General features: G+C 37.3%; 2 protein-coding genes across 4 annotated transcripts; one reads left to right on the top strand and one right to left on the bottom strand.

The window, feature by feature from the left end:
* Positions 1 to 861: 861 nt before the first annotated feature.
* Positions 862 to 29,369, bottom strand: TMEM41B (transmembrane protein 41B). 3 transcript variants are annotated; one of them, XM_079104293.1, is made up of 8 exons: positions 29,213 to 29,369; positions 28,967 to 29,092; positions 16,942 to 17,059; positions 13,199 to 13,327; positions 8,488 to 8,581; positions 7,917 to 8,021; positions 5,345 to 5,483; positions 862 to 3,323 (listed from the first exon to the last, which is right to left on the bottom strand). In XM_079104293.1, exons 2-8 carry the CDS (start codon positions 29,085 to 29,087, stop codon positions 3,154 to 3,156), a joined length of 876 nt encoding a protein of 291 aa, XP_078960419.1. In that variant the 5' UTR covers positions 29,088 to 29,092; positions 29,213 to 29,369; the 3' UTR covers positions 862 to 3,153. The 3 variants fall into 3 exon arrangements, with proteins under 3 accessions (XP_078960419.1, XP_078960421.1, XP_078960420.1); XM_079104295.1 differs by having other exon boundaries at positions 28,967 to 29,089; positions 29,213 to 29,353; XM_079104294.1 differs by lacking the exon at positions 29,213 to 29,369 and having other exon boundaries at positions 28,967 to 29,206.
* On the top strand, positions 23,025 to 24,146 carry LOC306640209 (RAD9, HUS1, RAD1-interacting nuclear orphan protein 1-like). Its single transcript, XM_079104299.1, has one exon. It carries the CDS (start codon positions 23,132 to 23,134, stop codon positions 23,849 to 23,851), a length of 720 nt encoding a protein of 239 aa, XP_078960425.1. The 5' UTR covers positions 23,025 to 23,131; the 3' UTR covers positions 23,852 to 24,146.
* Positions 29,370 to 60,948: the final 31,579 nt, after the last annotated feature.

Below are 60,948 nucleotides of genomic sequence, written 5' to 3'. Positions count from 1 at the left end.
AACCACTGAGCCACATCCCCAGCCCTATTTTCTATTTCATTTTGAGACGGGGTCTCACTGAGTTGCTAGATGCCCCTTGATCTTGGACCTCAGGAACAGAGAGCTAAAATAAATCTCTTTTTTTAAGGTCTGGACATTATATTACTCATTTCTTAGAGGTAAACCTCTTTTCTTTCAAAGTTAACTGAATTTCAAATATTTTATTAAAAATGAAAAAAATATGTGTTGGGGATTTAGCTCAGTTGGTAGAGTAGCTTGCCTTGCAATCACGAGGCCCTGAGTTCAATCCACAGCACCACAAAAAAAAAAAAGAAAAAAAAGAAAAAATACAAGTTCCATCACCACAAGGATCTCTTCTGATGCCCCCTTTTTTTGGTACCAGAGATCAAACCCAGGAATGTTTAACCTCTGAGCCACATCCCCAGCCCTTTTTATTTTTTATTTTTGCTAAGGCTGGTCTCAAACTTGCAATCCTCTTGTGTCAGCCTGGGATTACAGGCATGTGTGACTGCACCCAGCTTAGTTGTTTCCTTAAAAAATAAAAGGTTGGACTTGGGGTCTAAGTTGGTAGGAGAGTGCTCTCCTAGCATGTGTGAGGTCCTGGAATTTGATCCTCAGCACTGAAATAAAAAAAGTAAAGATTTTACAGTTTTTTTATTCTTAATGGTAAAAATGTACATCAGAATTTCATGACTTAGGAGGTTGAAGCAGGGCAATTGCAAATTCGAGGCCAGTCTCAGCAGCTTAGTGAGACCCTATCTGAAAATAAAAAATAAAAAGGACTGGGAATGGGATGTAGCTCAGTGAAACAGCACCCCTGGGTTCAATCCCCAGTACCAAAAAATAACAATAACAATGACGTCAAGAGAATATACCTTTATTCAACAAAGTTGTTTTAAATATAACTATTTCCATAAAATAAATCCCAAGGATGACATTTAAGTTTGTCCAGTATATTTTATTATTATTATTACATTTTAGTTTGCATTTATTAAGTATCATAGATATTTTACACTCAAAGTAACAGAGGTCCAGAGAGAGAGAATTAAGTAAAAAGGGAAGGGCCTCACTTTCTTAGTGTGTCAACTTTCTATTTATTTATCCTGCTTGCCTACCCACTGCAGATGCTTGCTCTTTTGTGGCTATTACTACATAACTGTCTTTCAGATGTGGCCAAAGAGGCTGGGGGTATAGCTCAATGGTAGAATGCATGCTTGGCATGCTCAAGGTCCTGAGTTCAAGCCCCAGCACCAAAAGAAAAAAAAAAAAAAAAAAAAGTAATGCAGGTAGATGACTGAAGATTGACTTTACATTTGGCCTAGGCCAATTCTGTGACTCCATGTATACAGGCCACCAAGTACATTTGGGGTATAGCCCAATGAAGTCTCTGATGAGGAATCTGGAAACACTGGCTATTCTCTTAGGAGAAGAAAATATACCATTATTTAAAGTAACAACTATAGTTTTCTAACAGAAAAAATAACTAGTAAAGGGTCTATAATAAAGATGAAGAAAATACTCTGATAATAGAGTAAGTACAATGTGCACACACCAGAGTAAATAGGCTTCTCCTGAGTCCAAGCTCTTTTATTTTTAAAAGTCTGATAAAATTTTGCTCAATTACAGTTTATATGGTAATATTTAGTGAACTTTGTCCCAAAAGGCTTTGTTTTAAATTCATTTGTAAAAATAACAAAAGCTTTATTGTTCAGATTCTGGTCAATAAGAAAAAAAAAAACATTGCTAAAAGTAACAATAAATAATTCTGCACAATAGGTCAAGTGACATAAGACTACTATATTAATATATTTTCTTTGTATTTACAATAAATCCATTTGTTAATACTGTGATATAAAAAATGAATCAGTCCACGTCATGTTGTAGAAACAGGTTTTAAGAATGATCTTCTCACAATGAAAACATATAAGGATTTTTCACACAGCTAAAGCACTTTTAAACATAACGACAGGCTTGGGATGAAGCTAAAACTGACAGAGTACTTTAGAATGGCTGTGTCCTGGATACAAGGAACCAAGGGCATTACCATTAATCAAGCAGTAGAGAGTGGTTTAGTTTTTCCAGAACTATTTAAATATAATAGTTACCACATGAGAAGTTACTTTTGTGAGTTAGAAAAGTAAAAGCTCTAAATTGGGAAACTGTACTAATCAAAAGCAGTCCCAAACAAAAAAGCCATCCATAAGAAAACAAGGCATTCTTCTAGGTATATCATGCATAAAAAGGATAATTACATAATACATTCCTTAATGACCAGACTAATAAATAAATGAGGTAAATTTTACAGTCATTGGAACAAATAAACTACATTTAACCACTAGTGCCGTGCTGCCATTGTTTCAAAATATAAAATAATTATTCTAATGTCTAAAAACTATGAGCTTCGAGTGTTTGCTTTTTAGAGCCCCTTTTGAGATAGTAAAGAGACACTGTAACAAAATATTATCTGAATATAAATTATCAACACCAATATGATAGTTCTCATGAAATTCTCATTTTTTTATGAGGGTGCAGACATTGTAAAAGGTAGAAAAAAGGATGAAAATAGACTGGCCAGAATTTAAATTGCCAGACTAATCCATGATAAAAGTCTATAAGAGAAATAAAAATAAAATTAACAAAATAGATAACTTGATATCCATTCCATGCTCAGTGGTCTATGAGGATGTAACCTCTAAACAAATTCATTACATCAAAAGCAAAAAGAGAAAAAGCAAATATCTTTGAAATTTTAGCTATCCGGTTTAAGCTCTGAAAGAAGGCAAATATTACCAAGAACTGCACCACTATTTTAGTAATTAGACATGAGAGAAAAATATTAACTTGAATGAATCAGTTGTACCAAGAATTCCTACCATGCTCTTATTACAGTATTTATCTATAGCTACTCTTGGTACAATAATTTATGTCTATAACAACTATCGATGACAGTATTTTCATAGTATACCAACTTCTATTTTTACTTTCCTCTTCCACCTTGATACTCATGCATTATTCTGTCTGATGGGAAATATTATCTTAGAAATTTGTTTCAATTACTGAAGAGGTGATTTAAAAACAAATAGGTGCACCTGCTAATCCTGAGATGATGATGATGATGATGATGATGATAGCAAAACAAACCCAGATGGTTTTTCACTCAAATTTTTGCTTTAGTTTTTTTTGAAAGATGGCTGGCAGAATAGAAAGAACAGCCAAAATCATCAAAATAAATACTGAGTTCCAGGAAACAGCTTCCCCTGCTGTTGTAAGCTGGTACAGTGTTGTTCCTGCTTTAATTGCTACAAAAGAGGGAGGTGCAACACCTAAAAAAATAAAAAAAAAAAAGTTTATAGCAAAAACCATGAATTTTTTTAAGTTAAAAATTTCTGTGCACAAAATTTCTTATAAGAACACAGCTATTTCCATTTTGGAAAGACAGTCATTAAAAATCCAGAGTTCCTCAAGTTTATGCCTACATAAAGAATTAATCTTTCGAAATAACCTCTTAAGGATAATGAACAACAAAAATCAAGAACAGTTTCACAGCAATTATCAATAGTTTAAGCGGGAGGGGGGAAATGTAATCAGGCCCGGTGGTACATGCTTATAATACAGCGGCTTGGAAGGCTGAGATAGGAACATCATAAATTCATGGCCAACTGGGCCACTTAGTGAGACTGTCTCAAAATAAAATAAAAAGGGTTAGGGAAGTAGTTCAGTAGTAGACCACTTGCATAGCATGCATGAAGCCCTGGGTTCAAGTCCCAGTACCACATATGTTAAAAAAAAAAAAAAAAAAAAAAAAAGGGCTCTGATCTAGCAATTTCAAATGTAGGAAATAATAAGACACATGAGCAAAAATCAAGTTTTAAAGAGTTTATCAATACCTTTTAATAAACATCTACAAATAATCTAAACCTTCAACGATAAGGTTGAGGACTGGGGATGTAGTTCATGGGTAGAGCACTTGCCTAGCATATGCAAGGCCCTGGGTTTATCCCCAGTACTAGAAGAAAACAAAACAAAAATTGAATAAATTAAATATACCTCAAATAAAATGAAATGGTAGGAAACACATTGACATGCAAACATATTCAAAACATGGTAGAAAACATGGGTAGAAAGAGCATGTAATACAAGAGTACACAAGGAATGAACATATTAAAAATCAAAACAAGCTGGAAAAAAATAAACTAAATTTCTATCTATTTCACCTGTAAAACAAGGCGATAAGATACCCATACTAATAAAATTGCTCATGAATTTTTTATAAAAGTAGCAAAAGTAGCAAAAGGTTGCAGCTCAGTGGCAGTATTGCCTAGTAAGAGCAAGGACCTGGATTCAATCCTCAGGATCACAAAATAAATAAATAGTAGCAATAAAAAACTGATTTTGAAAATCCCCACTACACACACTAAAAAGATTTTTATTATTTCTTCAAAAAGGTCTAATTTCAATAGAATTAAGCTTTAAGATCTATTTAATATGAAACATCTGCTTATTATAGCTAAACAATTTAAATTGGAAAGAAAAGCAGAGCACTCTTATTAATGAACCACAAAAATTCACAAAATATAAATGAATCTTCATGTCTACTGATTTAATTCCAAAGTCAAGTGTCAGGTCCTTAAAAGCAAAAAAGTCTGTTGACCTTGCCTCCAGAAATCACTTTGGTAATACTTCAATACAATGAAAAATAAGATCAATCCACTACTGAAATTAAAAGTTCAACATTTTAATACTTGATTTAGAAGAAAAAGAGAATAAAAACTCCCAAGTTTTACTTAGATTAGGGGTATGGTTCAGTGATAGTTCAGCATGAGCAAGGCCCTGGGGTCAATCCCCAGCACTGGTGGTTAAAAAAAAAAAAAAAAGTTCTGCTTAATCCTGTATCATTAAAGCAATATACAGTAGAAAGTGGTCTTTGAAGAGGTAACAGTCTGGCACCTGAGGCAGGAGGATCACAAGTTCAAAGCCAGTCTCAGCAACTTGGTGAGACCCTGTCTCAAAATAAAAAAATTTAAAAAAAAGAAAAGAAATAAAAACACTGGGAATGTAGCTCAGTGGTAAAGTGCTCCTGGGTTCAATCCTCCCTATCAAAAATTAATAAAATAATTTAATAAAATTTATTTAAAATTTAATAAAAACATAAAATAAAACAAAGAGGTGACCCAAAACACTTAAAATCAACACAAACATTTCTGAGTATCAATTTATATAGGCCAGGCTTTGTGCCCAAGAGTTTATATGACATTGGCAAGTATGCACAAAGCATATAATCTAGTAGACACTGTAGATATACATACACAATGAGCTCTAACATAGCATGCACTAGAGGCCTTACCTAGAAAAGTGCCAATAAAAAAAACTTTCAATGGCACATTTATCACAGGAGATGTAATATTAATAAACCAATTAGGCAGAAATGGTGTTATTCTCAAAAATATAATATAGTTAATGAGATGTTCTCTATGACGTTCAACCTGTCATAAGAAAGAAGATAATTAGCATCAGATAATGACACTTTTGAAAATAAGATGCTTTGTGTCACACCTTATTTCAAATTCTTGTCCCTGATATTTCAGAATTTATCCAATAGAAGTGATTAAAATAGAATTTGAAAATGACAAAACTATATACCAAATGCTCGTTACCATAGCTAAATAACATGACTTTTGTTTTTAAATTAGGCTCTCTGATCAATGTTATGCCACTAAAGTTCTACATCAGCTTTATGATGGCTCAATGATATTTGACACCCAAAATGCCAAAATTAAACATATGAAAACTAGATAAAGCATACCTATCAAGTGGTCAATTTTTAATGCCTTTACCTTTCTACAATGTAATGAACTACGATATCACAACAAATTTAGTTGTGTGTATACTGTATGTGTATGTGTGTGGGGGGAGGTGTTGACTGAACCCAGGGCCTCACACTAGCTAAGAAAGCACTCAACTAAGGAGCTAAATTTTCAGACTCCAGCTCTCCATGTCTAAAAATTCCAGATAATCATGAGTGAATTCATTCATTGCTGATAAATGAGTTTAAATAAGTATATGGAAACATTTAGCTGATTAAATATACACTGATTAGTCTATATTACCTTTGTTTCATTTTGTTTTTCTAGTGAATTTATTTCTATAACTATTTTTATTTCTATAACTATTTTTTCCCATATTTATTCTTTTTAGATATACATGACAGTAGAGTATATTTTGATATATTTTATATACATGCAGTGTATCTAATTCTAATTAGGATCCCATCTTGTGGTGGTACATGATATGGAGTGACCAGCTATTTTTGGCACCAGGGATTGAACGAAGGGGTACTGATCTAAATAACCAGGGTCTCACTGAGTTGTTGAGGCTGGCTTTGAATTTGCAATCTTCTTGCTTCAGTTTCCTGAGCTGCTGGGATTATAGGTGTGTGCCATCATGCCCAGCTCAAGTGACTAACTTTTAATCTCACTCAAAAGAGCTATTCCAAAGAAAACTTAAATGGTAAAACTACTTTAATTTTCATTACTGATATAATGAAAAGAACACTAGAGTAGAAGTCTAGATATAAGATTCTAGACTATTGCTCTTAAGTTCCTAATCTTTAAAAGGGGACAATGAGCTGACAAATTCCTGTGAGATATAATAGTCTGTTCCTTGTGACCTTTTTAAAAAAATAGGATTTGCTTACAATACTGTTAGCCTTCTCTGTGTAGCAAGGTTTGTACATACCATTGCTAGTCTTTGCAGAGATCCTGACTGAAGATAATAATTCTTTCTACTGATAACATGCATTAGGAGATGTGGCTGATACAAGTTTTTCAGCAACTGCATGTTGCATCAACACAAAACAGATGAAGTGTCTAATTATGTGGATACCTTCATACTGACACCTGAACTTCTCTGTTGATTGAATTTATGAAGACAAAGAATTAGGATCATTTCAGAGGGTCTTATGGTATATAGCTCAGAGGCAGAATTTATGCTTTTCATGAGGAGGTCCTGGGTTTGATCCTGAACACCACAAAAAATAAATCAATAAATAAAATAATCACTACAAGTACAAAAACTTGCTTATAAAATTATTGTCAGGAGCAGTGGTACATGCCTGCACCAGCAGTGATTCAGGAGGCAGAAACATCTCAAGTTCAAGGCTAGGCCTGGCAACTTAGCAAGACCCTATCTCTCTCTTTTTGGTACTGGGGATTAAACCCAGGGGAACTTCACCAGTGAGCTACATCTTCAGCCCATTTTACTTATTTTGAGATAGGGTCTCACTAAGTTACTTAAGGGCTTGCTAAGTTGCTGAGGCTGGCCTTGAACTTGGAATCCTCTTGCCTTAGCCTTCTAAGTCACTTAGATTACAAGCATGTGCCATCGTGCCCAGTTAAAACCCTATCTCAAAGCTTCAATTTCCAGTACTGAAAAATAAATAAAAATTCATATTAGCATAGCACTTGATGTTTTAGTCAAAAGATAATACTTATTATCTAAATTACTTTTAAGCATAAAGTTTCACTATCTGATTTAATACATAAAATATGTACTTTCTATGTAAATTAATGTTAAACTTATGTAGAAACTACACATTGAACTCCCAATTAACCAAAGTTGTATTATATAATTTTAAAGTAACCTGGACACAATGACACACACCTGAAATTCCAGCCACTTGGCAGGCTAAGGCAGGAGGATCACTTGAGCCCAGTCTAGGTAACATAGCATGATTGTGTCTCAAAAACAAAACAAGGTCTGGGGTTACAGCTCAGCGGTAGATAGAGCACTTGCCTAGTACATGCGAGGCACTGGGTTTGAGCCCCAGCACCACGTAAAAAAACTAAATAAACAAAATAAACGTATTGTGGCCATCTACAACTAAAAATATTTAAAAACAAAACAAAAAAAGTGTTTACCTGCTGTGACCATTTTACTGCTTTCTCTGTTAGATATTTATATACAACTGGTCTTCCAACTAAATAGGAGAGCATATAGCAGAATGAGGCACCAAGTCCAGAACACTGGAAAATAATAATAAGCCATAAGCATTTTCTATTTTTCCATCTTATTCACATGGATACATTCACCTGAAGAAAAGCTCAACTCATTGACTTCTTTTGGGGATGAGGAAGATACTCTGCAAAGTACTGTAATTCAAATGAGACCACCCAAAACAAATTACCAGTTGTGTTTAAACTTTTAGCCTAAGAATACAATTTCAGGCACCATTTTTTGTCAACTGCTGTGCTTAAAAACGCTTCCTGCATCCCTGAGACTTAACTCACTGTGCTCACCAATATTCTTAAACTACCTGACTTATAAAACAATGGGGGGGGGAGCCTAAAACAGCTTATAAGATAATAAGTCTACAATAACCTTGCTTTAGAAAACAATCCATAACACCACTTTACTGAGGGACTTCACACATACCACTTACGACTCTTAAATTAATGAATTTATGCTTAAATAGTCCAGTGGGATACTTACCAAACAAACAAGAAATAAGGCTAGTGGAAAGGGATAAAGAAACCCTGAGAGTATACTGAGAAATATAGAGCCTGGAATAGCAAATGTTTGCAAGCTGTTAACTTTTAAGTTAAGGATTAAAACATAATTAAGTGAAATTTTAAAAAGACAAATCCAGCATTTCAGGAAAAAAGTATAAATATAGAAATTATAATGTTAATGCGATTATATCCATATTTCAGTAAAAGTTGAGAATCCCTTATCCAAAGTGGTTGGGACCAGAAGTCTTCTGGATTTTTCCAGAATTTTAAAAATTTGTACCATACACACACTATCTCAGGGATAGGAACTAAGTCTAAAGACAAAGTTCACTTGTTTCACATCTATGTTATACACATAACCTGGAGGTAATTTTGCACAGTAATTTTAGTGTGCCTATGTTCTGACTGAACCCTGTCACCTGAGATCAGAAGGGGAATTTTCCACTTTTGGTATCATGTCAGCACTCAAAAAGTTTCAGATTCTGGAACATTTTGGATTCTGGATATTTTGGATTAGGGATGTTCAACCTGTATTAAAAGATAAAATATGACTCCTCAGCTATAATTGCTTCTAAGTTGATAATTTACTGAACAATAAACACCAAAATACAATTAATAAACACAGTGCTAATAAAATTATGCTATTTAAGAAAAAAAAGAAAAAAAAAAAACAAGATAAATATCCAACATGTACCAGATGAGGAACTGAACACATTTGGCAAAAAAAGAAAAGAAAAAAACAATGTCTTCAGTAATCTTAAATAACATGCTTCTCTAATGCATTTGTTTCAGGAAACAAGATTTCTGGAAATCTAGGTATACATAAGATTAATAAGGATTTATTTATAAGAATTTATGAAAGTTACCTCAATTAACTACTCATTAAAAAAAGGATAGGGCTGGGTGTGGTGGCACTTGCCTAAATCCCAGCAGCTGGGAAGGCTGAGGCAGGAGGATCACAAGTTCAAAGTAGGTTTCAGCAACTTAGTAAGGTCCTAAGCAACTCAGCAAGACCCTGTCTCTAAATATAAAACCTGTCTATAAAATATAGGAAAGGATAGGGGATGTGGCTCAGTGGTTAAGCACCCTTGGGTTCAATCCCCAGTACCAAGAAGAAGAAGAAGAAAAAAAAAAGGATAATAATATACAGCAAAAATCACATCTTATTTTAAAAACAGATACACTTTTTCTACTGTCTTCTGATTCCCAGTTTTGGTCTGGACCCTTTTCCACTCCTAAGATGATTTATTATAAGGTAAAGTAAAATGATAGTCAAAAGTGTTTATTAAAAAAAAAAAAAAAAAAAAAAGCTCCTCAGCCATAAGGCTTCTAACTCTTAAACTGACCATTTGTTAAACTATATATACCAAAAAGCAATCATCTTTTAGAGATCCCAGCAGAGAAACTTCCTCACAGATCACTTGTTCTTTAGAGTTTTCTCCTTGTCCCCAAATCTGGGAATTCTCTAACATTGTGTTAGCAGAACTTTCCTTTTCCTTGGAAAAAACGCAGCCATTTCCATGGCTTCAAATATCAGCCACATACTCTAATACCTCTGAATTCTCACTGATTCAACCTTTCTAATCAAATGTCAGTCTCAAATTTTCCATAGTCTAACAGATAATTAAAAAAACAAACAAACAAACAAACAAAAAAAACACTCCAGCAGCTTGGGAGGCTGAAGCAGGAGGATTACAAGTTGAAGCCAGCCTCAGCAACTTAAGAGAACCTGTCTCTAATAAAATATTAAAAAGGACAGGGGATGTGGCTCAGTGGTTAAGACATTATTATGGAAATTTTCAAATATATGAAAGTACAGAAACTAGTATAAATGTTCTATATCAACATCATTAAAAGGGGTCCATTTCATTTTAACATCTCATTGTCACACTTGAAGAAATTAACTATAACTTTTTACTGTTATAAATATCTTTTTCCAATAAATATCTTTTTCAAAATTTCCAATTTTGGGGGGGGTTTGTTTTGCTTTGTTTTGTTACCAGGTATTAAACCTAGGGATGCTTAACCCCTAGACACGTTCCTAGTCCTTTTGAAAATTTTTTAATTTTGAGACAGGATCTCGCTAGGTTGCTTACTGTCTCCCTAAATTGCTGAGGCTGGTTTTGGACCTGTGATCCTCCTCTGAGCTCCTAAGATCACAGGCATGTGCCACCACACCCAGCTTAAACTCTTGGTTCTTAATGACCTAAACATAATTACCTGTTTGCTTCAGATACTACTAAAAATATATGATATGGGTTGGGGTTGTGGTTTAGTTGCAGGGCGCTTGCCTGGAATATATGAAGCACTGGGTTCGATTCTCAGCACCATATATAAATAAATTTTTAAAAAGGTCCATTGACAAAAACAAAAAAATTTAAAAATTACATAATGTTAGTAATATCATACTGAAATTTTTCCACATTGTAAAATACACAAGTAACAATATTATTACTAACTATATTAGTACTAAAAAAATCTAAGATTTCTTTGAAGTCTTTCTATCTCTATGAATTTCTCCATTCTAGGTATTTCATATACATGGAATCATATATTTGTCCTTTTGCAGTACTGGGGTTGATCTAAGGGGCACTCCAGCACTGAGCTAAATGCCCACATCTTTTTACATTTTGGGGGCGGGGGCAGGGCTGGAGAATGAACTCAGGAGCACTCAACCACTGAGTCACATCCCTAGCCTCATTTTGTATTTTATTTAGAGACAGGGTCTCACTGAGTTGCTTAGCATCTTGCTTTTTTGGTGAGGCTAGCTTTGAACTCACGATCCTCCTGCTTTAGCCTCCCATGTTGCTGGGATTACAGGTGTGTGCGACCATGCTGGCTATCTTTTTACATTTCGAGGCAGTGTCTCACTAAGTTGCTAAGGCTGGCCTTGAACTCGAGATCCTCCTATGAAGTGGCTGGTATTACAGGTATGCACCAAGGTCCTGGGCTCCAAGTGAATATTCTAAATTATTTAGCCTGGTATTCAAAGTCCCCTGTAATTAATCTTACTTAAAATTTTATATCAAATGTATTGGCATTTTACCACTGCATTTTACCACATCTCCAGCCCTTTTTATTTATTTTGAGACAGGGGTTAACTAAGTTGCTTAGGGCCTCACCAAATTGCTGAGGCTGGCCTTGAACTTGCAATCCTCCTGCCTCAGCCTCCTGGGTTGCTGGGATTACATGCATGTGCCACCATGCCCAGCAGGTAATAGATTTCTTAAGACAGTTTATACACAATTAAATAACTTCATAAATAGCCTCCCAAAACAGCCTGTCAAGAAGAAAGGTGCACAGAATTTATTCCTCAAATTTGCTCCAGATTTTAATTCTTCTAATAACAAATAGGGAGAATAGCAAAAAAAAAAAAAAAAGTACCCATCTACAGCACACTATCTAAATACAAATCCATCTTCACCAGGTGGGTAAACAATGTTTATAACAGCAGTGAAACATTTTGTAAACCTATGTGTTAAATTGCTTATGCTAGGAGTAACTTCTCCAATATATTTACATATATACTCAAAAAATGCATAAGTTAATCAGCTGTAGAAACATGTAACATCTGACACATTGTAAGTCCAAGAAAAGAAAATGCTATAACTCCACAACATGTACAACCACAGAATGGGAAGTTATACTCCACTTACATATGTCAAAATTCATTCTTCCACTTACATATGTCAAAATTCATTCCCCTATCATGTACAACTAAGAAGAACAGATTAAAAAAAAAGAAAATGATATTAAATTTCACAGGAGAAAAGGTTGAAAAATCCAACAAACCAAAATTAATTCAGGAAATAAAAATGGAAGTAAAAATATAAATACTTAAACAGAATTAACAACATAGTTAATTTGCCTTTAAAAAAAAAAAAACCTAGCTTAAAATTTTCACAAACATTTGCCACTATGACTGGCAGTTATGGATTTATTGACAGGGTGTGTACAATTAAATAACTTTATAAATAGTTTCCCAAAACAGACTGTTCGTGTTGTGAAGTAACATTTACAAAATCAGGAAGTAATATCTTCTGTTAACCAAGAAGATTTGGAAAACAAACTATTTAAGAATGAAAGATAGGGCTGGGGTTGTAGTTCAGAGCACTTGCCTTGCACATGTGAGGCACTGGGTTTAATTCTTAGCACCCCCAAAAAAACAATAATAATAAATGAAAAAAAAAATACAACATTCATTTCTATAAAACAAAGAAATTCCTTTGAATATTTATTATCTTCAGAACTTTTGCAAAAGAAATTTCTAAAGGGAAAGAAAAAAATGAACAAAGGAGATTTATAAGACAACATCTATAAAAGCAAATAAATGAAAGCCAATAGTACCTCCAAAACTAACAGAATACATTTAAAAATGATATGTAACAACTCAAAATAATTTGATTTTTAAAATTAAAATAATTATAAATAAAAATAGATAAAATAAATATTCATAATAAAGGAAAATATTTAATAAGTAACAAGCAGAAAACCAAAAAATTGGTAACTAATAAAAATGAGTTAAGATTAAAGTATATTTTTCCATTTTCATATATTTTATTTAGTATTGTAACACTGCATTAACAATTTTCAAGAGGAAAAATAATTTATGATTACATATAAGTAAATGGCAGATCTTTTAAACCTTTTCTTGAATAAAACTAAAAAGCATTTTTCAGTTTAAAGGATACAAAATATATGTAGCAAAATAAGCTACAAGAACTTGTACATAAAAGGTGTCCTTATATTTGGATAAAACTTTTCCTAGAGCCTTGGCATCATCCATATCTCTGGGAACCTTCATATTCACTCTTTCTTCTCTAAAGAAATAAAGTTAAAGTGAAAAATTTTAAATAGAATTTTGCCATCATAAAATCGAAGTTAAGCTCAAAACAGAGTTTTAGCCAAAATGATCTGATGTCCTAATCTCTGTTAAAGTCAAATTAACAATTTTTTCATGTTCAGAAGTCTGTAAATTAATTGTTTTTAAATTTCTCTCAAGATATAATCTACATATGATAGTCTAGGATGACCCAAACTTAAGGTTAAAAACATTACCTCCAATAATTAGTTTAAAATTTAAGTTTACCATTAAAAAATGAACCACTGATGTTAGCATATTAAAAACATATTTGACATCATTTTGGTTAATCCTCTTGATAATCTGAAATTAGTAATCATTCAAAATGGAAATTAAGTAAAGCTTTCAACAAATTTACCATTCACAACTTTTCTGAAATATTCTAGTTCATAGTTCAGGGAAAAAGTTAAAACACTTTTCCTTTTCTGTTAATTTTACTTTAAATTTGGTGCCTTGTTTGAATTTCTTACTTGTAAAAGCCTCAAATCATCTTTGTGACTTGGTTGTTTGTTGTTGTTGTTATTGTTGTCATTGTTGTTTTAATGGTACTGGAGATTGAACTCCAGGACACTCTACATTCTCAGCCCTTTTCTTTTGAGACAGGGTCTTGCTAAGTTGTGAGGCTGCCCCAAACTCACAATCTTCTTGCCTCAGCTTCTCAAGTTTTGGTACAAGCTACAAACCCAGGTTCATCCTTATGTTCAATATGGATTTGTGCTTATTTGTACACTCTGTAGAACAATGATAGAGTGCTGCTTTTTATTTTATTTACTAACTGCTGAGCCAGGTTCTCACTTTTGTTGCCAGTTGGGCCCAAAATGTGGAGTCAAGTGATCTTCCCCCTCTCAGCATCCTGAGTAGCAAGAACTACAGGAATACGCCACCATGCCCAGCTGAATGCTGCTTTATTAAATCCTATAAAAATACCTGTTCCCAACATGGTAGCACCCACCTGTAATTCCAGCAGATCAGGAGGCTGAGGCAGGAGGATCAAAGTGCAAAGTCAGCCTTAGCAACTCAGCAAGGCCCCAAGTAATTCAGCCACACCCTGTCTCTAAATAAAATATAAAAAAGGGCCAGGGATTGGGTGCTGGGGATGTGGCTCAATGGTCAAGTATCTCTGGGTTCAATCCCCAATACCAAAATAAATAAATAAAAAGACTCTGAGTATGCATGCATGGGCATGCACATATGCACATATGTAAAAGGCTTGTAATAGTACATTACTTTATACAAGTAATATTTTATCATTCTTAGAGAAGACTGGGAGCAAAGAAAACCTTAATTTGGAGTCTGTTCTTTCCCTCTTTCAATCAATTCTATTTCCTACTCCTTGATAAAAAAGTAGAAAGGATATAAAATTAAATCATAGTAATATTAACGTAGCAACATAACATGCCATCATCCTAAAAGCATTTACACTGAAGTAGGAAAATAAAATACTAGAGCTAGGAATGTAGCTCAGTAGTAGAATCCTTGCCAAGCATGTGCAAGTTCCTTAGTTTGATTCCCATTACCACACAAAATAAATGAATATGTAAGAATGATAAAAATAAAAATAATTAAGTTAACTATAAAATTTCAAGTGGATGATGATATAACAGGGGTAGGGGCTGAGAGAAGAATGGAGGAACTTTAGACTACGTAGAGGGAAATGAGGGAGGGGTACGAAAAATGGTGGAATGAGACAGACATCATTACACTATGTACGTGTATAATTACACAAATGGTATGAATCTACATAGTGCACAACCATAGAAACAAAATTATGTATCCCATTTGGATACAATGAATCAAAATGCAGTCTATAAAAATTTTAAATAAAAATTTCAAGCATAAATAACTGTGAATAAGGAACTGGGCATGTAGCTAGGTGGTATAACATCTGTCTGGCATGCACAAGGCCCTGGGTTCATCCCCAGTTGCAGGTGGGATGGGGACAGACTGTGAATAAAAGGAACTTAGAGGTCACATAAACTTTCTGATGCTTTGAAACCCCATTTCAGATATCTACTACCATATCAGGCTGGCCTTGGTTGAAAGCCTAAATATATTTTTATAATTCTTTATATAATCTATGATTATGCCAGGGTGGTCTTAGGGTGGTAAAATAGCCCTGGGATATTTTGACCTCCTAAAATAGGTTTCAGGTCCATAATCTCTTTCCTAGATAAAAAAAAATCTGAAAACTAAAATTTCTTTATAATTTGTCAGCAAAAATTTGTTAGTAAAGTTAGTCATAGTCTTTTATAATGTTTAGTGTTACTATGCAGGCTTTTTTGCATAGATATTAATGTACTGGATTATGAGATGCTATTCTAGATTCTGCTGGAGGTATCACATATTATGTGTTATCCTTCCAAAGTGGAAAATTTCTAAATTCTGAAACACATTTTACCAAGATTTTTGCTAAGGAATTATGGATGTGTACTAGATATAGTCTTTTACAAGATCAACTTCACTGTGAAAAGTTATCTATCCAGACTAGATGATTTCCATAAAACAGAGGGAAAAAGCTAGAAGACAAGAGATATGGTAAAAAGGAAATGGATGAATAAAAGCAGACAAAAACTTAGAGCAAGGAAGAGTACAAAGGGAGAAAACAGGGATAGGAAAAAATAAAAGAATACCTTTTTATGCAAATCACAAGTCAATATCTAGGATGGACTATAAAAATAAATTTATAACACTAAACAAATCAAACAAATAGAAAAGACTAGAAACACCATCAATTTCATGAAACTTCATTGTTGTTATTTGCTGTTTTTTCCATTCTAGGAATTGAACCCAGGGCCTTGCTCATGCTAAACATGCACTCTGTCACTGAGCTATATCCTCATGCTTACTTAATTTTAATTATTTATAATTGTAGCCAGACGCAGTGGCACATGCCTATAATCCCAGAATCTCAAGAGGCAGAAGCAGGAAAATTGCCAGTTTGAGGCCAGCCTCAGTAACTTAAGGCCTTAAGCAACTTAGACCCTGTCTCAAAGTTTAAAATAAATAAACTAATTAATTAATTAAAAGGGATGGGGATGCGGCTCAGTGATTAAATGCCCCAGGGTTTTAATCCTTGGTAAACTCCACCCCCAAAATAAATATGTGAGTGCACACACACACAATTGTGAGGGAGAGAGAGAAGGTTCATAATATTAAAATGTCTTTTCTTTTGTGATTATATTTTTTAAAAATTTTGGAAGCCACTGGAAAGGTGAAGCCTTATTAGAGAGGCAAAGCTAGGAAAACCTTACATAGCCAATCAAGAGGTAAATTTGGAAACAAGTTTTTTTTTTAATTGTAGATGGACACAACACCTTTTATTTTATTTATTTTTATGTGGTGCTGAGGATTGAACCCAGTGTCTCAAACACGCTAGGCAAGTGTTCCTACTGAGCCACAATCCTAGTCCTGGAAACAAGTATTTATATAACAGTGCTGACATGAACTTGCTATAAGCCATGAGAACTGAGACACAATCATCATGACAGTTGTTGCTTAAAGTAAGTTCAGCTTTTAATTCACTTTCATCTCACACATATCTAGACATTTTCAGTTCTCTCTAAGTATACTTACTCACTAAGCTGAGGAAAATTTTTATACACCAAAAACATAACAAATGCTGCAGACAAGAAAATAGACACCAATATAAGAAGTGACATTCGTGCTGACCCAGCTTCTGCCCAGGCTTTTTCTGAAAGAAAGCAAAAAAAAAAAAAAAAAAAAAGTAAGATTAAGATTCACACTTTTGCCCCCAAACACTAAGACATTAAATCTGATTTAAGGGCATATTCACTAATGTAACTTTATTTTTTTATTTTTTATTTTTTTGCAGTGCTGAGGATTGAACCCAGGGTCTTGTACTTACAAGGCAAGCACTCTACCAACTGAGCTATAGCCCCAGCCCACTAATGTAACTTTAGAATGTAATGTTTTGAGTGACTCTATGACTCCAAGAATTGGAAAATGTTTACACCCCCTCAAAAAGTAACCTTTGTTATCTTAAAAATTATATACAGGATAAAAATATACAATGAGATCCAGTAAAGAACAAGTGAAAAATGAGCAGAACTGTTGTACCAGGATGTAATCAATAGTGGTGAGACCAGTACAGCTTAACACACTTAGGCTCACTGGGTAAGAGGTAAAGATGTGGGTGACTCAATTTTTATTGCCTTCTTCCCATTATCCCAGTATAATACTGATAACATGGTATTTAAAAATATGTGGGCTCTAATTAGGATTTGTGATTTTTAGTTCCTTGAGAAGGAATCTACCACACACACACACCAACTACTGGCCATGTAGCTTTTATACATGCTTTTATAAAGCATCTTAAACCAAAGTACTGAACTGCCTGAACTCCTCTAATTTAGCAAATCCTCTTTATAAAAGTTTATTAAAATATATTAGACAGATATTATCATTATCTTCTCTACCCACATTCTTCTTCCCTAGAATAACTTTCCCTGGTCCTCCAAAGGGGCCAATCTCAGTAGCCTTAATCTTACCAAATGATTCAATATTCCCTCCTCATAAACACAGAAGGCTGTCTGACCCAAGGTTGGACATCTGACCCAAGTGGAAACACTTTATTATTGGTTGACTATATTTTCTCCTTGAGATTTTTTTTTTTTTTTTAATTTTTTTTTAGTTGTTGATGGACCTTTATTTTTATTTACTTATATGCAGTGCTGAGACTTACATGGTACTGGGTGGTATTGGTAAATCCAGTGCTAGGTGAATGCTCTACCCACTAAGCCAAAATTCCAGTGCCTCCCCTTGAGATTTTGAACTAAGAAAAAGAGTTATTGTTTATAAAAGGCGAGTGAGTGTTAGGGCTGAAGGGTCAAATAGTGGAGGGCATAGTCAATAACATGGTAAAGAAGACAAGTACCACAAAATGTAAGAGAGGCTATTATAGAAACCCAGAGAAGAAATGAAAGATATACTTAACTTGTTGATTTCTCACTTTCCACTTCCCTTGAAGCCTGGCTATATTTCATTTCTTACTCACGGATGCCACTGAAATGGTCTCTTTTATTCTTATGACAATTTTCCTTTTTATTTGTGTTCGTTTAATGTGTTTCTGTTCCCTTTAACCACAAAGTCTTGACTAAAAGACTACATTTTATTCCTTGTCTCATTATGGCAGTTTTATATATGTCATAACTGAATTAGTAAGATGTTGCTAAATTCTATGCTGAACATAGAGCAATAGAAATCATTTGGCCCTTTGTCACTCAACGTGTGCTCTGTGGACTATATGAATCTGCACCACATTGAGCTTGTTACAAATACAGATTCATAGGCACTATACCTGACCTAAGAATCAAAATCTACATTTTAATAAAATATCCAGTTATCTGCATGAACATTAAAGCTTGAGAAACAAGAATTTGGCCCATCCTATTTTGACGGACCTTTATTTTTTATTTATTTTTTTATGTAGTGCTGAGGATCAAACCCAGCGCCTCACACATGATAGGCAAGTACTATACCACTGAGCCCCAACCCCAGCCCCCAGGGCCACCCTATTTTTACAGGTTAAAGAGAGGCCCACAGAAGGAAGTTGTACTAGCTATTAAAAACTTTCTTTTCTTTTTTTCCTTTCTGGCACTGGGGATTGAACTCAGAAGTGCCTTACCATAGAGCTACATCCCCAGTCCTTTATACATTATTAAATGTACTTAAAAGGTTCTCTACTTGAAAAGGAACAAGGGTAATTCATAAATATTACATTTTAGGGCAGTTTTCTATGGGCTGCCATCAAAACAAAACACATTATGATGCACATAGTCTATGTATTTTTTCAGGATGCCTGTTCCTTCCCCCCCACCCCCCACCCCAGTATCAGGGATTGAACCCAGGGTGCTTAACCACTGAGACATATCCCCAGCTGTCCTCCATTATTATTATTATTGTTACCATTATTATTATTTTGAGATAGGGTTTCACCAAGTTGCTTAGGGCCTTGCTAAGTTGCTGAGAATGGCTTTGAATTCATAATCCTCCTGCCTCCCAAGCCGTGGGGATTACAGCTGTCCACCACTGCACCCAGTACCTATTGCTTCTTAAAGTTTTAAGTCTATCTGGAATTAATTTGTCCGAATTTGTTGCTTTAACTCACTAGAATCAGGTCCAGAACACAAAAAGGACTAACAAAAAATTTAATATTATGGACACCTTTTAAACTCTTCAAAAATAGTAATTTCAGTTTTTTTTTAAATTATTATTATGATATTTGTGGACACAGAATGACTTCTAAAAACTAATGGTTGATCTTCCCCCTTTCTTAGAACTTCTATTTAAGTAATGTACTCAAATGTAGTGTATCTTTTGTCTGCTGAGCATCTAAGATGTTCAACCTCTGTTCCTCAGAAGCTGATGCCACCTTTAGTATACCCCAAACCTGTGAGCAAGGAATAGCAGAGTTAAAGGGGGCTGAGTTTATAGGAAAGCAAGGTAACTGAATTTGAGTGATGAAGGCAAGGCTCACGGAGTAAGCAGGAATTTAACTGAAAATTAAAAGATGGGGGCTAGGGATATAGCTCAGTGGATGAGTTCCTGCCTTGAACAAGGAAGGCCTGGATTCAATTATCAGCATGGGGGGCGGCAACCAATGGTGTTTGAATATACAGTAAATCATCTGTATCCACAGGTTTCCATATGTATATATTCTGCCAATCACAAGTCAAAATAATAAATAAATAAATAAAATAAAAGATGGGAAAACAACCTTCTAACCCATATGTATGTAGCTAAATGTTTTTAAGGATTTAAACAGGTAATGCAGTTCTCTTAAATTAAATAAGGACTTAGAATGTTAGCTCTGAATTATTCTAATATTTTTCCTTCACATTATAAACTCACCAGTCCTACATTAGGAGTCAGATGGAAAGAAGGCTCAGACAATGTTTCACTGGACTACAGAACATTAACTACTCTCAGTTTTCTTTGAGCATACATCTTTCTAATTGTTACTTGTTTTAGAGCTGGATGATGAAATATACAGACATTTGAACAAAACAAACCTCCAGGTTTAACATGATATCTATTTTCCTCACTCTAAAATTAGGTAAACTTTTTCAAGCATTGTGTTCAACAGTAACACAATAACACAATTTAAAGAATGCAAAAAGAATGAGTGACATTCAATTGAGGCTCTTCTTTCTTTCACACAAACTAATAAATAGGGAGTCGTTGGTATTTATGATTCAATAATCCGTCTTCCATATAATTCTAATAAACCCAGGCACTAGAATTTAATTCAATTATAGTTCTATACATAAAAGTTATAAATTTTGTTTTTATAATTTACATATAAATTTGTAGCATACATATTTATAATGTGTCTTCTTATGACTGCATAACATGTCCCATTAGCATTTAGCTACTCTTACTGTTACTTTATAAACTTCCAAATCTTCTATCACACTAATTCCTAATCTGAATTATCCCACTCTCTGCTTTTTCAATCTCCTTGGTCAAAGGTACTATTAGAAAAAGTTCATATGCTTTCCTTGCTTCAATCAGTGTTATCAATGACAAATAGTAATCCTTTTACAGCACTCTCCTATAAAAGATAATTCCAAGTCCCTTCAAACTATTAACTTCCTCTGCCTGCAACCAACGACACTGCCTTCTACTTTAGTAAGCTCCGCAATGTCTATCTGTTCATGAAATTATCTTCCCTTGTCTGTCCTCCTTATCTTTTTTATTAACTGTCAATGCACTTTCCCAAAGATTTTCTTCTTCAACTCCTTCCATTTATCCAACATCTTCAACATTCCCTCTTACATGCACCTTTTCTCTTAACTCCTAATATATGTAAATCCATCCTGAAAAATCATATATTAATCATTACCCTCTAGTAGTTTGTAATTCTCTCCTTTCATATTAAAACATTTTAGAAAGCAAAAATCTTCCAACATCTACAAGATCTTAGGAATGACTCTGATTGGTCATCTAGCCCCTGTTCTCAACATTCAGTGTTTTCTATACCTACCTGACTCTACCATGAAGGACAGAAAAGATCCATTTTTCTTCAGGACATAAGTTCACAGACTAAGAAATCTTTGAAGGTCACAGAATGCACTAACATTGTTTGAAGTAAACCATTTCAAGGGCTTTAAGTTTTTAAAAAATTAAGATTTGAAAATTGTATTATTATAAAATATAAATTTAAATAACTAAAATAACTACAAAATACAAACCATCAATTTTTAAATAACACACAAAGCATGTTTATAGGCAGTAGAAGCAGCAGCACTCCCAATCTTACATAAAAGCTCATTCTTTATAGTCTTAATTCCCTGCTACCATCCAACCTACATACCCTCAACTCAGAATTATCTACCCACTTTCGGGTATATCCTCTCATTTACTAAAAACTAAGACTGGCTTATAATAAACTTCTCCATAACCCCAAAAGATTTCACTATTCATTTAAATGATCTACTCTGCCCCATAGGTTTTCATTTCTATGAAAATTTAGCCACCCACTTACAGAGCTACACATTAAGTTCTCATATCACCAGGTACTGCTCTACCTTGGGACATTTTAACATTCCATCCAGGCTTGGTGGCCCATGCCTCTACCCAGCAACTTGGGAGGCTGAGACAGGAGAATTGCAAGTTCCAGGCTGGCCTGGGCAACTTAGCAAGACCCTATCTCAAAACAAAATAAAAAAGTCTAGGGATCTAGCTCAATGGAGGAGCACCTGTGGGTTCATCCCTAGTACCACAGAAATAAAATGAATGAAAGGATGAATTCCAACATTCCATTCCTTCATCATTGTTTTCATCACTTTTCTTTTCTTTTCAGGGCTGGGGATCAAACCCAGGGTCTTGCACAGGCTAAGCAAGTATTCCCAGCCTTATATCACCATTTCTCCTTTTCTCTTGGTTTTCTCCTGTCAGCTGGGCTACTCATTTATCGTCCCTCCACACCCAACCTGGACACCATGTATCACCTAAAACAGCATCTTTGAAATCTTTATCCTTTCCTTAATACCTTTCTTTTTTTTTTTTTTTTTTTGCGGTGCGGGGATCGAACCCAGGGCCTTGTGCATGCAAGCAAGCACTCTACCAGCTGAGCTATCTCCCCAGCCCCCTTAATACCTTTCTGATATGGTATAGTACAGTTTGTGTCCCCCAAGGGTCCACTGTGATTGAAGGCTTTGTCCACGGGGTGGTGCTATTGGGAAGCACTGGAACCTTTGGGAAGCGGCAGCTAGTGGGAGGTCCTTAGGTCATTGGTGGGAGCATTCCCAAAGGTAGTCCTTGCCAGAGATGTTATAAAAATGTGATCTTGGCCCCACTCAGATCTCTGTGCTTCCTGTCTCAAGATGTGATCACTTATTTCTATGCAAGTTTTACCACTGACATCCTCCATGAGGTCCTCACCAAAATTGAGTTGATACAATTGCCATGTGTTTGAACCTGCAAAACTGTGAGCTAAATAAACCTTTGAACAATATTGTCTTCTAAAGGCAATAAAACAATCCAGGCAAGGTGGTGCATGCCTGTAATCCCAGCAAGGCTGAAACATAAGGATCTCAAACTCAAGGCCAGCTTTAGTGATTCAGCAAGACCTTCAGCACCTTAGCAAGATTCTGCCTCAAAATAAACACTAAAAAGAACTGGGGGGAGGAGCGGCGGCCGTGGCCCCGCCGGGCGGGCATGGGTTGTAATTGGAGCCTGTTCCACAACCCAAGGGCAACCAGCACCATGAGGTTACTAACTGCCCTTCATTTACCTATTTATGCCTCCCAAAAAAAGACACTGCCAACGTTCCCACAAAACTCCGCTGCTATTCCACCAGCAACCACTGGAGGGCCCCAAACATCACTACGGAGCTCCACAGAGGTCCAGCACGCACACTCGACAGGTGCCCAGCAAGCCTATTGACCGTAGCACCATCGCTTCTTGGGTAACACCTCAGTTTGATACAACTGTAGAAAGTTGGTTCCCAGCCCACCGGAAACATCACCAAGACCAGGCAAGACATTCAAGCCGAAAATCTACCTGCAAGTTTCCGTGTCTAACATTTGAGAGTCCACAGTTATCTTCCAGTTCAGAGACACTGGGGATCCCCGAAGTAACAGGGTGCCCCAATCAATCAGAAAAGGACATTTCTAGAAAGCCCTTAATTCCAGTGCTCAGTCCCCAAAGCTGTGGGGAACTATCAGTACATGCACTTCACAGCTTTCCTTACGTGTTTATTCCACCTGATATTCAGACCCCAGAGTCATCTTCTTTGAAGGAGGACTCCATTTCCCCAGATCAGAGGGAAAACAGCCTTGAAAGCTGTGTCCTTCACACTAGTACTCCTACTAGCCCAGAACCTGGACCTATTCTGGTTAAAGACACCCCTGAGGAGAAGTATGGAATAAAGGTCACATGGAGGAGACGAAGACACCTGTTGGCTTACCTCAGGGAAAGAGGGAAGCTGAGCAGAAGCCAGTTCCTTGTGAAAAGCTGACTGGATTTGTTGGACATCATTCTCTCTCATCAGCAGTCTCAAAAATTGCTAATTTTTGTAACATTGATGAAGTCATTTTTCTGACTCTAAGAGACTTTATTGAAAGAATAAAATAAAAATAGTACCAACAGGAAAAACATTTTAACTAGAGCCCTAGAGTTGCAAGGGAATTCAGTTTCCAGATTGGCTTTTAATATTTCATAAATAGGGGGCTAGAGTTGTAGCTCAGTGGTACTGTGCTTGCCTGGCATGTGTGAGCCACTAGGTTCGATTCTCAGCACCTCATAAATAAATAGATAAAATAAAGGTCCATCAACAACTAAAATATGTACATATTGAAAAAATATTTCATAAACAGTTAAATTTAATGACATGAACTGTTCATATTTTTCTTGTTTAATTTTTTAAAATATCTTGCAGTAACTTTAACATGTATGTAAACAAAGGGCTACAGAAAGTTCTTAGAAAACTTTGTTTCTGTTAGTATTGTGGCAATATTGCCCATCCACAAAAAGTCATTTCCTTTAACTATTATCATTAATCCTTTAATTGTCTCATTTAAACTAATTAATTCCACTATTACTCAATGTGGGGATTTTTTTTTTTTTTTCATGCTAGGTTAGCACTACCACCTAGCTACTACAACCCCAGCCCTTCCCACAATTTTGAGTACTAACTCTGAGGCTCTGCGGCAGCTTCCTCTATGACCTAATGGATGCAAAAAATCAAGGCAAACTCATCAGACTTTTTATGATTGACTGCCACCTTTCCAACTTTGGTTTATCCGAAAAGGCAAGATGAAATGGAGCAAGCCCTATTTTAAGTGAATACAGTGGGATGAGGGATCACAGACTAGTCACTTATGTTTGCTTTGTTTTGAATTTTTGTTTCCAACTGAAGAAATTTGTAAATATTAAATAGGGTGGGAAAATGGTTTCTTATACTAAGGATTTAAACTGTAAATAAATATGGAATATTTTTCAAAGAAAAAAAAAGAACTGAGGATGTAGCAGTTCACTGGTTAAATCCCTAGTACAAAAAAAAAAAAAAAAAGATATTATTTCTCAAACTTTTTATTTTATTTATTTTTGTTAGTACTGGGGATTGAACCCAGGGTCTTATGCATTGTAGGCTGAGCTACATTGGCAGCCCTTTTTATTTTGAGACAGGGTCTCACTATGTTGACAAGGCTGGTCTGGAATTTGCAATATTCCTGCCTCAGGCTCCCAAGAAACCACATTCAGTTTCTAAAACTTTATACTCTTTTTTGGTACCAGAAATTGAACCCAGGGACATTTAACCACTGAGCCACATTTCTAGCTCTCCCGCCACCTTTTTTGAGATAGAGTCTCACTAAGTTGCTTAGGGCCTTGCTAAGTTGCCAAGGCTGGCTTTGAACTTGTGATCCTCCTGCCTCAGTCTCAAGTTGCTGGGGCAGCCCTTTCTATTCTGATATAGGGTCTTGGCTAAATTGCTTAGGGCCTTGATAGGCTGCTGGCCTAGCTTGAACTTACAGTCCTCCTGCCTCAGTCTCCTGAGTCACTGGAATTATGGCCTGTGCCACCACACCCAGCTCAAACTTTTCTGCCTGCATTCTACAATAAGCAATTATTTTTATATCATGATCTGATGCACACAAAATCTATGTAACGGAAAAAAAGATTTTAAGAAATAACTTGCCCCCTACTATATGGAGAGCACTCACATTTTCTCTTTTATTCCATTTTTTAAATGCTCATTATCATCTGTACAATTGATTACATACCCTTCATAAGGGTTATGACCTATTTATTAAAAAAAAATTCTAGGAGTTCTCTTAAATTAAAATAGAGAATTTGCTGGTTAAACAAATTAGTGAGGGCAAACAATGCAAAAGAGAGTAACACTCTAGTCCAGGCACCCTCAAAAAGATTAAGAGCCTAACTGGTTCTACATCTTGTCTACAAAGGTAGAATCAGACTTTCTGTGTTATGTCCTTGCTCAAGTCTTCAAAGTTGTCCACAGTCTCTTAGGTTCAGAACTTAGAGACCAGAGTCACAGCAAGGAATCCACTAAATGCACCCAATGCTGCAGGTAAAAGGTATTTCAAAATTACACATGATGACAACTGTCAAAGTTATGTAGCTCTGTCACTTAGTAAAATAAAAATTCATTTAAGGTGTCATGGAATTAATAGGAACCTTTTATTACTGTCTTTAAAAAAATTTATTTTTGTAGTTGTAGATGGACAGCATGACTTTATATCACTTGTTTATTTTTATGCAGTGCTAAGGATCAAACTCAGTGCCTCACAAGTGTTAGGCAAGTCCTCTGCCACTAAGCTACAGCCCCAGCCCTACTATGTCTTTCTTAAGCAAGAGTTACTAAAATTTTTCTCTCTTCTTCAAAATCTTTCCTTCTTTTGAAGGTCACGTTAGCACCTACAATTAATAAAAACCATTTGTTAAAGCCTGGAAAATCAGTTGGTAAGTAATTACTAATGCCATCACATCAACAACTGATTACCAAGTAAACCAAACCCTATCATACATGATGTCCCCAAAGTCTTTTACCTAGTAAGAGAACTCCTCATGGTAACTAGAGAAAGAAAAGGAAAAATAGGAAAAGAAAAAACTGGGAATCATTAATAAAACAGGTTGGATCAAAAAACTCCCTTGCCTAGTGTAATCTCACACCATTCAGAATAGGACCTTTATCTCCTACTACCACCCAACAGAAACCATTACTTGGTAACAATTTTATCTCTTTACTGACACATAGAAAGAGTTCACACAAACTTTTAAGTCTACTGTTTCCCAGCCCAACATTCCCTTTCCTTCTCCCTACTTCTCCATGGTGGCAGTCCTTCACATCTTTTCCCTTTGTCTTCTTAGAGATTACATTCTGCAGAAGTCATTCCACCATCATCATAAAGAGTTAGTGTGCCACACTCATACTTTGCTGGGGGAGTTGTAAATTAGTGTAGCCACTCTGGAAAGCAGTATGGAGATTCCTCCGAAAACTTGGAATGGACCCACCATTTGACCCTGCTATCCCACTCCTTGGTTTATACCCAAAGGAATTATCAGCATACTACAGTGATGCAGTCACATCAATATTCATAGCAGCATAATTCACAATAGCTAGATTGTGAAACCAATTGAGATGCCCTTCAACTGACCAATGGATAAAGAAACTGGGGCATATATACATAATGGAATATTACTCAGCCATAAAGAATAATTATGGCATTTGCTGGTAAATGGATAAAGTTGGAAAATATGCTAAGTGAAATAGGCCAAGCCCAAAAAACCAAAGGCCGAATGTTTTCTCTGATAAGTGGATGATGATATATAACAAGGGAGGGGGGTGGCAGGCAGGGGCAAGAGAAGAATGGAGGGACTTTGGATGGTGTAGAGGAAAATGGGGGGTGGGGACGGGAAGGGTAGTAGACTGAGACAGTATTACCCTATGTATATGTATGATTACATGAATGTATGAATCTACATTGTATACAATCATAGAAATGAAAAGTTGTATCCCATTTGTGTACAATGAATCAAAATGCAGTCTGTAAAAATTTTTAAAAAATTTCTTTGATTAAAAAAAAAAGTGGGCCAAATGTGTTGATCTAATGATAAATCATTTTAAAAGCACTTTGGGGGTTTCAAGGTTTTATTTTCTTTATATATTTAGGTTAAAAAAAAAAACTGATCACCATCTCAAGTCAAATGAAAATCTCAGAACTGCTCTAATTGGAAAACTTCTGTTACTCTCAGCACTACTCTTCAAAACACTGTTCCTTTACGTTAGAGCAAATTATGCTTTAATAACATTTCTAAGTTTTTTAATTTAGCCATTCTAGTAGTGGAACATAAAAATGTGAGCGAGCTACTGACAATTTTAAATGTTCATATGTTAGAATCGCTTCAAGTTTATGAGCTTTAAAATCCCTTAAAAGAGCTTAATCATTTCAACTGCTGAAAAGCAATGCACAATTTCATACCAAGATGGAATCAACTTAGTTTCAAGGTACACTTTTTCCTTACAATAATATCTAAAGCCTGAGAAATTATAGGATGGTGTAATGGGGAAAAAGCTTTGGAATGCCAGACGCGCGGGCACACGCCTGTAATTCCAGAGGCTCAGGAAGCTGAAACAGGAGGATGGCGAGTTCAAAGCCAGCCTCAGCAACATCGAGGCTCTAAGCAACTCAGTGAGATCCTGTCTCCAAATAAAATACAAAATAGGGCTAGGGATGTGACTCAGTGGTCAAGTAACACTGAGTTCAATAACTGGTACCAAAGGGGGAAAAAAAAAAATACTTTGGGGGGCTGGGTTGTGGCTCAGTGGTAGAGCGCTTGCCTCGCATGTGTGGGGCACAGGGTTCAATCCTTAGCACCACATAAATAAACCAAATAAAGGTACTGTGTCCAACTACACATATAATTTTTTTTAAAGTTAAAATAAAAAAGCTTTGGAATGAGTGACCTTAACTATAACTGAACTTAACATTTACTTAGACCCCACTTTATATAAGCCAAGCATTATATGAATTTCGTTCAACTCATATATCAACCAATGAAACAGATACGATTATTCCCATTTTACAATTTAGACTGAGTCCAAGGTCCCAAGTAAATAACAGAGCAGGGACTCAAATCCAGGTGTTCCTGCACTAGGAAGTGGCACCTGGAAGATCAAGACCTTGCTCGTAACTATTCTACCACTCTGGCTTTGTGACTGTACGTACAAAGTCAAATACCCACCCTGGGCCTCAGTATTTTCATCTGTAAAAACAACGCAACCATTGCTAAAGTTCCTTCCAGAACTGGCTAGCTTCGTTATCAATCTTGCAATTGCTCTAAGCGTCAATAAGCAGGTGTTATTCCTTCTTTTAACTGAACTCAATTAAGAGCATTTACTAGACTCATCTACTAGGCGTCTGGCCTTGAGCTGCGCAGGGGCCTAAGCCCAAGTACCCCATTCTCTTGTTCCCGCCCCCAAACGTCAGCAGGCTCCTTCTTAACCCATTAAACCCCCCGAAACCCGCTGGTGTCCTTTCCCCTCCGGAACCCCTCCCTACCTACTGGCCTCTGGGCCAGTTCCTCAGCTCCAGATGCTGGGTCCACTCACCCTTCACGTGGTCTCTGCCACCCGGTGCCGCAGGGCCCCGCGTCCCCGCGTTCCCGTCCCCCATTGGGGTTGTCTGGAGTGCTCCAGTCTGCGATCGTTCGGCAACTCTGCCTTTCGCCATGGCTGCTGCAATGGAAGTGGAGAGTAGAGGGTGGTGCCGCGCCCCCTTAACAACAAATCCCCGCGCAGTCTCCTTACAACACCAAGGCGCCACGGCCAGACCCACTTCCGGCGCGACCTCCTCACCTGAGACAACCCCAGCCCAGCGAACACAGCGACGCTCGGCAGAGACCTGCCGCGACTTCACGGGCTAGGAGGCCCCGCCCCCGAGCCTCGCGCGCTCGCGCTGGCCCAGTAACTGCGAGACAAGTCAGGGGCCCGGCCCGCCCCATCCAGCGCCCCGCCCTGCCTCGCGCCTGCGGGAAGCATGCGCAGTCGCGCTTCCGAGTCACCCGGCTGCGGCTCGCGTACTGACATCGAAAACGCAGCTTTAATTATCCGGAAGTGCGCTCCCAAGGACTTCAAACTCTGTACTGGCCTTCCGGGGATGCCTGCGAGTGATTAGTTGGCGTTCCGCGGGTGAAGTTTCAGTCAGTTCTCTTGTAAACCAGTTTCACAAGCTCCTGTTGAATCTGGGAATCTGAGGGGGAGGGGGGGGTTTGCAGATTGGTTGGCCTGAAGACAGTGGAAACCATAAAAGCTGAGTTAAAGTAAAACCCACCTAAATTTTAAAAAACTAAGACTCAGGGAGAAGTACAACCTGTGAAGGTCACAGGGTGGCTGAAATGCCTTTAGAATTCAGATTTTCTTGTTCACAAGCAAATGCCTTGTCATCTTCCTGTCACTCCTCACTGGTAAATCCTGGTCATATCATTTCAATTAGCTTTTCCTTTTGCTGAGCCCAGACAGGGCTTTTTGACAGATATGTTTACTGGTCCCACTTTTCAGAGCAACTATGCAGGTTACTCTCATTGAAATTCCCTATTTTTAAAATTTTGGTTTTGATTTGTTTTGGATGCTCGGAGAACTGAATTCAGGGCCTTGTGCATGTAAAGAACATGCTCTACCATTGACCAATATCTTGGCCCCTTAAAAAAGTTTGGTATATAAAAACATAAAAATTGTACATAAAAATGGAGAATTCCCTCTTGAAAGCAACTGAACATAGACGAGTTTTTCTTAATTACATTTATTAGTATAACGGTGAAAAAGTAGAAACACTGACAGTTCAACCCTTAAGAAAAAGATGGTTAAGTAAATTGTGGAATTTCTGTTTTCGGTGTTGATGATTTAAATATAGGGCCTTGTGCCTGCTAAGCACATGCTCTACCACTGAGCTATAACCCAGCCCAAAATGGAACTGTTCTATGTGCATATCTTTTGCATACTTCTGTTAAGTCCCTCAGTGACCACTATAAGAGTTGTCTCCCCACCTTTTTTGTTTTGTTTTGGTAATAATCTTTATTATTGTCTGCTGCCACATCTATAATGTAAACTTTATTCGGGCAGGGGCCTTATCTTTTTGATTACCATTGTAACCCCCAAAAGACTGCCAACACCTAAGTGGTCATTCAATAAATTTGTTGATTTTTTTTTTCCCCAGTGATGAGATTTGAACCTAGAACCTCCTACATGGTATACATGCTCTCTACCACTGAGGTACATCCCCATCCCTTCAATAAATTTTCAACCATAGAAAATCATGTCTGAAAATCTGATAATGTAGATGATGCCAATGCAAAAGCCTTCCAAGAGAGAACTATAAAAAAACAAAACAGTGCTGGGCATGATGGTGCACACCTGTAATCCTAGTGACATGGGAGGCTGAGGCAGGAAGATCACACGTTTTAGGTCAGCCTCAGCAACTTAGCTAGGTCCTAAGCAACTTAGCAAGACCCTGTGGCAAAATAAAAAATAAAAAGGGCTGGGCATGTGGCTCAGTGGTTGAGTGTCCTTCAGTTCAATAAAATAATAAAAAATAAATAAAGATTATAAGTTACATGTAAGCCAATAAACATGTGATTTACTGTAAGATGAATCTTCCCGAGCGAGACACAAAACTATTTTTTAAAAATTTGGTATATTTTGCCATATAAAAATTTAAAAAATGCCTGTAATCCCAGTAGCTCAGGATGCTGAGATAGGAGGATTGTAAGGCCCACCTGGGCAACTTATGCCCTGCCTCAAAAGAAAAAAAGGGGTGGGATATAATTCAGTAGAATAATGCTCCTGGGTTCAATCCCCAGTACATACACACACCTCTCTCTCTCTCTCTCTCTCTCTCTCTCGCTCTCTCTCTCTCTCTCTCTCACACACACACACACACACACACACACACACAGAGGAAGAGAAAGAAGAACAGGAGGACAAGAAGAAGGAAAAAATAAGGTCTTATTCTGGTTCAGTTTGGGAGGTTTCAGTCCATAGTCAACTAACTCTGTTGCTTTAGGGGCCTGTGGTAAGGCAACACAGCATTGTGGGATTGCATGACAGAGAAAGCTGTTTGCCTCATACAGGACATGAAGCAAAGTGACAACCAACCAGTGACCCAGGATCTCTGTAAAAAGCACACCCCCAATGACCTAACTTTCTTCCACTAGTCCCTGCCTCCTAAAGGTTTTACCACCTTCCAACTGGGCAAGTGTTGCGGGGATCAAATCATCAACACATGGGCTTTTGGTGAACTTTTAAAATTCAAAATAAGGCAGTATTAAAGCTTTAAATTTAACACATAAAACTATGAAAATTCTAGAAGATAGAAAAAAAATGTTTTTGTTATCTTGGCATAAAAAGACCTTCCTTAGTATAACCTGTAGGGTAGCCTTTTATTTTACTGGATATGTAAAAAAGAATGTAACACTTTTGTAACGCACACCTAAAAGAAAATCCACTTCACAAAATAATAATGAACAACTAGAGCTTGCTGAATTGTTTGAAAGGAGACACAGTTGATAATTTCCTTTAGGCATTTCTGTTCTTCCTATTTATTGTCAATTCCTCTCTTTTGTCCTCCTAATATTTAAAGCAAATATAATCCTTTTAATCATCCACAGATGCTGGAGGCCTGGCCTTTGGGAAAGCATAGTGTGTAGCTTTTCTTCACTGTGACCCAAATACCTGGGGTCGGGGGGACAGCTTAAAGGAGGAAAGATTTATTTCTGGTTCACTGTTTTAGAGGTTTCAATCAATGATCAGTTGGCTCCATTTCTATGGGCCTGTAGTGTAGCCGAACATCATGGCAGAAGGATGTGCTCAAGGGTTAGGCTGGGGCTCAGTGGTGGAGTGCTTCCCTTGTATGGGTAAGGTGCTGGGTTCCATCCTCAGCACCACATAAAAATAAATAAAGGTATTGTGTCCGTCTACATCTAAAAATATTAAAAATGAATAAATAAATAAAACTGCTCAGTTCATGGCAGCCAGAAAGCAGAGTACAAGAGGAAGGGGTTTTGGACAGGAAATACCCTTCTAGAATATGCACCCAGTGACCTACTTCCTCCAACCACATCTTATCACATACAGTTTCAAGCACCTCCCAGCAGTCAATTCAGGATTATTCTACTGAAGAGAGCATGAAAGTCTTCATGATCCAATCACTTTCCTAAACCCCACCTCTAAACATTGCTGCATTGGGGACACTCAACACCTGACACTTTGGGGGACATTATAGATCCAAACCATAACACATAGCAAAATATCTAATAAACATTGATGCACAAGGCCCTAGGTTCAATCCCCAGCACTGTAAAAATAAATTAATTAATAATCATAATAAGAACAAGAACAAGAACAAGAAGAACAAGAAGTTGAAAAACATTGTTGAGAATCTAAAATTAGTATTAGTGGTCGGAGGTGTAATTCAATGGTAGAATAATTGCCTAGCATGTGCAAGGCCCTGAGTTTGGTTGCTAACACTGGAAATGAATAAACAAAGTTAATATTAGAATAAGGAAACATTTGTTAACATATGCTATACAGAAAGAAAAATTAAACCAATTGTGGTGGTACATATTTGTAAAATCAGTGACTCGTAAGGTTTAGGCAGGAGGATCACAAGTTTGAAGCCAACCTAGCAACTTAGTAAAAACCTGTCCAAAATAAAAAGGACTGGTAGCAGGGCGCGGTGGTTCACACCTGCAATCCCAGCCCCTCGGGAGGTTGAGGCAGGAGGATCGCAAGTTCGAAACCAGCCTCAGCAGAAATAAGGCACTAAACAATTCAGTGAGACCCTGTCTCTAAATAAAACACAAAATAGGGCTGGGGATGTGGCTCAGTGGTTGATTGCCCTTGAGGTCAATCCCCAATACCAAAACAAATAAAAATAAATAAAATAAAAAGGGCTGGGGATGTAGCTCAATGGTAGAGTGTCCCTGGGTTCAATCCCCAGTACTGGAAGAAAAGAAAGAAAAGAAAAAGAAAATAAATAATTTAAATTTACCACCTGTTGAATGTTCACAAACTCAACATGGAAATTAGAAAGTCAAGAAATAAAACATTACCCATATCCCAGAAGACCTCCACAGTTCCAAGTCACTATTCACTCTCCTAGAAAGAAACTATTGGAGAAGCATTTTTAAATATAATGTAAAGGGCTGGGGATGTAGCTCAGTGGTAGGGGACTTGGCTGACATGTGCCTACATTCAGTCCTCGGCACTGTAAAGCAAGAAAAGGGAAGGAGGGAGGAGAGAAAAAGATGAGATTTTCACTTCTGGCCATGACAAAGCAATGCCCTCTCACTGCAGACAACTAGAAAACTGGTCAAAATATCTGAAACAGCTGTCTTCAGATATTGAATTAAAATATCCAGTCAAAGAGTGATCTTTGAGAGAAGGAAAACAAATAAGGTTAGTCTCGTGATCATCCTCACTTTCTTTCTGGGGACATTTTCTGGACCACAACACAAGGAGGAATTGACTGGAGGGAACACAGTGCTATTACTGAAACAAGGAGAAAGAGATTGTAGACCAAGTCAACAAGTATGGCTGGAATTCACAGTGAAGAATACTAGAGAAGCACGAAGAAACAGCTATAGAAAGCTGGGGGCCCAGCGGGGGCATCTTCTTGGATATTTGGTTAAAAATATACACGATCCAGTGTAAGATTACATGAAGTAGAACAAAAAATGAATTCAGGGAATAACAAGTCCAGTACTGGAAAGTTGTGAACTAAGTGAAGATTCCAGAGCTGGCATTGTAGGTGGAAGACTTTCAAACTCTAATCAGCCGAAGTATCCTCTAAGAGCACCCGTGTTAATGCAGGGGATGTTCAAAGGTGAAATGATTAGATTGTGAGAAGTGTGACCAAGTCAGTCCATCCTAATGTGAATACACTAACTGGGTGGGTAGATGGGGCATGGCTGGAGGAGGTGGATAACTAGAGGGATGCCCCAGAAAGGCTCATCTTTTTTCTGTATAATAGGTGACAAAAGTATCCCTGAGGCCCAAAGCAGCTCAAAGCAGATTTCAAAACCAAGATCAGGAGAGTGTTCACACAGGGCAATGATGGCACTCGCCTGGTACAAAGGATCAGATATAAAACTAGATGAAAAATATATCCATGTAGGGCAATCTGGTGCAAGGTGTTCAAGTGGGATAAGGTATCTGTGCCTGAGAAAGTGAAGCAATAATGGATTGGTTATTAACCCACAGCTGGATTAAAAGGTAAGTAGCAATATTAGGAATAATGGAAACCAGGGATTTTCTTACCATTAGAAACATAAACAGAGAGAAAAGTAAAATGGAAGCTGTGATGCTGCACTGAAATTGGAGGGCCAGCCAGGCACAGTGCTGTACATTTGTAATCCCAGCAACTCAGGGGGCTGAGGCAGGAGGAGGGCAAATTTGAGGCTGGCCTTAGCAACTGACGAGAACCCATCTTAAAATAAAAGTAAAAATGGACTGGGGTGTATCTCAGTGGTAGAGCGACCCTGGCTTCAATCTCAGTACCACAAACAAACAAACAAACAACAACAACAAAAACCAAAACCAAAACCAAAAACCAGGCAAAATAGTTCAGAATGTAAGATGCTAGGAACCAGGGGAGACTGGAGTTATAGTTCAAGCTCTTTCCAATAAATCTGCTCCCAAGGATAAAGCATTTAACTATTCAGGTTCTTATTACTTGATTTTTGTTAAACATAAGATTTTTTGGTGGGAAGGTGTAGCAGGGATTAAACCCAGAGGTACTTTACCACTGAGCTACATTCCCAGCCCTTTTTATTTTTTATTTTGAGACAGGATCTTTCTAAGTTGTTTAGGGCCTCACTAAATGGCTAAGGCTGGCCTCAAACGTGCAATCTTCCTGCCTCAGCCTGTGGAATCTGGGATTACAGGCATGTGCCACCACACCCTGCTAAACGTAAGATTTTTTAAAATGAGGCATATGCAAGACTAACATAGATTGAACAAAGTTCTTTGTACACTGAAAACAAAAGAAATTAAGAACATGATTTTGGATGGGTGAATGGAAGGATGAATATAAATGTGAGTATGTAAACAGCCTTAGGGGCAGTGAGACTTAAGAAAATGATCATACTTAGTGTCAGAGTCTCGTCTCTAAATAATAATCTCCACTGAAAAGAAAGGACTTGCATAAAAGGCTGATTACAGGGCTGGTGTATGAGAAAATTCAAGATGAAACTGGAACATTTTGTGCAAGAAACAGGGAAGTGCTCAAAGAATAAGACAAAAGGACTCAAGAGCCAATACTGAAGAGGCCTCAGTGGTCAAACAGGGTATAATCTAGGTTGCAAAAATCACTAACAGACTCTAATTCATTGAGTGAAATATGAAATCATGAATTTGAATAACTTAGATGGATCAAAGGCCTAAAAGGTCAAACCTGAAAATATGAAATTTTTAGGAGATAACATAGGGAAAAATCTTTATAAAATTGGATTTAGCAACAATGATTTCTTCGATGTGATAACATAAACTCAGGCAATAACCAAAAAGAAGAAGAAGAAGAAGAAGAAGAAAAGAAAAAAAAGAAAAAGAAGACAAAATATTGGACTTCTTCAAAATTAAACTTTTGAACTTCAAAGGACACTGTCAAGAGAGTGAAAAGACAATTTACAGAATGAGAGAAAAATATTTGCAAACTATTTGATAAGAGACTAATTAAGAGACTAATAATCTAGAATAGATTTTTAAAAACTTATAATTCAACAATGAAAAGAAGCCCAATTTTACAACAGGAAAAGGATTTGAATGGCTATTTCTCCAAGAAAAAAGCACAAATAAAATTAAGCACATGAAAATGCTCAACATCATTAGTCACAAGGGAACTATAAATCAAAACCAAATGAGTGCTCGAGAGCATTTGTGGAGCATGCACAAGGCCCTGAGTTTCCTCCCAGCATAGCATCACAAAAGAAAAGAAAGAAAAGCAAAAAAAGTTAAATTAAAAAAAAAGTTCTCTGATTTTTACCACATGAGGACTCTGCAAGAAGGTGGCCATCTGCAAATCTGGAAGCGGGCCCTCACCAGAAACCTCTCATGCCAGCGCCCTGATCTCAACTTCCAGAACTGCCTTGAACAAGTCCTAGGATTCTACTCCATGTCACATCTTAAGGCTGCTTGCTGCCCTTCTCGTTTCCTCTCACTGCCAGAGGCTCTTGCCTGGAGGACCATAGTGACGGTGACATCCCCCTGGCTCACATATCTTTCCCATGCAACATGGATTGCTGTCAGATTCCTGGAATAGGATATATTTTGGGTTCTACACTGGGAGCAAAGAACTTCCATCTCCTGGATAAGGTGTTTTAGACCTCAGGTTGCAAATTGCCAGGCTTTCCTGTAGGTATGTGACTCAGAGGCCAGGCCTGTGTTGAGGCTGTGGAAGGTCAGTTTTCATGGCAATGGTGGTAACAGAGCTCCCCAACACAGTAACAGTGGCCAGGAGGTGGCCAGGTGGGGTCATGACATTGGTGCCCGGCAGAGTCATCTGTGGGTGTTGACTGCACTTGGAAGCTTAATTTCAGGTCTGGGTCTCTCCAGTTCTCCCAATCATTTTGTGAGTGACATATCCTTGAATAAACAAATCTCTTTTCTGCTTACAAAAAAAAAAAAAAAAAAAAAAAAAACAGCAAATGAAAGGGCTGGGGTTGTAGCTTAGTGGTAGAGCATTTGCCTACCACATGTGAGGCACTAGGTTCCCCTCAGCACCACATAAATAAAGTTTTTAAAAAACAAGATGTGAGGCCAGGGACATAGCTCAGTCAGTAGAGTGCTTGCCTTGCAAGCACAAGGCCCTGGGTTCAATCCCCAGCACCCAAAAAAAAAAAAAAAATGAGATGTCATTTCATACCCACTGGATAGTTGAAATTGGAAAAATGGACAAAACATATTTTGGCAAAGAGACAGTGGAATTATAAACTCACATATTGCTGGTAAGATTTTTTTCTTTTTTTTTTTTCTTTTTTTTAGTACTGGGTATTGAACTCAGGGGCACTTAATCCCTGCCATTTACTTACTTGTTTATTTATTTATTTATTTTTGAGACAGGACCTCCCTAAATTGCTGAGGCTGGCTTTGCACTTGTGATCTTCCTGCCTCAGCCTCCTGAGTCACTGGGATTACAGGTGTGTATCAACATGCCCAGCTGCTGGTGGGAATTTAAAAGGGGGTAGCTGCTTTTAAAAACTGTGGCAATTCCTAAAGAAGTTAATCATAGAATTATCATATGATCCAGTAGTTTGATTTCCAAGTATAAACCCAAGAGAAATAAAAACATATCTCCATACAAAAATTTGCACACTAACCATCAGCATTACTCACAATAGCAAAAAAGTGTCCATGACCAAGCTGTCTATGAACAATGAATGGGTAAAAAAATGTGGTATGTTTACATATTGGAATACTATTCAGCCATAAAAATGTAAATATTGATAGATGCTGCAATGTGGATGAAACTCAAAAACAGTATATTAAGTGAAGGAAGTTAGAATCAAAAGTTGACAAATTATATGATTCCATCAAGATGAGTTGTTTAGAATAAGAAATCTACAAGAAAGTTAGTTACTAGTTGCCAGAGGTTGAATGATAGCGTGAATGGAAAATGATTAATTGGTACAGAGATTTATTTTGGGGGGTGATGAAAATATTCTTGAATTGCATAGTGGTGATGGCAGCATAATTTTGTTAATATACTGAAAACCACTGAATTTTACATTTAAAAATTGTGAATGTTTTAGTATGTGAATTAAATCTCAATAAAAATAAAATATACATTCCTTAAAGGACAGAAGTACTAAAACTAACAAAGGATAAAAATTCTAAGTAAACCTATGTTTATTAAAGAAGTTTTATTTTAAAATGCCTTTCCACAAAGAAATTGCTTGGCCCAAATGACTTCACTTGTGAATTCGCTAATATTTATTTATGGGAATGTAGCTCAGTCTTAGAGTATATGCTTAGTATGTTAAAGGCCCTGGATTCAACATCTACTACCAAATATAAATGTGTATATTTATATACATTCATATATATGTATGTATATATATGTAAGTATATGTATATACATTCATATATATGTATATATTTTTTTAATTATTTATTTTTTAAAAAGTTTTTTCAGACTGCATTTTGATTCATTGTACACAAATTGGGTACAGCATTTTGTTTCTATGGTTGTGCATTATGTAGATTCATACCATTTATATATATATTTTTTATACCTTTATTTTTTTTTTTTTAATGTGGTGCTAGATAGAACCCAGTGCCTCATGCATGCCAGGCAAGCTCTCTACCACTGAGCCACTGAGCCACAACTCCAGCTCTCTCTCTCTCTCTCTCTCTCTCTCTCTCTCTCTCTCTCTCTCTCTCTATATATATATATATATATATATATATATTTTTTTTTTTTTTTTTTTTTTTTTTTTTTTTTTTGGTGGTGCTGGGGATTGAACCCAGGGCCTTGTGCATGCTAGGCAAGCACTCCACCAACTGAGCTATATCTCCAGCCCCTATATATTTTTTAATACAAACTCTCACAGAAAGTAAAACAGGAAAGAATACTTCACATCTAATTTTGAGTCCAGCATTGCCTTGATACCAAATGCAAATAAAGACACTACAAGAAAAGAAAATATGGACCCATATTTCTCAGAAATATAAAACATTTCAAACTACATATTAGCATATCAAACACAATACACATATAATATACACCATGGTCAAGTAACTTAAGAATGCAAATTTAGTTCAATTTTTGTAAAAAAAAAAAAAATGTCCAGTTTAATTTTTCCAGATGGGAAAGTCTTTTCAACAAATGATGCTTGAACAACTGGATATCTAAAAAGAAGAAAAGGAATTTCAACCCCTACCTCACATCATTAGTGGAAAATTAATTTGAGATAGACCATAGCTCTAAATGTAAGAGTTAAAAACAATAATTCTTCTAGAGGAAAATACCTTAGCCATCTTGAGATAGAAAGACCTCAAAAACAACATGAAAAGAAAAAAAGAAAAGTGGTTTCTCAGGGAATCAAAGAGGGAGACTGTTGTCCTAAAAATAGATGAGAATGTGGTGACCCAAGTCAGGCATTTAAAACTAATTTTTAAGTCTCCAGTGTTCAGGCAGCTGTTGGACAAGGCAGACCAGAAGTCAGTGGGATCAGATCCCTGAAAACCAGCTGGTGAAACTGCACAGAAGTAGGCTATTAATGCATGGTAGACAGAGTTGGCACCTTCAGATACTGGCACAGCAGTGAGTTCTGTACCCAAACTGCAAGGGGAAAGGCCTGGGCTCCAGTCAAGGGCAACCAGCCAGGCCAGATTCTCAAGATTGACATCACTTGTGTGCCAAAAGAATGCAGACAACTTCGACTGCCTTTTCATTTGTGCTGGGTGGAGAGAGCGTTGGGCAAGAGTCCAAATTTTTCAGGCTTTGAGGCTTGGGCCTCTGGACCAATTCTCCATGTGGTGCTATTTACCCAGGCCAGTAAAAAGTCCTGGTCTCTCAAGAATCAGATTATCAGAACAAAGAATAGGAAAACCTTTTCAAAAGAATAGTTGTATTTTTATTTTTTTTAACTGACTACATCATCACTACTCATTATATTTTATGACATTTTATGGATTTATTTGTTTTATCAGAACTTTCCAATCAGAATGTAAGCTCCATGAAGACAGAAGGCTTATTCTACTTCATTAACTGTCTTCTCAAACCTCTGAAGAGGGTCTGACATGAAAAATTACCCAAAAGATTTTGTGGAATTATTAAAAATATTACTGTTCAAAAAGTTAAAAAAAAAAAGTAAAGTTCAAAAAACTAAAAATTAAAGGACTGGGATTATAGTTCAGTGGTAGAGCATTTGCATGTGAGGCACTGGGTTCAATCAACACCACATAAAAATAAATATAGTTAAAGGCATTAAGTTCATATATAACTAAAAAAATTTTTTTAAAAATACAAATTAGGGCTGGGGAGAGAGCTCAGTCGGTAGAGTGCTTGCCTTGCATGCACAAGGCCCTGGGTTCGATCCCCAGCACTGCAAAAAAAAAAAAAAAATACAAAGTAAGAATCCCTATCCATATCTCCACCTCATTCTACTCCCTCAAGATAACCATTATAACGTTTTTATGTACAATATTAAACTGAGAACAATTTGTTTTGTTTATCTCTGTGTATCTTAAGCAAAGCACAGTGCTTGGCATAGGTACAAGTACTTGATAAAAACTATTTAAAAAATTCATTAGATGAGTTGAAAGTAGTGTTGGGATTAGGGTGGGGTGGCTAAACAGGCTTTTAAAAAAAGAAAAAGTCAGCAGCTATAGTCTATTTCTCCAAACAAGTTAGTGTGAGTTCCTTGGGTTAGGCATCCATTTATACTTCTCAAGTACCCAGGAGCTTCCTGAATACTCTTACCAGTTATCTATTGAGCACTAGCACAATGGTCAACATAACAGTGAAGAGGAATTTAATTGTCTAGTCCACTACAAAACTTCTGACTTCCTTGAATAAGACTTCTTGCCCTATTGAACGGGTCCAGTGCCTTTCTACCAAGTCATGCAACTCCCAAGGCAGAACCCTAGTCCCCAAGGGCTCTCTAAGCCTCTTAACTGCTAGCCAAATAGCATGAGGCGACCCTCCCACAGGACAACAGACACAGGCAGATACTCATGCTTGTGCCCAGCATGTCTGGATGGGCTACTACCCACTTTGGATCTCTGTGAGACCATGGTCTGTCAACATCTCTTTGTGAGAGTGTCTGAGGGGATTTGTTCAACTGCCAGCTTCTCTGTGGAAAAGGCAAAGCCAGAAGGGAGTGACTCAGTCATACTGAAAATACAATATTGAAGCACTAAGCTGGAATGCAGCAATTTACAACTGTCACACCAAACTCTCTAAGTGAAATCACATTTGCGCCAGACTTCCAAAAACATAATCATATGAAAACTATTTTTATTGCTTTGAAGCATGGTTCAAAGTCATTTACCCCAAATAAGAAAGTCTATGGCAGGATCTTTGTTCAGAAGCATAAATATAGAAAGAAAAGTGGCTGTTTTCTATTTTACTTCAGAAAACATTTAGTTATCAATAAATTGATATACTGAGCATAGAAAAGTGACTTAGGGAGGATTCCTTCATAGTCAACTTTATTGACACAACAGATCTTCACATCTACATATTTATATTCCATTTACTTTACAAAACTGTTGCTTTAAACAAAGCATTTATTTAAATACCTAAGAAAATAAGTTAAAAACACTTTCTATTATCCAGTTTAAAGACCACAGTATGGGATAGTTCAGTAGCAGTGTGCTTGTGTAGCATGTGCAAGGCCTTGGGTCTATCCTTAGCACCGTGGAGATTGGGGAAGGGATAGTTTCTTTTCTTTGTTTCTGTTTTTTTTTTTTTTTTTTTTTTTTTGGTACCAGGGATTGAACCCAGGGGCTCTTTACCAGTGAGCCATATCCACAGCACCCCACCCACAACCGTTTTTCTAGTTTTGAGACTGGATCTTGCTAAGTTGCTTAGCACCTCACTAAATCACTGAGGCTGGTCTCAAATTTGCCATCCTCCTGCCTCAGTCTTCTGAGCTGCTGGCATTACAGGCATGCACCACCATGTCCGGCCTGGATGGGGGAGTAATTTGTAAGACTAGGATGAAGAGAACAAGGCACCTAGGGGCAAACCAGAGAGTGAACACATCTCTTAAGTTGTGTGCTATAGGCACCTCATTCCCTTCACCCAAATTCTGCTGGAAGAGCCAACTTCTCTGACACTGCCATTCTAAGAGCTACCTTGTCCATTTTAGAAAATGTGCTTTAAAGAATTGCCATGGGGGCTGGGGAGATAGCTCACTTGGTAAAGTGCTTGCCTTGCAAGCACAAGGCCCTGGGTTCGATCCCCAGCACCCACCCCCCCAAAAAAAAAAAAAAAAAGAATTGCCATGTATATGAAAGTATCACCCCACACATTATTTATTAATTACAAACAAGAAGATTCCTTTATGGGCTGGGATTATAGCTCAGTGGTAGAGTGCTTGCCTAGCATCTGTGAAGTACTGGGTTTGATCCTCAACACCACATAAAAATAAAATAAATAAAAGTATTGTGTCCATCTACAACTAAAATTTTTAAAAAAGAAGATTCCTTTATAATGGAGAAAACTAGTAAATAACCACCTTAACCAAGTGATCAAACTTATTACAAAAAATGAGACAGAGTGATATTTTATGAAACACTGCACTGAGAACACAACAGCCCTCATCTAATACTCCTGTCCCCAATTGCACAGCCTGAATCTAATCATGAGGAAAAAAATGAACAAATCCAAACCAAGGGACTTAGTGCGAACTGGCCCAGACTTCAAAAAATGTTAATGATTCTTTGTCAAAGACAAAAAACAGGGACTTGGAATATATAGCTCAGTGGTAGAAGGAGCATCTAGCATAAACAATGCTCCAGTTCAATCCCCAGCACCTCAGCGAGAGAGAGAAAGAAGAGAAGAAGAAAAAAAGGAAAAGAAAAGAAAGAAAAAGTCTAGAAATTTTTCTAAATTCAAGCATACTAATGAAATGTGACAGCCAAGGACAGTGACACATGCCTGTGATCCCAATTTGGGAGGGTGAGGCAGGCAGATCACCAAATTCTAGGCTAGCCTCAGCAATTTAGCAAGACCCTGTCTCAAAATAAAGAACAAAAAGGGCCAGGGATGTAGCTCAATGGCAGAGCACCCGCTGGGTTACATCCCCAGTATCAGCCAGCTGTGGTGGCACAGGCCTGTAATCCCAGCAACTCAGGAGGTCAGGGCAAAAGATTTCAAGCTCAAAATCAGCCTCAACAATTTAGCAAGGCCATAAGCAACTTAGTGAGACCCTGTCCCAAATTTTTAAAAAACAAAAAGGGCTGCAATGTAGCTCAGTGGTAAAGCACCCCTGGGTTCAATCCCTAGTGCCTGTCCCCACCTGACTCCCTGCAAAAATCAATCTCCAGTTTTGAAAAAAAAAAAAAAAAAAAAAAAAAAAAGTAGAGAAAAAGGAATACAGCAACTATTTACCATTTGACAAGCAGAACCCTTGATTCAATTCTGGATTGGAATTAACAAAGAAAAAGACTCTGGAGCTCTAAGATGTCATTGGGACAAGTGGGGACACATTAGTACATATTGTATATTAGATGATAGATGATAGCATTGTATGAATACTAAATTTCTTTAGTATGGCAATCATATTGTGGTTATACATGAGAACATCCTTATTCTGAAGAGATACATCCTGAAAAATTTAGGGGTAAAGTATTACATTATTTACCTTAATGTGGTTCAGCAAAAGAGTGTGTGTGTGTGTGTGTAGGGAGCAGGACAAAAAGAGAGAAAGTAAATGGGGGAGAATTAGCAATTAGGCAATCTAGATGAAAGGCATATGGGTAGTTATTGTATGCTTCTATTTATTTATTTGTTTGTTCATTCATTCATTTTTGTGATACTAAGAATTGAACCCAGGGTCTTGCACATGCTGAGTTAGTGCACTACCCTGAGCCACATCCTCAGCTTGTTATTTTATTTTATTTTGAGACAGGCTCTGGCTACATTGTCCAGGTTGGCCTCAAACTTGTGATCCTTCTACCTCAGTCTTCAGTAACTGAGATTATAGCTATGCACCATTGTGCCAGGTGGTTATTGTACAATTCTTACAGTTTTTCTGCAGTTTTAAAATTTTTCAAAATAAAAAAAACTGGGAAGTTATACATAAACATATATACCTATTTACATATTATGCTTGAAGGCTACAGTTTTTTGTCTGGTTAGTATTCTTTTCTTCCTTTCTGTAACAGGCCTATCCCATTGCCTCCTCCCAATCATGGGATGTCTTCCTTTGACCAGAGTGACTGGTTCAAAGCAATGGTGAGTAGTCAAAAGTATTCAACAATCAGCAGGTCAAAGTTTCTAAATAATCAGAGTAGATACTGGATAGATAGTTGTACTTAGGCACACTGGTTGAATATAAGCCCTGATTTAAAGACGGGCATGTGACATGGAAGAATCCAATTACTTTCCCCGAATTGAAAAAAAAAAAAAAAAACTGGTCCTGAAAAAGAGAAGCTTTTTTTTTTTTATGTTCTTTTAGTCCCTAATGCCTTAAGAGAGGGAACTGGGTATAAAAGGTACAGAGAGGGTTCCAAAGACCTTCAAGTCCCAGGTTCCAGGATTCCTAAAGGCATTTTCACTTCTGCCCCTTCCAGAGTTTGTTTAGATAAGCCAACAGATCACCTCCCTGGGGCTCATGCAGGTTTGATATGAGGTTCTGTCACTTACGAGCAAAGATTTATACTTTGTTTTCCTAGAATTTAAGTAAGGACATGAAACTAATTCTTTATGTATTATAAAATTAGTCTGGCAGTTTTGTTAATGTATAATTCTCTCTAAAACAAACAAAAAAAGTTGGGAAAGCTTGATTTTCCCACATCCTTTGTAGTGGTCAGTTAATGCAGATCAAATCAATGAGATGCAAAAAGACATGTATGAGGATGGGGTTTGTGGGAAACTATTGTTTAAAAGAATTAATAGAAAAATAAGCAGTTTGTTTCTGCCTCCTTGCCATTATTTTGAGACAGGCAGAAAGAGTGCTGGATATAGAAAGCCCGACTTCAAACCCTAGCTTGATTTCTTATTGACCTCTAACCTTGGCAAATGATTTAACTCTTACTCCACTTTCCTCATCTGTAAAATTGAACTGAATAACAATCCTTATCACACTGAGTAGATACTAGCCTTAGTAGATATTCAATACATATTCTTTGGGGTTATTGCTCTTTAAAGTACTTAAAATCCAGAAGCCTTTAGAGTATTATCTGGCCTTCTCTCTCCAACCTACTTCAGACACACTGAACTCTGTCACACTTCCTCCCTGGAAAAGACTATCCAGCAGGCACTGTGGTAAGCAAAAGTGTTCTGATTTTAAACTGTTCCTGCTTTTCAGAACAATAAAAGAAAACAGGCATCATTACCTGTCTCTTCTCCAGCATGGATTATACTACAGTAATCTAATGCTAAGGATGTAACTGGGTTAAAAAGAAGAGTGCACTCATTCCTTGGAGGATACCACTTTAATAGAGACCAGTAGCAGCAGCAGAACAAAACCGTACCACAGTGGTATATGTCAGGGATGTCTCCCCTACAATAGATAACTAGTTGCTAGAGAAAAGTTCTCTGACTGCTTCATCTACTTCCCTGCCTTCTTTGGAGAACAGGGGAAGGAGACAAGGTGTTCCAGAGCATAACCTATCCTCCACATGTCCTCCAGGGCACAAGAGTAGGAGGAAGATTGAAAAAGTCAACCAATTTCCTGCTGCCATCATACTTGTATTTGAGAGGCTAAGCACTTTGATCCAACTGTGAAATTGATGTTTTAAACCAAATGGAACTAAGTTTTAGCAGTCAAGTAGAGAATCTGCCCTGGATAGCTAAAGAACAAAGAGAGTGATTTGCCACAGCATAACTGATAGTCAAAAATAACACTTGATCTTTTCTCTCTTGCTTTTCTATCCCCCTGACTTGCTTTCTTTCTCCTCCTCGTTTTCCACTCTCTTTAGCGCGCACCCTTTCTCGTTCCCTTTCTTTTCCTCTCATTTTCTCTCTTACCCTGCAGGGAGACACTTTGTTTGCTTAATAAACTCCCTTACGTGGGAAAAAACAAAAAAACAAAAACAAACACTTACTGGATGTGGCGGTCCATGCCTGTAATTCCAGCAATTCGGGAGGATGAGGCAGGAGGATCAGAAGTATGAGACCAGCCTCAGCAGCTTAGTGAGACCCTACCTCAAAATAAAAATTAAGAAATAAAAAAGGCTTGGAATGTATGTCAGTGGTAAAGCACCCTGGATTGATGGATGGATTGATTGATTGATTTTCTTTCCTTTTTTATTTCTTTTTCCAGGACTAGGAATTAAACCCAGGGCACTTTATCACTGAGGTACATTTCCAAGCCTTTTTTATTTTTTTATTTTCAGACAGGGTCTCACTAAGTTGCTCAAGTTGGCTGCAGACATGAACATCCCACCCTAGCTTCCCAAATCACTGAGATTATAGGCAGGCAGCCACCATGCCAGGCAAGCACCCTGAGTTTTAATCTCTAGTACCAAAAAACAAACAAATGAAAAACAATAGTATAAAACATTTAATAAATAATTCCTCAGTACTTATTGTATGTTTGGTCTGCTCAAGAACTTTATATATAATCATTCCTTGATATTTGCAGGAAATTGGTTCCAGAACCAACTCACTTTGCATTTCTGCAAATGCTTAAGAGCCTTTTTTTTTTTTTTTTTTAAACTTTGGTAGTGGGGATTGAAACCCAGGGGTGTGCTACCATTGAGCTACATCCCCAGTCCTTTTATTTTTATTTTGAGACAGGGGCTCTCTAAGTTACCCAAGTTGGCCAGGAACTTGAGATATTCCTACCTTAACCTCCTGAATAGTTGAAATTGCAGGCCTAAGCCACCATACTGGGCTTCAAGAATCTTATATAAAGCTGGGTGGTGGCCCATGCCTGTACTTCCAGCGATTTGGGATGCTGAGGCAGAAGGATTGCAAGTTTAAGACCATCCTCAACAATTAGTGAGGACCTAGCAATTTAGCAAGACCCTGTTTTAAAATTAAAAATTAAAAAAGGGATGGGGGTGCAGCTGAGTGGTCAAGTGCCCCTGGGTTCAATTCCTAGTACCAAAAGATGAAGGGGAAAAAACCCACAAGAATCTTATATAAAATGACATAGGTTTTGAGGATGCAGATCAGTGGTAGCAAGCCTGTCTAGCATGCAAGAGGTTCTGGTTTCCATCCCCAGCACTGCAAAAATAAATAAATACATCAATAAACAAATAAAATGATGTGCTATTTACACATAACCTACACACATCCTACCATGTACTTCTAATCATCTTCAGATTACTTATAGTACCTAATAGGTTTGCATGTTATGTAGTAGTTGTACTGTGTTGTTTAGGGAATAATGATGCGAGTAAAAAGTCTATATGTATTCAGTACAAATGCGGTTTTTATTCATTTGTTTGTTTTTCAAATATTTGCAATCTCCAGGTGGTTGGTATGGAACCTGAAGAAGTGGAGCCCATGGATCACATATTAATCCACCTTATTTTCACAATAATAACCCTGTGAGGTAATTTCATTTTAATCTCCACTGGACACAGGAAGGAATAGAAGCACAGAGAAGCTGATTTGTCTCATTTGAGCCTGGAAAGTTCTACCCCAGATCCATGCTCATCTGCCTTTTGTCCCTAACATGACATTGCTTAGTAAGTCAGTTGCCCACAGATGAGGGGCCCACCACAAATCCAGACCACATAGTACATCACTTCAAAGCCCTCTTTTCCACTTCTTTAAAGAATAAAATCTTTCAGGATATGAATTTCAAGAATTCTTAGTAAAGAGTTAAAGGGGGACATTTTAAAGATAAGGCCCACTGGGGTTTTAGGAAAAAGGCCAAATTGATCACATACCAAAAAGTCAAGAGGGCATTTGCTTTCCTGCTGTTGCCGGCTCCTCATTCCATTTTTTAACAGTGAGGAGTTTATATCAGAAAACAATCCTCCAGAATCAAAATGTCTTTCTTGCCTCTTGTCAAAGATCTCTGTATTATATTTTTTAATAGCTCAACTCAACAAATATTATTGAATACCTGAATTGTTGTGATAGGTCTTTGTCTCAAGATAAATCACACTCTACCAGGAAAGGAAGAAAAATACATAATTAGCAATAACTCAAGTCAGGTTGTAGTAATTGTTCTAGTAGTGCTATGGAAACCAAAAGAAGTGAAAGCTTGGTGTTCACAGGGCATGTCAGAACCTTTACAGGGGAGGCTTCATGGAGGAATTAGCATGTGATTTGGATTTTGAAAACACGAATAGTATAGCTAGGGAGAAAGGATGGGAAAACAGCATTCCAGGGAGCAGGATACCATGAGCAAATCATGGAGGTGTAAAAAGGCATGATACATATGTCCTGGGAAAGAGGGATTCAACAAGACTGAAAGGAGGGTGAATATTGGAACAGGGTAGGATTTAGGAAAGAAGCAGAGAACTGGACAAAAGTAGAAAGAAGAAGCCACAGAGATAAGGAGCCCAAGGGAGAAGAGAGGAGGCATTAGGAAGCAAAGGCTATAGATCTGTGCAGAAGACTAGGATTGGGTATGAAAAAAGGTTTGGTGGGGAGGAACTGGTGGTTGAAGCTATAAAAGCAATTCGAGGCTAGATTAGAGAAAACAGAAGATCTGTTTGGGTCATGTTTGCAGATTATCTAGGTGGGGATATTCACTAGAAAAATAAAAGTTAGGGTCCAAAGCTCAGTCAACTTTATGGCTATAATAAATAAGGAAGTCATCAACCTATGAGAGAGAAAAAACAATCAGAGTAGATAGTTAATCAGTAACTAAGGTAGAACAAAATGAGAAGATTGTGAAGACAGAGATACCTGTACAGGATAAGTAGAGAAAAGAAAAAGGTGAAGGATAATAAGAATAAGCTGTTGGAGAAGTAGAGGAGACTCCATGGAGGGGGGATCACGGATTCAAGGGAGAAGAGATTCAAGGAAATTCAAGGTCAGATGTGGTGGTGCATACCTGTAATCCTAGCAACTTCAGAGGCTGAGGCAGAAGGATCACAAGTTCCAGGCCATCCTGGAGAACTATTCATTCATGACAACCAAGAAAAGGGAGAGGGTTAAGGAAAGATGAACCCTTCCAGGGCATGCACCAAGTGATCCATGGATCTGGTTACAGTTTTCGTAACCTAATCATTTCACCTCTGAGTATTCCTGAATTAACATAGGAGCTTTTGAGGGACACTTCATATGGAAACCATAACATTCTACCCCAATACCCAAAAGTTAATGTCCATTTCCCAATGCAAAATACATTTAGTTCCTCTCCAAGAGTCCCATAATTTTAACAATTCCAACATTGCCCAAAGTTCAAGTCCAAAGTCTCTTCTGAGATTCAAGGCAACTCCTGGCTGTGAGCCCTTGTAAAGAACAAAAGCAAGCTACACATTTCCAATATACAGGGATACAGAGTAAATTTTTCCCTTCCATGGGTTGGAGTTGTAGCTCAGTGGTAGAGCACTTGCCTAGCACATGTGAGGCACTGAGTTTGATCCTCAGCACCATACAAAAATAAATAAAATAAAGGTATTATGTCCATCTACAGGACTAGGTTACAGCTCTCATAATCTAGTCATTTGACCTCTGAATATTCCTGCATTAACACAGAAGGCAACCCCTCATATCCAAATCATAAAAAGCCATAATATTAACATGCAATGTGTAAACCTTTTTTGGACCCTTATTTGAGCAAATCAATTGTGAAAAGACATCATTAAAACAATCAGCAAAATTTGATTGTAGCCAAAGCATTACATGATATTAAGAATTACTGTTGGGGAGATCCAAGATGGCAGACTAGAGGGAGGTTGCATTCCTTGTCATTCCATAACTCGGATTTCAGGCACAGGATATCTGTTTCTTGGTGAGGCAGTTTTTGCTGCTTATTGATCCCCTGCTGTTTATCCCATTTGCCTACTGTGATCACCTGCAGTCAGCCAGTGTATCAACTACTTTTTGAGTGCAGATTGCTCACTGTTTGGCGCCTACCATCTGACATTTACCTGCCTTTTGCCTGTCCATCGCCTGCCTTTTACCTACCCATCACCCACCACCTGAGGTTAACCTCCCGATCCTCCTACAGTAGTCAGCAGACTGACCACAGATGGCCAGTGGAGCACCAGCTTCCTGCTGCTGCCTGGAAGTTCAGTGTCACAGAACTTGCAGGTTTGGTTATACATGGCTGCCGCCATTTTGAGACAACAGCCAGGTTTTGTAGGACCCCTGGCCGGAATGACTGAGCCTCATCTCCAGGATCCCTCAATCTGACCGAAAACTACCTGTCTCTGGGGCCCTCACATCAAACCCCAGACCTACTGACTGCGCCCTACCACCAGGACCCCCAGAACCACTAATTGCACCTGCCTCCAGAATCCCGCAACCAGACTGATAACACCCCACCTCCAGGACCTCCAGCCAACCGCACCCACACCTCTGAACTGCAGCTCCCCATTTGCCAACACAGTTGGCAGCCAGAGCAGCCATCTTGGATAATCCTGGAAGCCGTATCTCCCATCTTTAGGAGGGGCAAATCTCATCCTAGATGCCTGCTTGAGACTGGAAGCTCATTGTCAGGTACCTCTCATATATCAGGCTACTGAAGACTGGGAGGTTTGAATACTACATGACTGTTACAGTATAGATTTTTGTCTTTTTCCATATTGAAAAATGTTAAGTTTTTATTTCTTTACTTTTCTTGCTCTCATTTCCTTTTGTTTATCTGTTCCCTCAGAGTCTCTTTCTCTCTTTTCCCATGCTATCAACCAACTTCTTTTAATTACATTCTTACTCTTTCTATGATCTAGAACTTCTATATATTCTTTTCTTATCCCATTAATAGCTACATTCTACACCCCTCCACATCCTCTTGTCCTCAACTAGAAACTGCAGAGCTCATTGAAAATCTATTTGTTATACTGAAGATAATAATTGAACTCATTTTGTTTATTATGGCAATATTGTAAATGTCCTCATAGGGGCTATTTGGTCTAGGGTTGCATACTATCTGAACTGGGCACTGCTGATATTGATCTCCCCCTTAAAGGAAAGGTTTTGGAAACCTATAGGGTCACTATAAGCCTATGGGGGAAAACTGCAATACCCCAGATCTGCATTGCTGGAGGGGAAGATATGTGAACAACATGAAATAACAAGGGAAGAAAATGATCCAAACAAATTTAGATTCTATATTAATAGAATCCAATGACAGTATGGTAGAAGAAATGTCAGAAAAGAACTTCAGATTATACATGATTAAAATGATTCATGAACCAAAGGATAAGAGAGCAAATGCACTCAATGAATGATCATACCAATAAGCAGTTGAAAGAGCAACTGTAGGAAGCAAAAGATCATTTCAACAAAGAGAGATTCTCAAAAAAAAAAAAAAAAGAAAAAAAAGAAAGAAAGAGAGAAAGAAAGAGAAATCCTTGAAATAAAGGAAACAATAAACCAAATAAAAAACTCAATGGAAAGCATCACCAACAGACTAGACCACTTGGAAGACAGAACCTCAGACAATGAAGACAAAATATTTAATCTTGAAAATAAAGTTGCCCAAACAGAGAAGATGGTAAGAAATCATGAACAGAATCTCCAAGAACTATGGGACATCATGAAAAGACCAAATTTAAGAATTATTGGGATTGAGGAAGGCACAGAGAAACAAACCAAAGGAATGAACAACCTATTCAATGAAATAATATCAGAAAATTTCCCAAACCTGAAGAATGAAATGGAAAATCAAATACAAGAGGCTTACAGAACACCAAATGCACAAAATCACAACAGATTCACGCCAAGGAACATTATAATGAAAATGCCTAACATCCAAAATAAAGATAGGATTTTGAAGGCCGCAAGAGAAAAGCATCAGATTACATATAAGGGGAAACCAACACGGATATCACCAGATTTCTCAGCCCAGACTCTAAAGGTTAGAAGGGCCTGGAACAACATATTACAAGCTCTGAAAGTACATGGTTGCCAACCAAGAATCCTATACCCAGCAAGACTAACCTTCAGATTTGAAGATGAAATAAAATCCTTCCATGATAAACAAAAGTTAAAAGAATTTACAAATAGAAAGCTTGCACTACAGAATATTCTCAACAAAATATTACATGAGGAGGAAATGAAAAACAACAATGTAGGTCAGCAAAGGGAGGAACTACCTTAAAGGAAAATCCATCCAAAGGAGAAACCAAACCAAATTAAAAACCAAAAATAAGCCCAAATGACTGGGAACACAAATCATATCTCAAAAATAACCCTGAATGTTAATGGCCTAAACTCATCAATCAAAAGACATAGACTGGTAGAATAGATTAAAAAGAAAGACTCAACAATATGCTGCCTTCAAGAGACTCATCTCATAGAAAAAGACATCCACAGACTAAAGGTGAAAGGATGGGAAAAAACCTACCACACACACAGATTAGGTAAAAACACGGGGGTTTCCATCCTTATTTCAGATAAAGTGGACTTCAAACCAAAGTTAGAAGAGACAAATAAGGACATTTCATACTGCTTAAAGGAACCATAAATCAGGAAGACATAACGATCGTAAATATTTATGTCCCAAACAACGATGCATCCCTGTACATCAAACAGATCCTTCTCAATTCCAGGAATCAAATAGACCACAACACAATAATTCTGGGTGACTTTAACACACTGCCATCACCACTGGATAGATCTTCCAAACAAAAACTAAACAAAGAAATCATAGAACTCAATAAAACAATCAATAACCTAGATTTAACAGACATATACAGAGTATTCCATCCATCAACAGGCAAATTCACTTTCTTCTCAGCAGCATATGGATCCTTCTCAAAAACAGACCATACATTATGCCACAAAGCAGCCCTTAGTAAATGCAAAAAACTAGAGATACTGCCTTGTGTTCTATCAGATAATAATGGAATGAAATTAGAAATCAATGACAAAAAACAGAAATTACTCCAACACTGGAGACTAAATAATATGCTATTGAATGAAGCATGGTTAACAGAAAACATCAGGGAGGAGATAAAAAAATTCTTAAAGGTAATTGAGAACAACAATACAACATATCAAAATCTCTGGGACACTATGAAAGCAGTACTAAGAGGAAAATTCACTGCAAGGAGCGCATTCAAGAAAAGAATAAAAAGTCAACAACTAAATGGCCTAAGATTACATCTCAAAGCCCTAGAAAAAGAAGAACAGAACACCACCAAAAGAGGTAAAAGACAAGAAATAATTAAAATCAGAGCTGAAATCAATGAACAAAAGAAACAATTCAAAAAATTGACAAAACAAAAAGTTGGTTCTTTGAAAAACTAAACAAAATGGACAAACCCTTAGCCACACTATCAAAGAGAAGGAGAGAGAAAACTCAAATTACTAAAATTCATGATGAAAAAGGAAATATCACAACAGACACCACTGAAATACATAACATAATGAGAAGCTACTTTGAAAATCTACACTCCAACAAAACAGAAAATACTGAAGACATCGACAAATTTCTAGAGACATATGATCCTCCCAAACTGAACAAGGAAAATATACACAATTTAAACAGATTAATATCAAGCAATGAAATAGAAGAAGTCATCAAAAGCCTACCATCCAAGAAAAGCCCAGGACCAGATGGATTCTCAGTCAAGTTCTACAAGACTTCAAAGAAGAACTCAATCCAATACTCCTCAAAGTATTCCAGGAAATAGAAAAGGAGAGAACCCTATCAAACTCATTCTATGAAGCTAATATCACCCTCATACCCAAACCAGGCAAAGACACTTCAAGGAAAGAAAATTTTAGACCAATATCCTTGATGAATATAGATGCAAAGATCGTTAACAAAATACTGGCAAACTGTATCCAAAAACATATTAAGAAAATAGCGCACCACGATCAAATGGGGTAGATCCCAGGAATGCAAGGTTGGTTCAACATTCGTAAATCAAAAAATATAATCCATCATGTCAATAGACTTAAGGATAAGAATTATATGGTTATTTCAATTGATGCAGAAAAAGCATTAAACAAAATACAACACCCCTTCATGCTCAAAACACTAGAAAAAATAGGGATAGTAGGAACATACCTGAACATTGTAAAGGCTATTTATGCTAAGCCCATGGCCAACATCATTCTTAATGGAGAAAAAACTCAAAGCATTCCCTTTAAAAATGGGAACAAGACAGGGATGCCCTCTTTCACCACTTCTATTCAACATTGTCCTGGAAATACTAGCCAGAGCAATTAGACAGACTAAAGAAATTAAAGGGATACACATAGGAACTCAAGCTGTCATTATTTGCTGATGACATAATTCTCTATTTAGAGGATCCAAAAACCTCCTCCAGAAAACTTCTAGACCTCATCAATGAATTCAGCAAGATAGCAAGTTATAAAATCAACACACATAAATCTAAAGCATTTTTATACATAAGTGATGAAACATCTGAAAGGGAAATGAGGAAAACAACTCCATTTGTAATAGCCTCAAAAAAAATAAAATACTTGGGATTCAATCTAATAAAAAAGGTAAAAGATGTCTACAATGAAAACTACAAAACATTGAAGAAAGAAATTGAGGAAGACCTTATAAGCTGGAAAGATCTCCCATGTTCTTGGGTAGGCAGAATTAATATTATCAAAATGCCCATACTTCCAAAGGTGCTATACAGATTTAATGCAATTCCAATTAAAATTCCATTTTAAATTCCATTTAAAATCCCAATTAAAATGACATTTCTCATAGAAACAGAAAAAGCAATCATGAAATTCATCTGGAAGAACAAAAGACCCATAATAGCCAAAGCAATCCTGGGCAGGAGGAGAGATGCAGGAGGTATCACTATATCAGACCTTAAACTCTACTATAGAGCAATAGTAATGAAAATGGCATGGTATTGGCACCAAAATAGACAGATAGATCAATGGTAAAGGATAGAAGACATGGAGACATACCCAATTAAGTACAGTAACCTCATACTAGACAAAGATATCAAAAACTTACAATGGAGAAAAGATTGCCGGTTCAACAAATGGTTCTGGGAAAACTGGAAATCCATATGCAGTAAAATGAAATTAAACCCCTATCTCTCACCTTGTACAAAACTCAACTCAAAAATGGATCAAGGATCTAGGCCTGAGACCCTTCACCAAATAGAAGGAAAAGTAGACCTGAATCTCCATCATGTTGGCTTAAGACTAGACTTCCTTAACAAGACACTCATAGACAAGAAATAAAAGCAAGAATCAATAAATGGGATAGAATCAAACTAACAAATTTTTCTCAGCATAGGAAACGATTAATAATGTGAAAACAGAGCCTACAGAGCGGGAGAAAATCTTTTCCACATACACTTCAGAGAGAGCACTCATCTCCAAAGTTTATAAAGAACTTAAAAAACTTTACACTCAAAATACAAAGAACTCAATCAATAAATGGGCTAAGAAAATGGGCAGACACTTCACAGAAGAAGATATACAGGTGATCAACAAATATATGAAAAAGTGTTCATCATCCCTAGTAATTAGAGAAATGCAAATTAAAACTATCCTAAAATTTCATCTAACTCCAATTAGAATGATTATTATCAAGAACTCAAGAACACAATAATAACTGTTGGTGTGGATGTGGGGAAAAGGCACACTCATACACTGCTGGAAGAGTTGTTAATTGGTGCTGCCACTCTGAAACGCAGTATGGAGATTCCTCAGAAAGCTTGGAATGGATTCACCATTTGACCCAGCTATCCCACTCCTCTTTTTATACCCAAAGGACTTGAAGTGCATACTGCAGTGATGCAGCCATATCAATGTTCATAGCAGCTTAATTCACAATAGCTAGATTGTGGAACCAAACTAGATGCCCTTCAGTTGACGAATGGATAAAGAAACTGTGGTATATATACACAATGGAATATTACTCAACCATAAAGAAGAATAAAATTATGACATTTTCTGATAAATGGATGAAGTTGGAAAATATCATGCTAAGTGAAATAGGCCAAGCCCAAAAAACCAAAGGCCGGATGTTTTCTCTGATAAGAACATGAAAATATATAACGAGGGCAGGTGGCGGGGGAAGAGAAGAATGAAAGAACTTTGGATGGTGTAGAGGTAAAAGGGGTTGGAGGGGTGGGGATGGAAAAACAGTAGAATGAAACAGACAGTATTACCCTATATATATGTATGATTACATGAACGGTGTGAATCTACATTGTGTACAACCATAGAAATGAAAAGTTGTACCCCATTTGTGTACAATGAATCAAAATGTGTCTGTAAAAATAAAAAAATATTTTAATTTAAAACAAACAAAAAAAGAATTACTGTTAATTCTTTTATGTATAATAATGTCAAAGTATTCCTTTTTTAAAAATGTCCACGTAGCCAGGTGCCGTGGTATACCCTGTAATCCTAGCAACGTGGAAGTGTGAGACAAAAGAATCACAAATTCAAGGCTAGCCTAGGCAACTTAACAAGATACTGTCTCAAAATAAGAAATAAAAAGGGGACTGAGGAGATAGCTCGGTCGGTAGAGTGCTTGTCTTGCAAGCACAAGGCCCTGGGTTTGATCCCCACCACCACAAAAAAAAAAAAAAAAAGAAAAGAAAGAAAGAAATAAAAAGGGGAGATCCAAGATGGCGGTCTAGAGGGAGGCTGCGTTCCTTGTCGCTCCGCAATGCCAGATTCAAGCAGAGAATATCTATTTCTCGGTGAGGCAGTTTTTGCTGCTTATCGATCCCCTGCTCTTTACCCCATTTGTCTGCTGTGATCACCTGCAGTCTGCCAGCATATCCACGCCTTTTTTGAGAGCAGATTGCTCACTGTCAGGCGTCTATCATCCGCCATTTGCCTGCCTTACCCCTATCCATCACCCAACGCTCAAGGTTCACCTCCCGATCGTCCGACAGCTGCCAGCAGACTGACCGCAGACCGCCAGTGGAGCACCAGCTGCCTGCTGCTGCCTGGAAGTTCACTGTCACAGGACCTGCAGGTTTGATTACACGTGCCTGCGCCATTTTGAGACAACAGCCAGGCCCCGTAGGACCCCTGGCCGGACTGACTGAGCCCCATCTCCAGGATCCCTCAGCCCGACCGATCACTCCCTGCCTCTGGGGCCCTCACATCAACTGACTGCTCCCTGCCGCCAGGACCCCCAGACCAACTGACTGTGCCCTATCACCGGGAACCCAGACCAACTGATTGCACCCGGCCTCCTGGACCCCACAACCACACCAAATACACCCGACCTCCAGGACCACTGCCGGACCAACTGCATCCTGTCTCCAGGACCTCCAGCTGACCACGTCCACCCCTGAGCTGCAGCTTCCCATTTGCCAACACATTTGGAAGCCAGAGCAGCCATCTTGGATAATCCTGGAAGCCGTAGCTCCAATCTTCAGGTGGGGCAAATCCCATCTTGCCACGCCTGCTGGAGGCTTGAAGCCCATTGTCAGGTACCTCTCATACATCAGGAGGTTTCATTAGTATATGACTGTCATGCAGTAGATTTTCTTTTTTTCTCCTTTTTAAAAAAAATATTTAAGTTTTTATTTCTTTACGTTTCTTGCTTTCTTTTCCTTCTGTTTACCTGTTCCCTCAGAGTCACTTTCTCCCTTATTTACATGATGTTATTGTCCCCATAGGGACTATTTGGTCTAGGATTGCATAGTGTCTGATTTGGGTACTGCTAATATTGATCTCCCCTTAAAGAAAGGGTTTTGGACACTTATAGGGCCACTATAAGCCTATAGGGGGAAATCTGCAATAAAAAAAGTAAAAAAGTGGGGGTTTCCATCCTTATATCAGATAAAGTGAACTTCAAGCCAAAGTTAGTCAGAAGGGATAAAGAAGGACATTTCATACTGCTTAAGGGAACCATAAATCAGGAAGACATAACGATAGTAAATATTTATGCCCCAAACAATGGTGCATCCCTGTATATCAAACAAATCCTTCTCAATTTCAAGAATCACATAGACCACAACACAATAATTCTGGGCAACTTTAATGCACCGCTGTCACCACTAGATAGATCTTCCAAACAAAATCTAACCAAAGAAACCATAGAACTCAATAACACAATCAATAACCTAGACTTAATAGACATATATAGAATATTCCATCCATCAACGAGCGGATACACTTTCTTCTCAGCAGCACATGGAACCTTCTCAAAAATAGACCATATGTTATGCCACAAAGCAGCCCTTAGTACATGCAAAAAAATAGAGATACTGCCTTGTGTTCTATCAGATCATAATGGACTGAGAGTAGAAATCAATGACAAAGTAAAAAAAGGAAATTACTCCAACACTTGGAGACTAAATAATATGCTATTGAATGAAACATGGATAACAAAAAACATCAGGGAGGAGATTAAAAAATTCTTAGAGGTCAATGAGAATGATGATACAACATATCAAAATGCCTGGGACACTATGAAAGCGGTACTAAGAGGAAAATTCATTGCATGGAGCGCATTCCAGAAAAGAATGAAAAGTCAACAATTAAATGACCTAACATTACAGCTCAAAGCCCTAGAAAAAGAAGAACAGAATAACAGCAAAAGTAGTAGAAGACAGGAAATAATTAAAATCAGAGCTGAAATCAATGAAATTGAAACAAAAGAAACTATTCAAAAAATTGACATAACAAAAAGTTGGTTCTTTGAGAAAGTAAACAAAATAGATAAACCCTTAGCCACACTAACAAAGAGAAGGAGAGAGAAGACTCAAATTACTAAAATACATGATGCAAAAGGAAATATCACAACAGACACCACTGAAATACAGAACATAATGAAAAGCTACTTTGAAAATCTGTATTCCAACAAAATAGAAAGTACCGAAGGCATTGACAAATTTCTAGAGACATATGCTCCTCCCAAACTGAACCAGGAAGACATACATGATTTAAACAGATCAATATCAAGCAGTGAAATAGAAGAAGCATTAAAAATCTACCATCCAAGAAAAGCCCAGGACCAGATGGATTCTCAGCTGAGTTCTACAAGACCTTCAAAGAAGAACTCATTCCAATACTTCTCAAAGTATTCCAGGAAATAGAAAAGGAGGGAACCCTACCAAACTCATTCTATGAAGCTAATATCACCCTCATACCCAAACCAGGAAAAGACACATCAAGGAAAGAAAATTTTAGACCAATATCCTTGATGAATATAGATGCAAAGATCCTTAACAAAATATTGGCAAACCGTTTCCAAAAACATATTAAGAAAATTGTGCACCACGATCAAGTGGGGTTCAGTCCTGGAATGCAAGGATGGTTTAACATCCGTAAATCAATCAACGTAATCCATCATTTCAATAGACTTAAGGATAAGAATCATATGGTTATTTCAATTGACGCAGAAAAAGCATTTGACAATATACAACACCCCTTCATGCTGAAAACACTAGAAAATATAGGGATAGTAGGAACATACCTCAACATTGTAAAGGCTATTTATGCTAAGCCCATGGCCAACATCATTCTTAATGGAGAAAAACTGAAACCATTTCCTTTAAAAATGGGAACAAGACAGGGATGTCCTCTTTCACCATTTCTATTCAACATTGTCCTCAAAACTCTAGCCAGAGCAATTAGATAGACTAAAGAAATTAAAGGGATACGAATAGGAAAAGAGGAACTTAAGCTGTCACTATTTGCGGATGACATGATTCTATATCTAGAGGATCCAAAAACCTCCTCCAAAAAACTTCTAGACCTCATCAATGAATTCAGCAAAATAGCAGGCTACAAAATCAACACGCATAAATCCACAACATTTTTATACGCAAGCGATGAATCAGCTGAAAGGGAAATGAGGAAAACAACTCCATTTGTGATAGCCTCAAAAAAAATAAAATACTTGGGTATCAATCTAACCAAAGAGGTAAAAGATCTCTACAATGAAAACTACAAAACACTGAAGAAAGAAATTAAGGAAGACCTTATAAGCTGGAAAGATCTCCCATGTTCTTGGGTAGGCAGAATTAATATTGTCAAAATGGCCATACTACCAAAAGTGCTATACAGATTCAATGCAATTCCAATTAAAATCCCAATGATGTACCTCACAGAAATAGAGCAAGCAATCATGAAATTCATCTGGAAGAATAAGAAACCCAGAACAGCTAAAGCAATCCTTAGCAGGAAGAATGAAACAGGGGGTATCGCAATACCAGAACTTCAACTATACTACAAAGCAATAGTAATAAAAATGGCATGGTATTGGCACCAAAATAGACAGGTAAATCAATGGTACAGAATAGAGGACATGGACACAAACCCAAATAAATACAATTTTCTAATACTAGACAAAGGTGCCAAAAATATGCAATGGAGAAAAGATAGCCTCTTCAACAAATGGTGCTGGGAAAACTGGAAATCCATATGCAACAGAATGAAACTAAACCCCTATCTCTCACCCTGCACAAAACTCAACTCACAATGGATCAAGGACCTTGAAATCAGACCAGAGACCCTGCATCTTATAGAAGAAAAAGTAGGTCCAAATCTTCACCTTGTTGGCTTAGGATCAGACTTCCTTAACAGGACTCCCATAGCACAAGAAATAAAAGCAAGAATCAATAACTGGGATAGATTCAAACTAAATAGCTTTCTCTCAGCAAAGGAAACTATCAGCAATTCGAAGAGAGAGCCTACAGAGTGGGAGAATATCTTTGCCTCTCATACTTCAGATAGAGCACTAATTTCCAGAATATATAAAGAACTCAAAAAACTCTACACTAAGAATACAAATAACCCAATCAACAAATGGGCTAAGGAAATGAACAGACACTTCACAGAAGAAGATGTACAAACAATCAACAGATATATGAAAAAATGTTCA

The sequence above is a fragment of the Sciurus vulgaris genome (genome assembly GCF_902686455.1).
Source record: "Sciurus vulgaris genome assembly, chromosome: 11".
In the NCBI taxonomy this organism is placed as follows: domain Eukaryota; kingdom Metazoa; phylum Chordata; class Mammalia; order Rodentia; family Sciuridae; genus Sciurus; species Sciurus vulgaris.
The sequence above is the reverse complement of the archived record's forward strand: the minus strand, read 5'-3'. Positions and strand labels throughout refer to the sequence as shown.

Bases quoted from the DNA above. Each gene is read 5' to 3' on its own strand.
- LOC306640209 (XM_079104299.1), top strand. From the start codon at position 23,132: ATGCCTCCCAAAAAAAGACACTGCCAACGTTCCCACAAAACTCCGCTG.
- TMEM41B (XM_079104293.1), bottom strand. From the start codon at position 29,087: ATGGCGAAAGGCAGAGTTGCCGAACGATCGCAGACTGGAGCACTCCAG. The intron at 13,328-16,941 runs GTAAGTATACTT...TTATTTCTTTAG, and splicing joins AATTTTCCTCAGCTTAGTGA to AGAAGAAAGAGTGAATATGA. The intron at 3,324-5,344 runs GTAAGGCCTCTA...TTATTTTTTTAG, and splicing joins TTTTATTGGCACTTTTCTAG to GTGTTGCACCTCCCTCTTTT.